Source organism: Oreochromis aureus, linkage group 3, assembly GCF_013358895.1.
Source record: "Oreochromis aureus strain Israel breed Guangdong linkage group 3, ZZ_aureus, whole genome shotgun sequence".
Lineage (NCBI taxonomy): Eukaryota > Metazoa > Chordata > Actinopteri > Cichliformes > Cichlidae > Oreochromis > Oreochromis aureus.
Genome location: NC_052944.1, coordinates 11,061,362 through 11,130,614, shown reverse-complemented (window position 1 = coordinate 11,130,614; position 69,253 = coordinate 11,061,362). Strand labels below are relative to the sequence as shown.

The 69,253-nt window shown below is 41.4% G+C and overlaps 9 protein-coding genes across 10 annotated transcripts in view; all 9 read left to right on the top strand.

The window, feature by feature from the left end:
- The first annotated feature begins 253 nt into the window (after positions 1–253).
- On the top strand, positions 254–1,705 carry LOC116316445. Its single transcript, XM_031735001.1, has 5 exons — positions 254–308; positions 403–1,110; positions 1,220–1,342; positions 1,431–1,468; positions 1,589–1,705. Exons 1-5 carry the CDS (start codon positions 254–256, stop codon positions 1,703–1,705), a joined length of 1,041 nt encoding a protein of 346 aa, XP_031590861.1.
- Positions 1,706–10,031: 8,326 nt separating this feature from the next.
- LOC116316472 (immunoglobulin kappa light chain-like) lies at positions 10,032–11,140 on the top strand. Its single transcript, XM_031735026.2, has 3 exons — positions 10,032–10,086; positions 10,187–10,894; positions 11,010–11,140. Exons 1-3 carry the CDS (start codon positions 10,032–10,034, stop codon positions 11,138–11,140), a joined length of 894 nt encoding a protein of 297 aa, XP_031590886.2.
- A 1,423-nt stretch (positions 11,141–12,563) lies between these two features.
- On the top strand, positions 12,564–17,245 carry LOC120433344 (immunoglobulin kappa light chain-like). Its single transcript, XM_039599466.1, has 5 exons — positions 12,564–12,618; positions 12,719–13,432; positions 13,538–13,672; positions 13,756–13,787; positions 17,072–17,245. The coding sequence occupies exons 1-5, from the start codon at positions 12,564–12,566 to the stop codon at positions 17,243–17,245; spliced, it is 1,110 nt and encodes a 369-aa protein (XP_039455400.1).
- Positions 17,246–22,769: 5,524 nt separating this feature from the next.
- On the top strand, positions 22,770–27,684 carry LOC116316442. The gene is made up of 6 exons (XM_039599459.1): positions 22,770–22,824; positions 22,925–23,638; positions 23,753–23,878; positions 23,961–23,992; positions 24,078–24,180; positions 27,551–27,684. The coding sequence occupies exons 1-6, from the start codon at positions 22,770–22,772 to the stop codon at positions 27,682–27,684; spliced, it is 1,164 nt and encodes a 387-aa protein (XP_039455393.1).
- A 1,281-nt stretch (positions 27,685–28,965) lies between these two features.
- Positions 28,966–37,145, top strand: LOC120433335. Its single transcript, XM_039599453.1, has 8 exons — positions 28,966–29,020; positions 29,121–29,825; positions 29,938–30,063; positions 30,148–30,179; positions 30,265–30,374; positions 35,523–35,745; positions 36,649–36,836; positions 37,001–37,145. Exons 1-8 carry the CDS (start codon positions 28,966–28,968, stop codon positions 37,143–37,145), a joined length of 1,584 nt encoding a protein of 527 aa, XP_039455387.1.
- A 1,263-nt stretch (positions 37,146–38,408) lies between these two features.
- LOC116316444 lies at positions 38,409–40,629 on the top strand. Its single transcript, XM_031735000.2, has 6 exons — positions 38,409–38,463; positions 38,564–39,277; positions 39,392–39,517; positions 39,605–39,636; positions 39,722–39,812; positions 40,465–40,629. Exons 1-6 carry the CDS (start codon positions 38,409–38,411, stop codon positions 40,611–40,613), a joined length of 1,167 nt encoding a protein of 388 aa, XP_031590860.2. The 3' UTR covers positions 40,614–40,629.
- A 4,366-nt stretch (positions 40,630–44,995) lies between these two features.
- On the top strand, positions 44,996–46,573 carry LOC116316443. Of its 2 annotated transcripts, none has more exons than XM_039610344.1 (5): positions 44,996–45,097; positions 45,198–45,911; positions 46,017–46,151; positions 46,240–46,271; positions 46,357–46,573. In XM_039610344.1, the coding sequence occupies exons 1-5, from the start codon at positions 45,043–45,045 to the stop codon at positions 46,468–46,470; spliced, it is 1,050 nt and encodes a 349-aa protein (XP_039466278.1). In that variant the 5' UTR covers positions 44,996–45,042; the 3' UTR covers positions 46,471–46,573. The 2 variants fall into 2 exon arrangements, with proteins under 2 accessions (XP_039466278.1, XP_039466277.1); XM_039610343.1 differs by having other exon boundaries at positions 46,237–46,271.
- A 3,556-nt stretch (positions 46,574–50,129) lies between these two features.
- Positions 50,130–51,643, top strand: LOC120439187 (immunoglobulin kappa light chain-like). Its single transcript, XM_039609946.1, has 5 exons — positions 50,130–50,184; positions 50,285–50,995; positions 51,110–51,235; positions 51,321–51,352; positions 51,438–51,643. The coding sequence occupies exons 1-5, from the start codon at positions 50,130–50,132 to the stop codon at positions 51,549–51,551; spliced, it is 1,038 nt and encodes a 345-aa protein (XP_039465880.1). The 3' UTR covers positions 51,552–51,643.
- Positions 51,644–57,864: 6,221 nt separating this feature from the next.
- Positions 57,865–69,253, top strand: part of LOC120433333 — an 11,909-nt gene continuing 520 nt past the window's right edge. The window contains exons 1-5 of the mRNA XM_039599444.1: positions 57,865–57,919; positions 58,020–58,319; positions 59,408–59,821; positions 59,927–60,061; positions 65,576–65,687. Of these exons, the coding sequence (XP_039455378.1) occupies positions 57,865–57,919; positions 58,020–58,319; positions 59,408–59,821; positions 59,927–60,061; positions 65,576–65,687 (1,016 nt within the window). The remainder of the gene's footprint in view (positions 57,920–58,019; positions 58,320–59,407; positions 59,822–59,926; positions 60,062–65,575; positions 65,688–69,253) is intronic.

Below are 69,253 nucleotides of genomic sequence, written 5' to 3'. Positions count from 1 at the left end.
TTAAAATTTTTAAGAAAATGTGTACAAAGAGTTGATTGATCAGTGCTGTTTTCTTTATTTATAAAAAGTTTTATTTTCTTTTTTTCCTCAAGCATGCAGTCTAACACTATTGGCTGCTCTGAACATGTGATCATCTTTCCTTAACAAAAGACATACTGTGTCACTTCTGCTTGGCCAATCAAACACAGTCTTCTCTAACAAGAGCGGAGACGGGTTTGAGATTCTTTTCATTCAGCACATCTATTTAAAGACAATGACACCTGCGAAGTTTGTCTTTTGTCTAACGTGTTTGCTCTTAGGGGAAATGGGTGAGTTTATGGTTTTGAAACTGCAGTCTGAATATATTTCCATGCTTTTAAGGGTCTATAAAATGTATTTGCTCTGTCTTTTATTTTACTTAAGCTCAGGTGAACAACCAGAAGTTCTTCTCATCTGGTCATCAAGAAAGACGTTTCATATCAGTTAAAACTGGGGACAGCGTGACTTTGCATTGTTACAGTAAAACTGGTGTAACTCCACGGTTTTACTGGTATAAGCAAACATTGGCAGAGAAACCAAGACTCATTTCTACCTTCTATGTATATGAACAAAATGCCACATTTCACAGTGAATTCAAGGGTGATCCACGCTTCACCCTGGATACTGAAAGAGGTCAAAACGACTTAATCATCTCAGGTGTGCGCATTTCAGACTCAGCAACTTACTACTGTATATGTTCCTATTTACACACAGCAACATTTTCAGAGAGCATTACTGTTGGTGTTAAAGATTCAGACTTGAACATCAAGGCTGTGGTCCAACAGTCAGCTTCAGAGACCATCCAGCCGGGAAGCTCTGTGACTCTGAACTGTACAGTGTACACTGGGACTTGTGATGGAGAACACAGTATTTACTGGTTCAAAGACGCTGAAGACTCTCATCCAGGACTCATTTACACCCATGGAGGCAGGAATGATCAGTGTGAGAGGAAAGCCAACAAAAGAACACACACCTGTGTCTCTAACTTGACAATGGAAAGCCTGAATTGGTCTCATGCTGGGACGTACTACTGTGCTGTCGCCTCATGTGGACACATACTGTTTGGAGAAGGAACCACGCTGGTGTTTGGAAGTAAGTAACAGTACAGAACCCAAATCTGCCACTGTTATTTTATTATCTATCTTAAAAGAAAACATAAAATATAGAGAAGTCTATGCTCAGAATACTTGGTTCTTTACAGATGAGGCAAAATCTCTTGTCTTGGTGTACGTCTTGAGTGGAGCATTGACTTTTACCTCCACCCTGGTTGTTTTACTGGCTTTTCTTCTCTACAAGATGAGCAACAGAAACCACTTCAAATCAGGTACTGGAAAAAGGTACTGTATTTGACAGCTTTTATTAACTGATTTGGACTTTTAAGTGAGACTGCTGTTTTTGTATTTTACATTCAGGCCATCAACAAACAAGACTTTCAACTCCCTCTGCAGAAGTACGTTTCATCTGTTCAGATTAAAGTAACATTGAAAAATATTTTTACACATATTGCTTTGAAATATTTTTTTTCCAGAAACTGTAAATTGATCTACCTCTCAAATTTGTTTTTTACCAGGGTTACCATGATGCAGACAACCTCCACTACGCTGCTTTAAGCATTAACCTACCTAACAGATTGAAAAGACAGAGGAAAACCCAGAGTGAATGTGTTTACTCTAGTGTCAAGCAGTAGGTTAAATTTTTTCCACTCTAGTGAGACAAAAAAATCCTTACTGTCACGGGGTTTGTGTTTTTGGTTTAAGTTATACTCTTTGGATTATGGTTTTCTGTTTGTAATATATTTATAGTTCCTGGTTTCTAGGTTTCTGTTCTGTTTCTGTACCTCCTTTGTGTTCTTGGTAAAGGTTTAATTCTGCTCTCCGTATGTTGTATGCTTAGTTTTCTGTCTTTATGTCGTCCCTGTGTTCCATGTCTAGTTACTTTTGTCTCTGTGCTTAAGATTCCCTCTGTTGCAGTGTCTGTCAAGTCTGCGTCTTCATGGATCTTTCATATGTTAGGCTACGCCCTCTTTATTTTTGGTAATTCCACGCCAGTGGAAACCCAAACAAAACATGCATTAAAAGGCTCTAATGCCTAGGTCTCAATATCGCGGCCTATGTCATCCCTACTTGCGGCCGCATAATGACGTGACAAAATATTTTAAAAAAATATTGTTCAAAAAATTATTTAATATGGAGGCAATAGGCAGAGTGTTACAGGCATAGCCCTAAAGAATGTAGCCTCATTGGCCCAGTTGTAAGTTAGCCATTAAGACTCGACTGTACACTGTGTTCGTGTTTTTCTCCGAAACAATAAGTTCCGTTGGAGCAGCCTTTCAACGCCTCTCTCTGTCTCTCACTAGCAAAGTTGACCCAGGCAACAAAGTAAAGCTAGTTTTCGGCTACGAGCCTGACACGGAACCTGACGTATTAGCCAGAGGTCCCTTTACTACGGTTCGGAGCCGCGGACCTGTATTACATATGCGCGAAATAGATTTCTATACCAGATCGCTGCAAAAAGTGCAGCCTTACCTAATGCCCACCCTAATGTTAATCATTTTATATTAAGATTTAAAAATCGGTTGGTATTGGTATGGCGAGTATCCTTCAGTAATAGTAATAAATCACACAGCAATAGTACATTCATGTAGTTGTAAAAAGCATGATAATATATTAAGTAATCCACAGTATTCAGAATACGTTACTCTCATTGAGTAACGTGACGGAATACATTACAAAATACATTTTGGGGCATGTATTCAGTAATCTGTAGTGGAATACATTTTAAAAGTAACCTTCCCAACACTGCTCTTAATAAACATAGTACACATGTATGCCTGGATAAAAACAAACAAGTGAGATGTTAGGTTAGGACGCTTTTATTTTTATTTTAGTAAACATTCAAAACCTACAATACACAGCTGGGGTTTGGAAGAGAATAGAGCTAATATTTCAAATATAATCGGATCATTTTTGGAGCAGCCTTCCGGCTCTCCACGTAGTAACATGCTTTTTTTAGACTTGAGTGTTTTCCCACCTGTTCCCCATCCTCTTATTTTTCTGCCCATGTATTTAAGCCCCATGTATTCCTCTGTTGCTTGTTTGTCTGCTTGTCATCCTGTCTGTTCATTTGCGTTGTTCCCTCTGTGGTTCAGGTTTTTTCTAGTTCTTTGGCTCAGGTTGCGTGTTTCTTGTTAGCTTTCCCAGTTTAGGTTTTTCTTAGTTTAAGTCACTGCCATTCTCTACTTTTGTTTGTACTTCATCCACACTGAAAATAAAGCTCACGCACAGTACGCCAGTTATCAGTTCCTGCACTTGGGGCCTTCCCTCATCACTCCACATGTCTGCCACTGCAGCCGTGACACATGCATTCATTAGATGTTGATGTCCAAATTGTGTGCACAATAAAGTTTACTGCATTTTTCAATCTTTAACAATGTGTAATATGATCTGAGGCTTTTGTGTTTCTTTTTTGAATAAACCTGTAGTTATGTTGTTGTATATCATAGTCACCTCTTTCTATTTTGTAATCAATATTGTTTAACTCATTTAAAGAAAATGATGTGTGATTGTGGTCCTCTACATGAGTTTTGGATGGGAATAAAGAAAACCAGATCTTCAACCAGACCTGATTCTTAAGTTTCCTAGATTGTGAATCGTGGCTCCTGCTTTATCTGAGTTTTATATTGTTCCATTTTTGGAAAGTATTCAGTATTAAAATTGCCTTTTTGAGTTCACTTAATGCTTAATGAGTCCTGCATTTGTTTCCTACCACTCAGCCATTTCTGGATAGTTAAAGTGTGAATGATATCCTTTTGTCTGTGTTAACCTGGCGGCAAAATGGCAACCTATTCAGGGTGTACCCCTAATTTCACCCTATGGCAGCTGGGATATCCTCTGCAACCATGAATTGGACAAGCATTAGAAAATGAAGAAAAACGAAGGGAAAGAAAGAAAGGTAGAAAGTGTGTCTTGTGATTGTCTCATTATTGTATGCTGTCTTCTTCTATTTATTGCCTGTATGTTTAGGATTGACATGCCGTTTTCTTTCTTTCTCTCCTAAACGTTTTCCCTCTCTAAAATACAGGGAGTGCAGAATTATTAGGCAAATGAGTATTTTGTCCACATCATCCTCTTCATGCATGTTGTCTTACTCCAAGCTGTATAGGCTCGAAAGCCTACTACCAATTAAGCATATTAGGTGATGTGCATCTCTGTAATGAGAAGGGGTGTGGTCTAATGACATCAACACCCTATATCAGGTGTGAATAATTATTAGGCAACTTCCTTTCCTTTGGCAAAATGGGTCAAAAGAAGGACTTGACAGGCTCAGAAAAGTCAAAAATAGTGAGATATCTTGCAGAGGGATGCAGCAGTCTTAAAATTGCAAAGCTTCTGAAGCGTGATCATCAAACAATCAAGCGTTTCATTCAAAATAGTCAACAGGGTCGCAAGAAGCGTGTGGAAAAACCAAGGCGCAAAATAACTGCCCATGAACTGAGAAAAGTCAAGCGGGCAGCTGCCAAGATGCCACTTGCCACCAGTTTGGCCATATTTCAGAGCTGCAACATCACTGGAGTGCCCAGAAGCACAAGGTGTGCAATACTCAGAGACATGGCCAAGGTAAGAAAGGCTGAAAGACGACCACCACTGAACAAGACACACAAGCTGAAATGTCAAGACTGGGCCAAGAAATATCTCAAGACTGATTTTTCTAAGGTTTTATGGACTGATGAAATGAGAATGAGTCTTGATGGGCCAGATGGATGGGCCCGTGGCTGGATTGGTAAAGGGCAGAGAGCTCCAGTCCGACTCAGACACCAGCAAGGTGGAGGTGGAGTACTGGTTTGGGCTGGTATCATCAAAGATGAGCTTGTGGGGCCTTTTCGGGTTGAGGATGGAGTCAAGCTCAACTCCCAGTCCTACTGCCAGTTTCTGGAAGACACCTTCTTCAAGCAGTGGTACAGGAAGAAGTCTGCATCCTTCAAGAAAAACATGATTTTCATGCAGGACAATGCTCCATCACACGCGTCCAAGTACTCCACAGCGTGGCTGGCAAGAAAGGGTATAAAAGAAGAAAAACTAATGACATGGCCTCCTTGTTCACCTGATCTGAACCCCATTGAGAACCTGTGGTCCATCATCAAATGTGAGATTTACAAGGAGGGAAAACAGTACACCTCTCTGAACAGTGTCTGGGAGGCTGTGGTTGCTGCTGCACGCAATGTTGATGGTGAAAAGATCAAAACACTGACAGAATCCATGGATGGCAGGCTTTTGAGTGTCCTTGCAAAGAAAGGTGGCTATATTGGTCGCTGAATTGTTTTTGAATGTCCGAAATGTATATTTGTGAATGTGGAGATGTTATATTGGTTTCACTGGTAAAAATAAATCATTGAAATGGGTATATATTTGTTTTTTGTTAAGTTGCCTAATAATTATGCACAGTAATAGTCACCTGCACACACAGATATCCCCCTAAAATAGCTAAAACTAAAAACAAACTAAAAACTACTTCCAAAAACGTTCAGCTTTGATATTAATGAGTTTTTTGGGTTCACTGAGAACATGGTTGTTGTTCAATAATAAAATTATTCCTCAAAAATACAACTTGCCTAATAATTCTGCACTCCCTGTACTGTGTAGCTTCTGATTGGCCAGTGAAATCTTATCTTCACTCTTAAAAGTGAAGAAAGAGTCACCATTCTTTTATTCAGTACGACTAGGGATGGGTATTGATAAGATTTTCACGATTCCGATTCCATTTTCGATTCTGTTTAACTTTATGTTACGCACCAGTCTAGGGGTACAGGAACGCAACATAAGTTTGAAAAGATGGCCCCGCCCTGGTCCCCAAAACCATACACAGAGAAAACCAATTCTTAATGAATGGTGGTTTATTTTTGCTACACTGGAATAAAGGAGCTCAGGGGTGAACAAAGGCCAAAATAACAAACAAAACAAGCTAGGTCAGGAGGAGGTGCTGTCTAAACCCTATGTGAAACCAAAAACCAAACAAAAGACAAGCGCTACACCTTACTCCCTGACCGTGATAAACAGGAGAAAACTGTGCAAGGAAAAACAATAGGCAGCTCACCCCTTCTGTTCCAGTGCTATTTACAAAGTGCTATTTACAATGAAAACTACTGTACACACTATATACAAAACTGAGAAAACCGCAAAAAGTCACAGGCACAAATGTCATGGGTTTTGGAGGCCAGAGTCAGGTCTGCTGCTGCTGTCAGTGGCTGCCCCGGGACAACTGCTGGTAATGGATTTTGAATGTGGCCACATGATCCGCGAACCAATCAGGAGCCGCCAGCTCATCCAATCAGGGCCTGCAAAGATTTAAAGACACAGACAAAGAAAACACAGCCACCAAAACAGAATCTGGCCAGGGCCATAACACCCCCCTTCCCAAGACCAAACATCTCCCCTATAGATGTTTGGCACTTAGGAGTTCAGAAAACCACGCGACAGAGCATCTGCCATTACATTTTCGGTTCCTTTTTTGTGATGGATCTCCAAATTAAAGTCCTGCACTAAGAGGGACCATCTCATGAGCCTCTGGTTAGAATTTTGCATCCTAGTCAAAAACACGAGGGGGTTGTGATCAGTGTAAACAATGACAGGTGATGAACTAGAGCCGACATAGACTTCAAAATGCCGTAGTGCAAGCAACAGAGAAAGAGCTTCTTTCTCGATAGTGCTGTATTTTTGCTGGTGAACATTGAACTTCTTGGAAAAATAACCAATTGGGTGATCGACACCCTGCTTGTCCTCCTGCAACAACACCGCACCTGCACCGTTGGCGCTGGCATCCACCTCGAGTTTAAAAGGAAATGTGAAATCAGGAGCAGCAAGTACCGGAGTGCTGCAGAGGAGAGTTTTGGCAGACTCAAAAGCATTCTGGCATGTGGGCGACCATACGAATGGTTTTGATACACTTGTGAGACTGGTGAGAGGCGCAACTACATCTGCAAAATTCCTACAGAAGCCACGATAATAGCCAGCCATTCCAAGGAACCGGCGAAGTTCACGTCTAGTGCGAGGCACAGGGAAATCTAGGATAGCCTGGATTTTGGCCAGAAGGGGGCGCACCTGTCCCTGACCCACCTGCTTCCCTAGATAAGTCACAGTGGCCTTACCAAAGTCACATTTGGCAAGATTTAGGGTAAGGGATGCCTCTTTTAATCTTTCAAAAATCTCAGTGAGCGTTCCAAGGTGTTCTGACCAAGTCTCTGAATAAGCTACAATGTCATCTAAGTACACTTCACAGTTTGTGACACCACCTAAGACAATGTGCATAAGGCGTTGGAATGTGGCAGGGGCATTTCGAAGGCCAAAAGGCATGACGGTGTATTGGAGGAAGTGATCAGGGGTGACAAAAGCGGAAATTTCAGATGCACGTGGAGTGAGGGGAACTTGCCAATAACCCTTTAATAGATCCAGCTTGGTGACAAACTTTGCGGAGCCAACCCTGTCAACACAATCTTCCATGCGGGGAAGAGGATAGGAGTCGGGTCTGGTCACACTGTTCACTTTTCGAAAATCAGTACAAAAACGTGGGGTTTTGTCTTCCTTCAGCACAAGAAGGCATGGGGAACTCCATGAACTAGAACTAGGGACAGCTAGACCATTTTCCAGCAAGTAGGAAACTTCTTGCTGAAAAAGTGCACGTTTGGTAGGGTTAACACGATAAGCGTGTTGTTTGATCGGAGGGTGGTCACCTACATCTATGTCATGTTCGAGGACAGTAGTGCGAGACGGAGTGTCAGCAAACAGAGATGGGTAAGTATTGATCAGAGAACACACATCGTTCTGGGCAGCATCGTCTAAATGTTTTAGGTGGGATTTTAAATTATCCAATATTTCAGAGTTTCTGAGTCGGGAGCAACCCTCAGCACAAACGAAAACTAAACCATCACTTTCTGGGCTATACTGCGACGGAGATGCTGGCACAACTACCGGCATGGCAGACGGCGCAGCGGGGGATGAAGAGGAGTTTACACCTGCATCACGAACAAAATAAGGCTTCATCATAATCTGATGAAGCCTTATTTTGTTCGACGTTGCACGACGTTTTCTCCTACGGTCTGGGGTACCTAAAACATAATCTGTGTCACTCAGTTTCTCTTCAATAGGCACACTAACGTTAAACAAATTTGCCACCAACAACAAATCTGCCTTTGTGCATCGATCCAACTTGTCCATGGCGGGTTGTTGTGCAAAATCATCCACGTCAAAAGTCATTGCGACTAGATTACCCCCAACACTACAAGAAAACTGCCAACCAAAAACTGTAGGCAACCCACAAAACACAATGAGCAAAAAGAATGGCAAAAGAAAAGAGCGGACGAGCCCCCACTTTATGTTACGCCCCAGTCTAGGGGTACAGGAACGCAACATAAGTTTGAAAAGATGGCCCCGCCCTGGTCCCCAAAACCATACACAGAGAAAACCAATTCTTAATGAATGGTGGTTTATTTTTGCTACACTGGAATAAAGGAGCTCAGGGGTGAACAAAGGCCAAAATAACAAACAAAACAAGCTAGGTCAGGAGGAGGTGCTGTCTAGACCCTATGTGAAACCAAAAACCAAAAAAAAGACAAGCGCTACACCTTACTCCCTGACCGTGATAAACAGGAGAAAACAGTGCAAGGAAAAACAATAGGCAGCTCACCCCTTCTGTTCCAGTGCTATTTACAAAGTGCTATTTACAATGAAAACTACTGCACACCCTATATACAAAACTGAGAAAACCGCAAAAAGTCACAGGCACAAATGTCATGGGTTTTGGAGGCCAGGGTCAGGTCTGCTGCTGCTGTCAGTGGCTGCCCCAGGACAACTGCTGGTAATGGATTTTGAATGCGGCCACATGATCCGCGGACCAATCAGGAGCCGTCAGCTCATCCAATCAGGGCCTGCAAAGATTTAAAGACACAGACAAAGAAAACACAGCCACCAAAACAGAATCTGGCCAGGGCCATAACACTATTCGATTCTTTATCGATTCTCTTATCGATTCTCTTATCGATTCTTATTGTTAAAAAAGGACAACACTAAGGTCGATTAGCTTAGAACTTTGTTTTATATCTTCTCTTTGAACAAGATAGAAATTTAGGAGTAACATGGCCTTACAAAGCCAACAGTGAGATCTTAAGAGATCCACAGCCTACGGCTCATCAATGGGGTGTCACAGGATCCCCAGGGAAAAAAATTGTAAATGTAAAATAATAAAATAAATATTCTTCTGTAGCAATAACAAAGTATAACATAAATTATTCTGTAGCAATTACACAAGAATATCCAGTAATGTCCCTGCCTACAATTAAACACATTCACTTACCGAAAATCGGGGGCATCTGCTGTGGCAAATGGGTGTAAGCCTTTGACCAAAACTTAGTCACTGCTCGGTGACATTCGTCTATCCTGGCCTGAAAGGAGACGCTACCGGTAGACTGCAGCGAGAACTGCCAGCCAGACTCTGTCTCTCTCATCATGGTCACCTAAATGCAGCGCACAGTAATGGCAGGTTTTGTAATAAGGCAGATCGCGCTAACATAATATGCACTGTTAGCTGATTATTTACCTGCCGCATTAACGGGAGAGGACGTGCAAACGTTACCGCTGCTGCTAGGTTGAAATTCACGAGTCCGGAGGGGAATTAAAAACACGACGTTCATTTAAGGTTATCGCGTGTTTTGTGAGCAAATGCTTTTGCATATTCGTAGTGTTTCCTCCTTTAAATGAAATATCTACTTTGCAAGTATTGCAAGTTGCCCTGTTGTCATCCGTTCTCGTAAAGTATAACCAAACGTTTTAGCGTTTGAGCCGCTTAGGCGCCCTGCCAGGTAAATGACGCTCCGCAACGTGGTGACGTCTTTCGGGGCGACTGGAATCGATAAGGGAATCGTTTGCAAAAATGGCAAACAATTCAAAGGAACTGAAACAGTAGGAACCGGTTCTCAACAAGAACCGGGTTTCGATACCCATCCCTAAGTATGACTGTTTGGAACAATGGCATCTGCACACATTGTCTTCTATCTGACATGTTTGTTCTTGGGTGTAATTGGTAAGTTTGTGTTTAACCACAATCTAATTCTTTTAAGGTCTTTTTTCTCAGCTGTCATGTTCCACAATGTGTATTTGCTTTGTCTTTCATTTCACCACAGCTCAGAAGAACAACATGCATGTATCCTCCTCTGTTCATGAAGAAGCACGTTTTATATCAGCTAAATCTGGAGACAGAGTGACTTTACATTGTTACTATGAACAGAATCCTGCTGCACGTTTGTACTGGTATAAACAAACTTTAGGAGAGAAACCAAACCTTATTTCTACCTTCTATAAGTCAGAAAACAATTTTGTACAATTTCATGGTCCATTCAACAATAATGCACGCTTCAGACTAGATAATGAAAAAGGAAAAAACCACTTGATTATCTCAGACTTAAGTATTTCAGACTCAGCGACTTACTACTGTATATGTTCCTATTTCTACACATTAATGTTCTTAGAGACCATTATTGTCAATGTCAATGATTCAGATTTAAACATACGAGCTTTAGTTCATCAGTCAGCATCTGAGACCATCCAGCCAGGAGGCTCTGTAAGTCTGCACTGTATGGTGCACACTATGCTGAGCTGTGATGGAGAACACAGTGTTTACTGGTTCAAAGACTCAACTCAACCAGGACTCATTTACACCCATGGAGTCCGGAATGATCAGTGTGAGAGGAAAGACAACAAAAGAACACACACCTGTGTCTATAACTTGACAATAGAGACCCTGAATTTGTCTCACGCTGGGATCTACTACTGTGCTGTCGCCTCATGTGGACACATACTGTTTGGAAACGGGACCAAGCTGGACTTTGGGGGTAAGTCACTTTTCCAGCAGAGGTGACTCACATGGTATTAATAAATAGGAGCAGATCATATCTGATGAACTCAGGAAGAAAAGCTAAAAAGCTCTGTCATTTGTTGGATTTACAGTTTTGCGAGATTCTTCTGCCCTGATGTATTTCTTAAGCGCAGCTTTAACACTCACCACCATCATCAGCGTGTTATCAACTTTGTTAGTGTATAAGATGAAAAAGAGGAACAACTGCCAATCCACAGGTTAGAATTCCTGTTCTTATTTTACTGTTGTGGTTTAAAAATTGTGGCATTTAAGTTTAAATCATTTCCTTTTTTCTCAGCAGACTCAAACGCAAATGATTCTGTAAATTTAGAGGTGAGTTTTAAAGTGTGGAAGTTCATGTGTTTTTAGGAAATGACATTTCTTGTTGAATTGTTATCTTGATTCTTTTGGTATCCAGAGCACCCAAGAGGACAACCTTCATTATGCTGCTTTGAGAAAAATTAGGACGAAAGGAGCAAGAAGACAGACGAGCAACACCCAGGATGAATGTGTGTACTCCGGTATAAAGTAAGCATAGTAGACATGATGATTTTTAGTATTACCTTTCTGCTGTAATGATGATTTTGGCATCTTCTCTTTGATCTGAAAGAAAAAATGATTTAACTGCTAACAACATTTGATCACTTACATATTTTTGAAATTTCCTGTAAATGTAATTCCAGTAGATAATTTGTTTTGGATTTTGGGTTAGATGTATTTTTGAAGTTCTGTCATTTTCAATTGTCTGTTTGAATTTGTTGTGTTGAGGTTTTTCTAACATTTGAAGTTTTGATTCTTAATTATGGTGGCTTCAGTATTGGATATTTGTTTTGATTCCATATTTTATTTTTGTATGCTTGTGATATAATTAGGTTTTTGTCGCTGTATTTATTGTATTCGAATGACGAGGCTTAGTTTTTGTGTAATAATGTATAATATTATTGTGAGTTTAGTCTCTTAAGTGTTCCTGTTGATAATGACTTTCACCTGCATGTTATTTCTCATCTGTTTAACATTCCCAGTTAGTATTTATAGTCCTGTCGTGTCTCTATTTCCTCTGTTCTGGGCAGGGAGGGTGAGGTCTGGGCTTCTCTGCTTAGGCTGCTGCCCACGCGACGCAGTCCTGGATAAGTGGAAGAAAATGGATGGATGGAAAGTCACAGTAAAATAACAAAGAAATAAAAATGGATATCCAAAACTGAACCTGGCACAAACAAGAGTCACAACTTCACATGACAGAAAATCCTAAACACAAAATTCAAAATTTCCCAAAATGTATTTAACATGAAAACCATTAAAATAGCTACAGGCATACTTTGTGTGGTTGTGTTTTTTATTTCATGTTTTTTTAAATATATTAAATATTTCAAAATGATAAACTATGGGTCTCACACTGCCCCAGACAATCACATTGTCTACAGGATAATTAGTGAGTTGACATCTAATATATCTCACCTCTAATCTAAACTATGATGTTCTTCTATTTTTTTCTCAGCTACTAAGTTTAACACTACAGATGTCAATGATCATGTGATCTAGTTTTCCATATACTGTGTAGCTTCTGATTGGCCAGTCAAATCTAATCATCACTCTTAAAAGTGAAGAAAGAGTCGCCATTCTTTTATTCAGTACGACTGTTTGGAACAATGGCATCTGCACACATTGTCTTCTGTCTGATATGTTTGTTCTTGGGTGTAATTGGTAAGTTTGTGTTTAACTACAATCTAATTCTTTTAAGGTCTTTTTTCTCGGCTGCCATGTTCCACAATGTGTATTTGCTTTGTCTTTCATTTCACCACAGCTCAGAAGAACAACATGCATTTATCCTCCTCTGCTCATAAAGAAGCACGTTTTATATCAGCTAAATCTGGAGACAGAGTGACTTTACAATGTTACTATGAACAGAATGTTGCTGCACGTTTTTACTGGTATAAGCAAACTTTAGGAGGGAAACCAAAACTTATTTCTACCTTCTATAAGTCAGAAGACAATATTGTACATTTTCATGATCCATTCAACAATAGTGCACGCTTCAGACTAGATAATGAAAAAGGAAAACAACACTTGATTATCTCAGACTTAAGTGTTTCAGACTCAGCAACTTACTACTGTATATGTTCCTATTTGTACACGTCAACATTCTTAGAGACCATTATTGTCAGTGTCAATGATTTAGATTTAAACATACGAGCTTTAGTTCATCAGTCAGCATCTGAGACCATCCAGCCAGGAGGCTCTGTAAGTCTGCACTGTATGGTGCACACTATGCTGAGCTGTGATGGAGAACACAGTGTTTACTGGTTCAAAGACTCTGAAAACTCTCAACAAGGACTCATTTACACCCATGGAGTCAGGAATGATCAGTGTGAGAGGAAAGACAACAAAAGAACACACACCTGTGTCTATAACTTGACAATGGAGAGCCTGAATGTGTCTCACGCTGGGATCTACTACTGTGCTGTCGCCTCATGTGGACACATACTGTTTGGAAACGGGACCAAGCTGGACTTAGGGGGTAAGTCACTTTTCCAGCAGAAGTGACTCACATGGTATTATAAATAGGAGCAGATCATATTTGATGAACTCAGGAAGAAAAGCTAAAAAGCTCTGTCATTTGTAGGATTTACAGTTCGGCGAGATTCTGCTGCCCTGATGTATTTCTTAAGCGCAGCTTTAACACTCACCACCATCATCACTGTGTTATCAACTTTTTTAGTGTATAAGATGAAAAAGAGGAACAACTGCCAATCCAGAGGTTAGATTTACTGTTCTTATTTATCTCTTGTGGTTTAAAAATTGTGGCATTTAAGTTTAAATCATTTCCTTTTTTCTCAGCAGACTCAAACGCAAATGATTCTGTAAATTTAGAGGTGAGTTTTAAAGTGTGGAAGTTCATGTGTTTTTAGGAAATGACATTTCTTGTTGAATTGTTATCTTGATTCTTTTGGTATCCAGATCACCCAAGAGGACAACCTTCATTATGCTGCTTTGAGAAAAATTAGGACGAAAGGAGCAAGAAGACAGACGAGCAACACCCAGGATGAATGTGTGTACTCCGGTATAAAGTAAACAAAATAGACATGATGATTTTTAATTTTGGTCGGTTCAGTATTGGATACTTGTTTTGATTCCCTATTTTATTGTTGTATGCTCGTGAGTTGATTAGGTTTTCAAGGCGGTATTTACTGTATTCAAATGAAGAGACTCAGATTTTGTGTAAGAATGTATAATATGACGGTGAGTTTAGTCTCCCAAGTGTTCCTGTTGATAATGACTTTCACCTGTGTGTTATTTCTCATGTGTTTAACATTCCCAGTTAATATTTATAGTCCTGTCTTCCCTTTGTTCTTTGTCTCTGTGGCTGTATATCTCCACCCTCTGCTCTTTCTGGTTTCCGAGGATCTCAATTGTGATTTTTGAATTTCTGTTTTTTTCTATTTTGTAATTCTGTTGGCAAACTAATAAAAGATTAGCTTTCCGTCTGCCTTCAGTCCTACACTTGCATCATTAATTCTACAAACTGTGACAGGTTTGGCATCAATCATGTGAAGGACGAATACATTGTATTTGTTAAGTACTTGAATCATGGAAACATAACACTGCACTCACATGGCCTGCACAGTCACCAGATTCCAGTCCCACAGAGCATCTTTGGGATGCGAGATTCACATTGGGGATGTGCAGATACCAAGTCTGCATCAGATGCTATCATATCAGTATGGACCAATATGTCTGAGCAAGGTTGTTTGCACCTTTTTGAATCAAAATGGCAGTACAAATGAGTGTTGGATACTGGATGGATATTGGATATTTAAAATGTAAAGATCCTGCTTTAATCGAGAGTATCACAACAATAAGATAATCCTTAATCAGCAGCAATGCTCACTTTTAAAAGGAAGAGATCTCCAGCAGAACCAAGCTGAAGAAGGCTTTGGAAAAGAGGGGCTAGAGAAGAGAAAATGGAAGGGCACAGAGAGACAATGTCAACATACAAACTATGATATGCTGTAGTGGTGAATCACCACATGGGAGTGAAAATAGAAGCATAACTAAGAGATGGTTTGGTGTCACCTGATCCATTCATAACTCTAAACTTGACCAAAAAGGAAAGTTTGTAGCCTAATCTTAAAAGTAGAGGTCGCCCAAATCCAAACTAGGACCTGTATTAGGTATTAGTAATGCCATTTAAAGTTGGTACCTGTTTAGACAGAATATTTATGAGATTTTTATGATAACAATAACTTTGGTCTTTCCTGAATTTAAAGGTGGAAAAAACTGTACAAACTGTCCATCTTAAGAACTGTGTGTTGAGTCCCGGTCAGTTACACCATGATGCAGACAACCTCCACTACACTGCTTTAAGCATTAACCTGCCCAACAGATCAACAAGACACAGGAATACCCAGGATGAATGTGTTTACTCCAGTATAAAGTAAACATAGTAGACATGATGATTTTTAGTATTACCTTTCTACTATAGTGATGATTTTGGCATCTTCTCTTTGGTCTGAAAGAAAAATGATTTAACTGCTAGCAGCATTTGATCACTTGCATATTTTTGAAATTCCTGTAAATGTAATTCCAGTAGATAATTTGTTTTGGATTTTGGGTTTGATGTATTTTTGAAGTTCTGTCATTTTTAGTTGTCTGTTTACATTTGTTGTTGTGTTGACTGTTTTTTATCATTTGAAGTTTTCATTCTTAATTTTGGTGGGTTTAATATTGGATACTTCCTTTTTTTATTGTTGTATGCTTGTGATATGATTAGGTTTTCAAGGCGGTATTTACTGACTTTCACCTGCATGTTATTTTAACATTCCCAGTTAGTATTTATAGCCCTGTCTTCCCTTTGTTCTTTGTCTCTGTGGTTGTATATCTCCACCTTCTGCTCTCTCTGGTTTCCGAGGATCTCTAAAATGATTTTTGGATTTCTGTTTTTTTCTGTTTTGTAATTCTGTTTGGAACCAAATAAAAGATTAGCTTTCTGTCTGTCTTGAGTCCTACACTTGCATCATTAATTCTTTAAACCGTGGCAGGTTTGGCATCAATCAAGCAGACTGTATTTGTAAAGTACTTGAAACATGGAAACATAAAACTGTACTCAAACGGCCTCTACAGTCACCAGATTCCAGTCCCACAGAGCATCTTTAGGATGTGCTGGAATGGGAGATTCACATTGAGGATGTGCAGATGCCAAATCTGCAGCACATGATATCATATCAGTATGGACCAATATGTCTGAGCAAGGTTGTTTGCTTGATTCATTGTTGAATCGATGTTTTGAAGAATTAAGGCAGTACAAATGAGTGTTAGATACTGATGCATGGAATAATATTCAATGTCAATTCAGTTTGATCTAAATAGTGCCAATTCAATCCAACAGTCAACTCAAGGTGTTTGAAAATGTAAAGATCCTGCTTTAATAGAGAGAATCCCAACAATAAGATAATGAGCAGCAATGCTCACTTTTAAAAGGAAGAGATCTCCAGCAGAACTGAGCTGAGGAAGGCTTTGGAAAAGAGGGGCTACAGTTACAATGTCGATATACAAACTATGACATGCTGTAGGAGTGAAAATAGAAGAACAAGAGATGGTTTGGTGTCACTTGATCCGTGCATAACTTGACCAAAAAGGAAAGCTTGTATTGCGGATGCAGAGCCCATACGCAGGAGTCCTTGAATGAAGTGCGTTTATTTACAGTGAGGTGAGTGGCAAAGTGCAGAATATTTTTTTCTGATGACAATGGCCCGTGTCTCTATTTCCTCTGTTCCCAAAACCCGTGCGTCACATCAATCCACCTGTTTTCAAGGTTGGTTTCTCAGACGACGATCCAGCAATGACGGGTGCTCAGTCTCTCTGCCAAGACTGCTTTAGAGCTGCGGATAATAAGCTGCAGGTGTGTGATTGTGTTCCGGTGCGGCGAGTCCCATGACGGGGACACCATTCTCCGGGCCCGGACTTGCATCGAGACCAGAACAGACCACACACACACAAACACACACACAGACGAGGAAACGGGGAACATGAGGACACAACACCTTGACAGGGCACCCGGTGAGGACAGCGGGCCATGACACTAAATCCAAACTAGGACCTGTATTAGGTATTAATAATGCCATTTAGAGTTAGTACTCCCCGCCCCCTCCCATCCGAGTGGGAGAAGGAATCAGCCCCAACCATCGGCATCCCCAGCCCATTGACCAGCGGGAGGGACGTGCTGGTTCCAGGGGCCGGCCGCTTGTCCAGACGTGATGACAAAGCTGGTCCAGAGGCTGGCCCCGTGGCAAGCGGTGGCGGCTCAGCAGTCGCGGACGTGGCCCGAGGCTAACAGGCAGCTTGGCAGGTGGCCAGCACGCAGGACCCCACCGCACTCTAACCTCTGGTGGAAGCAAGGCAGGTCCTGTTGGCGCGCAGACCCCCTGACTTGGCTAGGGCAGCTCCCTCCCACCCTCTGACCTCTGTGTATTTAAGGAGCAGTGTGACAGATCTTGGGTGTCAGATTATTGTCTCAGTCTCAAGTGGTAACACATCAACTTATCACAGTAGATGTCTTTCTGAAAGCGCTGTAACTAAGTTTAAGAATATAATCCACCCACTGTTATTATCCTCAATGCCCTGTACCAACATAGAGCAAAGCAGCTACCTGAACGCTACCCCAACAGAGGTCGATTATCTTGTTAATAATTTTACCTCCTCACTACGTATGACTCTGGATACTGTAGCTTCTGTGAAAACTAAGGTCTCAAATCAGAAGTACCTGACTCCGTGGTATAATTCTCAAACACGTAGCCTAAAGCAGATAACTCGTAAGCTGGAGAGAATATGGCGTGTCACAAATTTAGAGGATCATCATTTAGCCTGGAGAAATAGTTTGCTGCTGTATAAGAAAGCCCTCTGCAAAGCCAGAACATCTTACTATTCGTCACTGATTGAAGAAAATAAGAATAACCCCAGGTTTCTCTTCAGCACTGTAGCCAGGCTGACAAAAAGTCAGAGCTCTTTTGAGCCAACCATCCCTTTAACGTTAACTAGTAATGACTTCATGAACTTCTTCACAAATAAAATTCTTATCATTAGAGAAAAAATTACCAATAATCATCTCACAGATGTAACATTATCTACAGCTACTCTTAGTGCCATTGATCTTAAGTTAGACTCTTTTTCTCCAATTGATCTTTCTGAGTTAACTTCAATAATTACTTCCTCCAAACCATCAATGTGTCTTTTAGTCCCCATTCCTACAAAACTGCTCAAAGAAGTGCTGCCATTAATTAATTCTTCGATCTTAAATATGATCAACCTATCTCTAATAATCGGCTATGTACCACAGGCCTTCAAGGTGGCTGTAGTTAAACCTTTACTTAAAAAGCCATCCCAAGCCCCAACTGTGTTAGCTAATTATAGGCCAGTATCCAACCTTCCTTTCATATCAAAAATCCTTGAAAGAGTAGTTGTCAAACAGCTAACAGATCATCTGCAGAGGAATGGCTTATCTGAAGAGTTTCAGTCAGGTTTCAGAGCTCATCACAGCACAGAAACAGCTTTAGTGATGGTTACAAATGATCTTCTTATGGCCTCTGACAGTGGACTCATCTCTGTGCTTGTCCTGCTAGACCTCAGTGCTGCGTTCGATACTGTTGACCATAATATCCTATTAGAGTGATTAGAACATGCTGTAGGTATTACAGGTACTGCACTGCAGTGGTTTGTATCATATCTATCTAATAGACTCCAATTTGTACATGTAAATGGAGAGTCGTCTTCACACACTAAGGTCAATTATGGTGTTCCACAGGGTTCAGTGCTAGGACCAATTCTGTTTACATTATACATGCTTCCCCTAGGCAGCATCATTAGAAGACATAGCATACATTTTCACTGCTATGCAGATGACACGCAGCTTTATCTATCCATGAAGCCAGGTAACACACACCAATTAGTTAAACTGCAGGAATGCCTTAAAGACATAAAGACCTGGATGGCTGCTAACTTTCTGCTTCTTAATTCAGATAAAACTGAGGTTATTTTACTCGGCCCTGAAAATCTTAGAAATATGGTATCTAACCAGATTCTTACTCTGGATGGCATTACCTTGGCCTCCAGTAATGCTGTGAGGAAACTTGGAGTCATTTTTGACCAGGATATGTCCTTCAACGCACATATTAAACAAATATCTAAGACTGCTTTCTTCCATTTGCGCAACATCTCTAAAGTTAGAAATATCCTGTCTCAGAGTGATGCTGAAAAACTGGATTCAGGAGACAGACACTATCTCTACTTTTACGATTAGGCTTAAAACTTTCCTTTTTGCTAAAGCATATATTTAGGGCTGGACCAGGTGACCCTGAATCCTCCCTTAGTTATGCTGCAATAGACGTAGGCTGCCGGGGATTCCCATGATGCATTGAGTTTTTCTTTCCCAGTCACCTTTCTCACTCAGTATGTGTTAATAGACCTCTCTGCATTGAATCATATCTGTTATTAACCTCTGTCTCTCTTCCACAGCATGTCTTTCATCCTATTTTCCTTTTCTCACCCCAACCGGTCGCAGCAGATGGCCGCCCCTCCCTGAGCCTGGTTCTGCCGGAGGTTTCTTCCTGTTAAAAGGGAGTTTTTCCTTCCCACTGTCGCCAAAGTGCTTGCTCAAAGGGGGTCATATGATTGTTGGGGTTTTCTCTGTGCCTATGAAGAGCCTTGAGGCGACTTTTGTTGTGATTTGGCGCTATACAAATAAAATTGAATTGAATCAACCATCTTTTATGTACTACGTTGATTATTGTAATACGTTGATTAATATATATATGTCCCTAATATATGTATATATATATATATATATATATATATATATATATTAGGGCTGTCAAAGTTAACGCGATAACAATGCGTTAATGCAAAATATTTTTAACGCCTTTAATTTTTTTGACGCGGAATTAACGCACACACACACTCCTGGCCTGTGACCTTTGGCCTGCCCCATTTTTTCAGAAATCAGGAAGCGACGCAGCAGTTGTGAGCAGAAATGGATAAAGAAAAAGGTGTTTTGAACGGCAAGTTCCATTTTGAAGCGATGTCAGATGGTTCTCTTGACAAGACAAGTAATTTGTATTTACTGTCGATGTGAACTGAGTTATCACCGTAGTACGTCCAGTCTCAAATACCACTTGCTAGCCAAGCACACAGCTAACGCAGAGAGCCCTCCTCCCTCTTGTCAAAGGCAGACCATGCTGGATAGCTTTCAAAGGAGACGTCTGGACAATTCTACATCCAACAAACTTTCAACAGCCATAGCAAAATGGGTGGCTACAGCTTGCAGGCCGATTAACATTGTGGAGGATGAGGGGCTACTTGAAATAATTCGCATAGCATCCGACGACTGCACGTATGAATTGCCTTTGAGAGCCACCACTGTAACCAAGGTACACAACTTGTATGAAGATGAGAAAGCCAAAGTCGAGGAGGCTTTGGGGCAGACCAACATGGTTGCACTCACCGGAGACTATTGGACTTCTCTAAGTAATCACAGCTACCTCGGGGTAACAGCGCATTATTTTTCACCAGAGTGGCAACTTCAGTCACATGCTTTGACTGTTATGAAGACAGAGGAGAGGCACTTCGCTGACACGTGCGCTGAGCACTTTATGCAGGTAGCTAGACAGTGGGGAATTGAACATAAAGTCAGCACGCTGACCACTGACAGTGCACGCAACATGGTTGCAGCGGCCAGGCAGCTGCTGTTTGAGCACATGCCTTGCATGGCACACAGCCTCCATCAAGCCATCACAGTTTCTCTACAGAACAATCCATTTAACAGCACATTGGCAAAATGCAGAAAGGTCATAGGCCATTTCAAGCATAGCCCACCAAACGCACTGGAACTTGAACAACAGCAAATTGCACATTTTCCTAAGAAAGAGTCACTTACACAGGACGTATCAACAAGATGGAACAGTACCCTGGAGATGATCAAGCGTGTTCTAAGAAATCAAGAACCACTGAGAGATGCACTGGCACTACATCCAACCAATGTCACAATGCCAACAACAGCTGAACTGGAGAAACTGAAGAAGCTGGAGACTGTGCTGGAACACTGGAGGTAATTTATTAATACTTACTCTTACCACTTTTGACATAGGAAAGTGTGTGTGTTTGTGTCTGTATAAAGTATTTTAACCTTATGTGAGTGAATGTAACAAATTCTTAATGAAGTGTATTTCTCTATAACTGCAGGTATATAACTGAACTTTTGGGAGGGGAGAAGTTTGTTTTCTGCTCAGTGGTTCTGTCAGCTTTGTGTCACCAGTCGCGAGTGATGGAGGTCTCTGAGGATGACCCAGCTTATATGGTTAAGTTCAAGGAGACCTTCAAAGCAGAAATGGAGAAGCGCAAGGAAAAAACTAACATCATGTGGCTCAGGCTTGCAACAGCACTGGATCCTAGGTTTAAGGATCTTAAGTGTCTGAGAAGGCCTGACAGGGCTGAGGTGTGGCGCTTGATCAGTGCTTTGCTGAGGGAGAGGGAGAGGCCTGCACAGCCTGAACAACCAGCAACATATGAGCCAGCTAAGAAATGATCGGCTCTCATGCTTGCCTCAGAGTCTTCATCTGATGAAGAGGAGGACTGTATTGAGAAATGTGTGGAGCGATACAGGGCAGAGCCAACTATTGACATAGAGGACTGTCCCCAGAAATGGTGGTCTAAGCATGAAGGGGCACACACTGAGATGGCCTACCTTGCACGCAAGTACTTGGCAACACCTGCCACATCAATACCATGGGAGAGGTTATTTTCACTTTCTGGGCATGTTGTTCAGAAGAAGCGGGCTGCCCTGTCATCTGAAAATGTCAAAATGCTTGTCTGTTTGAGCAACTGGTTCAGTGCAAAGAAACAAAAGTAATAGGGACAACCCATGCAGTGTATTTTTTAGTTCTTTTTTTCTTTCTCCTTTGTGGTGTTTCCATGTTTATGTTTTTTTAGGAAAACAGAAAAAGGAAGAAGCTTGCATTGCTCAGCCTCTGCTAAATACAACTGGAGAGCAACAAGAAGTATAGCCAAACTGTTTTAGTCAAAGACACTGGAAGTATTAAGGTATAACCTAACTGCACTCTATAGGCTCATGTATTACACTCCCCACAGTTACATATGCATTTTATTTATTGTATTTTTATTTTTAATGTGTATTGTATCTCCCTGTTTTGATCCCACTTGGATGGGAATATGTTTTGTGAGCCTTAACTGTCTAATGGTAAATTAAACAGTAACATTTTGTGGGAGTATATGCTTAAGTTTCCTTTCAGCATATTTTTGAGTATTCGGGTTTTTCTGAAGAATATTTTGGACTTTTCATTGTTTTGCAATACAAATACACATATTTGCATAAAGCAAGTATATTTGTTCACTCCCATACTGTTAAGGGTATTAGAAACATGAAGACTATCCTGTTCAAGTTCCTTTAGAACAGATTTTAAAAAATCTGTGATTAATTTGCAATTAATCTTGAGTCAACTACTGATAACTATGTGATTAATCGCGACTAAATATTTTAATCGACTGACCGCCCTAATGCATATATATATCTATAGATATATAGATATATATATATACATCAATATATCGATGTATATAGGATGTTTAATGAGTTAACATCTAATATATCTCACCTCTGATCTCTGATCTAAATCATGATGTCCTTCTATTTTTTTTCTCAGCTACTAAGTTTAACACTACAGATGTCATTGATCATGTGATCTAGATTTCCATATACTGTGTAGCTTCTGATTGGCCAATGATATATACTCTTCACTCTTAAAAGTGAAGAGTCGCCATTCTTTTATTCAGTACGACTGTTTGGAACAATGGCATCTGCACACATTGTCTTCTGTCTGATATGTTTGTTCTTGGGTGTAATTGGTAAGTTTGTGTTTAACCACAATCTAATTCTTTTATGGTCTTTTTTCTCGGCTGCCATGTTCCACAATGTGTATTTGCTTTGTCTTTCATTTCACCACAGCTCAGAAGAACAACATGCATTTATCCTCCTCTGCTCATGAAGAAGCACGTTTTATATCAGCTAAATCTGGAGACCGAGTGACTTTACATTGTTACTATGGACAGAATGTTGCTGCACGTTTTTACTGGTATAAACAAACTTTAGGAGAGAAACCAAAGCTTATTTCTACCTTCTATAAGTCAGAAACCAATTTTGTACAATTTCACAGTCCATTCAGCAATAGTGCACGCTTCAGACTAGATAATGGAAAAGGAAAAAAACACTTGATTATCTCAGACTTAAGTGTTTCAGACTCAGCAACTTACTACTGTATATATTCCTATTTCTACACATTAATGTTCTTAGAGACCATTATTGTCAGTGTCAATGATTCAGATTTAAACATACGAGCTTTAGTTCATCAGTCAGCATCTGGGACCATCCAGCCAGGAGGCTCTGTAAGTCTGCACTGTATGGTGCACACTATGCTGAGCTGTGATGGAGAACACAGTGTTTACTGGTTCAAAGACTCTGAAAACTCTCAACCAGCTCTCATTTACACCCATGGAGTCAGGAATGATCAGTGTGAGAGGAAAGCCAACAAAAGAACACACACCTGTGTCTATAACTTGACAATGGAGAGCCTGAATTTGTCTCACGCTGGGATCTACTACTGTGCTGTCGCCCTATGTGGACACATACTGTTTGGAAACGGGACCAAGCTGGACTTTGGGGGTAAGTCACTTTTCCAGCAGAAGTGACTCACATGGTTTTATAAACAGGAGCAGATCATATTTGATGAACTCAGGAAGAAAAACTAAAAAGCTCTGTCATTTCTTGGATTTACAGTTTGGCGAGATTCTCCTGCACTGATGTATTTCTTAAGCGCAGCTTTAACACTCACCACCATCATCAGTGTGTTATCAACTTTTTTAGTGTATAAGATGAAAAAGAGGAACAACTGCCAATCCAGAGGTTAGAATTTCTGTTCTTATTTTACTTTGTTTAAAAATAGTGGCATTTAAGTTTAAATCATTTCCTGTTTTTTTCTCAGCAGACTCAAACGCAAATGATTCTGTAAATTTAGAGGTGAGTTTTAAAGTGTGGAAGTTCATGTGTTTTTAGGAAATGACATTTCTTGTTGAATTGTTATCTTGATTCTTTTGGTATCCAGAGCACCCAAGAGGACAACCTTCATTATGCTGCTTTGAGAAAAATTAGGACGAAAGGAGCAAGAAGACAAACGAGCAACACCCAGGATGAATGTGTGTACTCCGGTATAAAGTAAACATAGTAGACATGATGATTTTTAGTATTACCTTTCTGCTATAGTGATGATTTTGGCATCTTCTGTTTGGTCTGAAAGAAAAATGATTTAACTGCTAACAGCATTTGATCACTTGCATATTTTTGAAATTCCTCTAAAAATAATTCCAATAGATAATTTGTTTTGGATTTTGGGTTTGATGTATTTTTGAAGTTCAGTCATTTTTAGTTGTCTGTTTGAAGTTGTTGTTGTGTTGACTGTTTTTTATCATTTGAAGTTTTGATTCTTAATTTTGGTGGGTTTAATATTGGATACTTCCTTTTTTTATTGTTGTATGCTTGTGATATGATTAGGTTTTTGTGGCGGTATTTACTGACTTTCACCTGTGTGTTATTTCTCATCTGTTTAACATTCCCAGTTAATATTTATAGCCCTGTCTTCCCTTTGTTCTTTGTCTCTGTGGCTGTATATCTCCACCCTCTGCTCCTTCTGGTTTCAGAGGATCTCTAAAATGATTTTTGAATTTCTGTTTTTTTCTATTTTGTAAATCTGTTTGCAACCTAATAAAAGATTAGTTTTCTCTCTGCCTTCAGTCCTACACTTGCATCATTAATTCTACAAACTGTGGCAGGTTTGGCATCAATCAAACACACTGTATTTGAGTACAGTATTATGTTTCCATGTTTCAAGTACTTTACAAATGGCCTCCACAGTCACCAGATTCCAGTCCCACAGAGCATCTTTGGGATGTGCTGGAATGGGAGATTCACATTGGGGATGTGCAGATTCCAAATCTACAGCAGATGCTATCATATCAGTATGGACAAATATGTCTGAGCAAGGTTTTCAGCACCTTATGGAATCAATGTTTTGAAGAATTAAAGCAGTACAAATCAGTGTTGTATACTGATACACAGAATTAAATTCAATGTCAATTCAGTTTTATGTAAATATTGCCAATTCAATCCAACAGTCAACTCAAGGTGCTTTAAAATGCAAAGATCCTGTTTTAATAGAGAGAATCCCAACAATAAGATAATCCCCAATGAGCAGCAATACTCACTTTTAAAAGGAAGCGATCTCCAGCAGAACAAAGCTGAGGAAGGCTTTGGAAAAGAGAGGTTATAGAAGAGAAAATGGAAGAGCACAGAAAGACTAAGTTGGCCGGGACAGGTCCCTCCCTCTCTCTTACCTCTGTCTATTTAAGGAGCAGTGTGACAGCTCTTGGGTGTCAGATTAGTGTCTCAGTCTCAAGTGGTAACACACCAACCATCTTTTTTGTACTACTTTGATTAGCAGGACATTCACGGATCGCCTTGTCTTCTGCTTCATGGCAGTTCTTGACGCTCACTGCTCACAGCCATTCTCAGCCTGAAGTTATCTGTGCATCAACCTGCCTACCTTTCCATTTTACCTCAGTTCATTTTTCTGGGCCTCAGCCTCCTCGCTCACCTGCACTACCACCGGTCCACGTGGTCCCCACTTCAGTCTCCAGCCTTATGTATCCCACCTCGTTCCTATATTGTGAATATGTGACTTCCTCCTGGTTTATCTGAGTTTTGTATTTTTCTGTTTTGTGGAAAGTGTTCAGTGTTAAAGCTGCCTTTTTGAGTTCACTTAATGCTTAATGAGTCCTTCATTTGCGACCTACGTTGCCTGCCACTCAGAGATGGACATCATTGATGTTTATGTTTAAGTTCTTTAGGTGCGCTAGGTTCATTTGTTTATTAGATTCTCTTTATGTTTTCAACCACAGTGTTACATCTCCATTGTCCTTTATGTGTTTCATGTCTGCATGTCTTTTGTCATCAAGTTCATGTTGTCATGTCTGCGTTTCATTATGTTTCCTGTTTTATTTTGAAGAGGTCCTGTGTTCCTGTGTTCATTGTGTTTAGTTTTACACTTCCCCTGTGACATCGTTATGTTCATTTGTTTAAGTTGTTTCCCCATGTGTTCCCACTTCCCTCATTAGCCTGCTGTGTGTATTTAGTCTGTGTTGTCTCATTCAGTCTTTGTCAGGTCGTCTGTGGTTTTCCATGCCATGCTTCTAGGTTTCCATGTTCCACGTCTCAGGTATTCATGTCCAAGATTATCTGTGTTCATGTTAGGGTCTTTTATGTTGTGCTTTAGTTCACCCAGTTTAGGTTTCAGTTTTTCCCTTGCCCTCTTTGTTTGTAGTTTTTTGCCAGCCCTCAATAAACAGCTCACTTTTTGTTTATATCAAGTTTTGTTTCATGTTCATTCGTGTCTGCATTTTGGGTCCACTCCTCACTCTATACAGTCTGCCTCAGCGAGACTGTGACAATTATTCAGTGTCCAAAACTGGCTCTGTGTTAACCTGGTGGAAAAATGGTAACCTGTTCAGGGTGTAACCCTCCTTTCACCCTATGGCAGTTAGGATTTTCTCTGCAACTCTGAATTGGAAAGTGAAGGAAAAGAAAGAAAGGTAGAAACCAGAAACCAAAAGCCAACCCTCAGTTACACTCCTATAGGTTCAGGCTGCTGGGAGATTTCCCATAGTGAACTTAACGTCTTCTCCACTACACTCTTTCCACTTCTGTATTTTTCTACTTTTTCCCATAGATTGTGTCTTGTGGTTGTCTTATTATGGTAGCTTTTTTTCTCTAAAGATATTTTCTTGTATATCTAGTACTGACATGCCATTTTCTTTCTGTCTCTCCTCCACGTTTTCCCTCTCTCATATATCAGTGTGAGTGTGTAAACGCACCAATGTGTTTTTCCTAACACAGTGCTCACTAGTATTTAAACACATTTGTCTCACTTACTCGGCACATGAATCAAAGATTTCTTACCTTGTTCACCTCCTCAAAGGAAGGACTCTCAGATGGGCTTAGGCCATTCTCAACTACAGCAAGGATTTGTGTTGTGCTGAGTTTACCAATGAGTTCAGAAGTGTCTTTGATAAGGAAATGAACCCAGTGCTGCACCATATGCCTGCAACAACAGCGTATTTGTTCTGTTTGCAACAAGAGCAGATGAGTGTAGCCATTTACATTGTGTAATTTTTGGGGATTTTGGCAGAGTAAGCTGGTTGGGAAGACACTGGTTGGCTCTCTGTGGTGTATACATGGCATAAATTATTATGAGAGATAAATTAACCACTAAAACCTGTACAAATCCCAGGAGGCAAAAAATCTTCTGATATATCTGTACTGTGATTAATGATCGCCATCCTTAAACTGTTCCCACAAAGTTGGAAGCATGAAATTGTCCAACATGTCTTGGTGTGCTGAAGCATTAACAGGTCTATCACTGGGGCTGTGCTGAGCTCCTGAAAAAACAACCCCATATCATAATCCCCGTCCACTAAACTTTACACTTGGTACAGTGCAGTCAGGCAAGTACTGTTCTCCTCACAGATGCCAAATCCAGACTTTACCATCAGATTGTCCGACGGAGAAGTGTGATTGGTCCCTCCAGAGAAGATGTCTCTGCTCCTCTGGCATCCAGTGGTGGCATGCCTTACGCCACTGCATCTGACGCGGTGCATTGAGATAGGTTATGTAAGGCTTTGATGCAGCTGGTTTCCATGACTAAATAAACCCATTCCATGAAGTAAGTCATTCAATACTTACATTTCTTGGAATTGTTAGTCTGCCTGGAAAATAGTGGCACAGTCCACAGCATGGATATGAACTTTACTTTTATTTGTATTGCACAAAAGGATGGGAGTGTGATGGTAAAGTGCAAACTGCCCAAACACAAGATAAAACAAAAACTAGGCCTCATTGCTAGAAAACAGTAAATATAGGAAAGGGAAAGAGCTAATAATATTGTAGTTGTCATTATGGTCAAGAGAGGTGCTGAGCTGTCAACTGATCAAAAACTGGTGGTGAGTTGCATCAGGTGGCGGGGTAGGATGCTGGACAGACCTGGTGTGCCGAAACGTATAGTGAGGAATGCCTGGCAGAAGCTTCAGCACAAGAGATCATCAACTCTGGAATCCAACAGAGCTTTGACAGCATTCTGGGAGAAGGGAGCAAGAGATCGACAGATGGATTGGTATGGTGGCTCAATTTACTGGTCGTTCTATGTCCCTACCATCATTTATGTTTGGTTTATGGGTGAGGTGTTCCCGGCACCTCCCACTGGGAGGAGACCAGGACACGCTTGAGATATTGTGTCTCTTGGCTGGGCTAAGAACGCTTTGGTATTTCCCGGGACAGGCTGGAGGAGGTGGCCCGGGAGAGTGAGGTCTGGGTTTCCCTTCTTAGGCTGCTGCCCGCACGACCCATTCCCAGATAAACGGATGAATATGAATGGATGGATGGAAAGTTACAATTAAATAACAAAGGAATAAAAATGGATATCCAAAACTCAACCTGACACAAACAAGAGTCACAACTTCAAATGACAGAAAATCCTAAACACAAATTCAAAAAGACAACAAAAATTCCCAAAATGTTTCTAACATGAAAACCATTAAAAAAGATAGTGGCGTACTTTGTGTGATTGTGTAGTTTTTTTCACCATTTTTATATACATTAAATATTTAAAAATGATAAACTATGGGTCTCACACTGCCCCACACAAACACAGTGTCTACAGGACATTTAGTGAGTTAACATCTAATATATCTCACCTCTAATCTAAACCATAATGTTCTTCTATTTTTTTTCTCAGCTACTAAGTTTAACACTACAGATGTCAATGATCATGTGATCTAGTTTTCCATATACTGTGTAGCTTCTGATTGGCCAGTCAAATCTAATCATCACTCTTAAAAGTGAAGAAAGAGTCGCCATTCTTTTATTCAGTACGACTGTTTGGAACAATGGCATCTGCACACATTGTCTTCTATCTGATATGTTTGTTCTTGGGTGTAATTGGTAAGTTTGTGTTTAACCACAATCTAATTCTTTTATGGTCTTTTTTCTCAGCTGCCATGTTCCACAATGTGTATTTGCTTTGTCTTTCATTTCACCACAGCTCAGAAGAACAACATGCATTTATCCTCCTCTGTTCATGAAGAAGCACGTTTTATATCAGCTAAATCTGGAGACAGAGTGACTTTACATTGTTACTATGAACAGAATGTTGCTGCACGTTTATACTGGTATAAACAAACTTTAGGAGAGAAACCAAAATGTATTTCTACCTTCTATAAGTCAGAAGACTATTTTGTAAAATTTCATGGTCCATTCAACAATAGTGCACGCTTCAGACTAGATAATGAAAAAGGAAAAAACCATTTGATTATCTCAGACTTAAGTGTTTCAGACTCAGCAACTTACTACTGTATATATTCCTACTGGTACACATCAACGTTCTTAGAGACCATTATTGTCAGTGTCAATGATTTAGATTTAAACATACAAGCTTTAGTTCATCAGTCAGCATCTGGGACCATCCAGCCAGGAGGCTCTGTAAGTCTGCACTGTATGGTGCACACTATGCTGAGCTGTGATGGAGAACACAGTGTTTACTGGTTCAAAGACTCTCAACCAGGACTCATTTACACCCATGGAGTCAGGAATGATCAGTGTGAGAGGAAAGACAACAAAAGAACACACACCTGTGTCTATAACTTGACAATAGAGAGCCTGAATGTGTCTCACGCTGGGATCTACTACTGTGCTGTCGCCTCATGTGGACACATACTGTTTGGAAACGGGACCAAGCTGGACTTTGGGGGTAAGTCACTTGTCCAGCAGAAGTGACTCACATGGTTTTATAAATAGGAGCAGATCATATTTGATGAACTCAGGAAGAAAAGCTAAAAAACTGTCATTTTTTGGATTTACAGTTCGGCAAGATTCTCCTGCCCTGATGTATTTCTTAAGCGCAGCTTTAACACTCACCACCATCATCAGTGTGTTATCAACTCTTTTAGTGTATAAGATGAAAAAGAGGAACAACTGCCAATCCACAGGTTAGAATTTCTGTTCACATTTTACTCGTGGTTTAAAAATAGTGGCATTTAAGTTTAAATCATTTCCTGTTTTTTTCTCAGCAGACTCAAACGCAAATGATTCTGTAAATTTAGAGGTGAGTTTTAAAGTGTGGAAGTTCATGTGTTTTTAGGAAATGACATTTCTTGTTGAATTGTTATCTTGATTCTTTTGGTATCCAGATCACCCAAGAGGACAACCTTCATTATGCTGCTTTGAGAAAAATTAGGACAAAAGGAGCAAGAAGACAGACGAGCAACACCCAGGATGAATGTGTGTACTCCGGTATAAAGTAAACATAGTAGAAATTATCATTTTTAGTATTACCTTTCTGCTATAGTGATGATTTTGGCAACAATTTCTAAATATTTTTTAGAAATATTTAGAAATTTTTCTAAATATCTTTTCATTTTTTGGTTTGAAAGGAAAGATATTTAAAAAATGATTTAACTGCTAACAGCATTTGATCACTTGTATAATTTTGAAATTCCTGTAAATGTAATTCCAGTAAATAATTTGTTTTGGATTTTGGGGTTTGATTTATTTTTATTTTTTGTGTAATAATGTACAGTATTATTTTGCGTAGTAGTCTCCCAAGTGTTCCCGTTTATAATGACTTTCACCTGCATGTTATTTCTGACCAGTTTAACATTCCCAGTTAATATTTATAGTCCTGTCTTCCCTTTGTTCTTTCTCTCTGTGGCTGTATATCTCCACCCTCTGCTCTTTCTGGTTTCCGAGGATCTCTAAAATGATTTTTGGATTTCTGTTTTTTTTTTCTATTTTGTAAATCTGTTTGCAACCTAATAAAAGATTAGCTTTTTCTCTGCCTTCAGTCCTACACTTGCATCATTAATTCTACAAACTGTGAGAGGTTTGGCATCAATCAAACACACTGTATTTGTAAAGTACTTGAAACATGGAAACATAAAACTGTACTCAAATGGCCTCCACAGTCACCAGTCCCACAGAGCATAATTGGGATGTGCTGGAATGGGAGAGTCACATTGGGGATGTGCAGATGCCAAATCTGCAGCAGATGCTATCATATCAGTATGCACCAATATGTCTGAGCAAAGTTTTCAGCACCTTGTTGAATCGATGTTTTGAGAAATTAAAGCAGTAGAAATCAGTGTTGGATACTGATACACAGAATTAAATTAAATGTCAATTCAGTTTTATCTAAATAATGCCAATTCAATCCAACAGTCAACTCAAGGTGCTTTAAAATGTAAAGATCCTGCTTTAATCGAGAGTATGACAACAATAAGATAATCCCCAATGAGCAGCAATGCTCACTTTTAAAAGGAAGAGGTCTCCAGCAGAACCAAGCAGATTAAGGCTTTGGAAAAGAGGAGCTAGAGAAGAGGAAATGGAAGACCACAGAGAGACAATGTAAACATACAAACTATGACATGCTGTAATGGTGAATCACCACATGGGAGTGAAAATAGAAGAATAAGTAAGAGATGGTTTGGTGTCACCTGATCCGTTCATAACTCTAAACTTGACCAAAAAGGAAAGTTTGTAGCCTAATCTTAAAAGTCGGTCGCTCAAATCCAAACTAGGACCTGTATTAGGTATTAGTAACGCCATTTAGAGTTAGAACCTGGTTAGACAAAATATTTATGAGATTTTTATAATAACAATAACTTTGGTCTTTCCTGAATTTAAAGGTGGAAAAAAACTGTACCAACTGTCTATCTTAAGAACAGTGTGTCAAGTCCCGGTCAGTTACACCATGATGCAGACAACCTCCACTACACTGCTTTAAGCATTAATCTAATCAACAGATCAACGAGACACAGGAACAACCAAGATGAATGTGTTTACTCCAGTGTCAAGCAGCAGGTTGTATTTTTTCCAATCCAGTGAGAAAAAAACTTCACACATTCATTAGATGTTGACATCCAAATTGTGTAATGTTTCCTGCATTTTTCATTCTACAGGGTGGGCCATTTATATGGATACACCGTAATAAAATGGGAATGGTTGGTGATATTAAAGTCCTGTTTGTGGCACATTAGTATATGTGAGGGGGCAAACTCCTCAAGATGGGTGGTAACCACGGTGGCCATTTAGAAGTCGGCCATCTTGGATACAACTTTTGTTTTTTCAATAGGAAGAGGGCCATGTGACACATCAAACTTATTGGTAATGTCACAAGAAAAACAATGGTGTGCTTGGTTTCAACGTAACTTTATTCTTTCATGAGTTATTTACAAGTTTCTCTTTATTCACAGCCATTGACATGTCGAAAAGGTTAACACGTGAGGAGCGGATCGAAATTGTGTTGATATCTGGTGAACGCAGTAACCGGGTCATTGCAGCAGATTTCAATGCAAGACACCCTACGAGACCACCCATCTCCCATGCTACAGTTAGCTAACTGCTTGCTAAGTTTCGTGAAACTGGTTCAGTGTTGGATTTGCCAAAATGTGGATGCAAGAAAACTGTCACTAATGAAGAAACATCAGCGGCTGTCGTAGCTTCATTCAGCAAGAGCCCACAACGTAGCACTCGCCGCATGTCACTAGAGAGTGGCATTAGTCGAACATCCCTTCGGCGGATATTAGCTACTCACAAATGGCACCCTTACAAACTCCAGCTACTGCAGCATCTCAACGAGGATGACCCAGATCGGCGCACAGAATTTGCAGAATGGGCAAAACAAAAATTGGAACAGGACCCTCAGTTCACACAGAAGATTTTGTTCAGTGATGAGGCAAACTTTTATGTGAATGGTGAAGTTAACAAACAAAACCACCGCTATTGGTCTGACACTAACCCACATTGGATGGATCCCTCCAAGACTGTTGGAACAACAAAAGTGATGGTTTGGTGTGGTATATGGGGTACAATGATAGTGGGTCCATTCTTCATCAATGGAAACCTCAAGGCCACTGGATATTTGAAATTGCTACATGATGATGTGTTTCCCTCTTTATGCACTGAAGCTGGCACGTTCCCTGAGTTTTTCCAGCAAGATGGTGCACCACCACATTATGGGTGCCAGGTCCGAGCATTCCTAGATGAACAGTTTCCTGGAAAGTGGATTGGTCGTCGTGGGCCAGTTGAATGGCCCCTAAGGTCTCCCGATCTGACCCCTTAGACTTTTATCTTTGGGGTCATCTGAAGGCAATTGTCTATGGTGTGAAGATACGAGATGTGCAGCACCTGAAACTACGGATACTGGATGCCTGTGCTGGCATTTCTCCTGCGGTGTTGCTATCAGTGTGTGAAGAGTGGGAGAAGAGGGTTGCATTGACAATCCAACACAATGGGCAGCACATTGAACACATTTTATAAGTGGTCAGAAACTTGTAAATAACTCATGAAAGAATAAAGTTATGTTGAAACCAAGCACACCATTGTTTTTCTTGTGACATTACCAATAAGTTTGATGTGTCACATGGCCCTCTTCCTATTGAAAAAACAAAAGTTGTATCCAAGATGGCCGACTTCTAAAAGGCCACCATGGTCACCACCCATCTTGAGGAGTTTGCCCCCTCACATATACTAATGCGCCACAAACAGGACTTTAATATCACCAACCATTCCCATTTTATTACGGTGTATCCATATAAATGGCCCACCCTGTATAACAGTGTGTAATATAATCTGGGTTTTTTGTTTCTTTTTTAAATCAGCCTGTAGTTATCTTGTAGTATATAGTCACCTGCTGAACTCATTTAAAGAAAATGATGTCTGGTTGTGCATTATACATGCTTCCCTTAGGCAGCATCATTAGAAGACATAGCATAAATTTTCACTGCTATGCAGATGACACGCAGCTCTATCTATCCATGAAGCCAGGTAACACACACCAATTAGTTAAACTGCAGGAATGTCTTAAAGACATAAAGACCTGGATGGCCGCTAACTTTCTGCTTCTTAATTTAGATCAAACTGAGGTTATTGTACTCGGCCCTGAAAATCTTAGAAATATGGTATCTAAGCAGATTCTTACTCTGGATGGCATTACCTTGGCCTCCAGTAATGCTGTGAGGAACCTTGGAGTCATTTTTGACCAGGATATATCCTTCAACGCACATATTAAACAAATATGTAAGACTGCTTTCTTCCATTTGCGCAACATCTCTAAAGTTAGAAATATCCTGTCTCTTAGTGACGCTGAAAAACTAGTTCATGCATTTATTACTTCCAGGCTGGACTACTGTAATTCTTTATTATCAGGATGTCCTAAAAACTCACTGAAAAGCCTTCAGCTAATCCAAAATGCTGCAGCAAGGGTACTGACAGGGACTAGAAAGAGAGAACATATTTCTCCTGTTTTGGCTTCCCTTCATTGGCTTCCTGTTAAATCCAGAATTGAATTCAAAATCCTGCTCCTCACATACAAGGTCTTAAATAATCAGGACCCATCTTATCTTAATGACCTTGTAGTACCATATCACCCTATTAGAGCACTTCGCTCTCGCTCTGCAGGCTTACTTGTTGTTCCTAGAGTATTTAAAAGTAGAATGGGAGGGAGAGCCTTCAGTTTTCAGGCCCCTCTTCTGTGGAACCAGCTTCCAGTTTGGATTTGGGAGACAGACACTATCTCTACTTTCAAGATTAGGCTTAAAACTTTCCTTTTTGCTAAAGCATATAGTTAGGGCTGGACCAGGTGACCCTGAATCCTCCCTTAGTTATGCTGCAATAGGCGTGAGGCTGCGGGATTCCCATGATGCATTGAGTTTTTCCTTTCCAGTCACCTTTCTCACTCACTATGTGTTAATAGACCTCTCTGCATCGAATCATATCTGTTATTAATCTCTGTCTCTCTTCCACAGAATGTCTTTATCCTGTCTTCCTTCTCTCACCCCAACCGGTCGCAGCAGATGGCCCCGCCCCTCCCTGAGCCTGGTTCTGCCGGAGGTTTCTTCCCGTTAAAAGGGAGTTTTTCCTTCCCACTGTCGCCAAAGTGCTTGCTCATAGGGGGTCATATGATTGTTGGGTTTTTCTCTGCATGTATTATTGTGCGATCTACTGTACAATATAAAGCGCCTTGAGGCGACTTTTGTTGTGATTTGGCGCTATATAAATAAAATTGAATTGAATTGAATTGTGGTCTTCTGCTTGAGTTTTTAATGGGAATAAAGAAAACCAGTGGAATTTACAGTGACTGTGACAGGTCGAATTCACTGCATTTTAAGAAAATCTCAGCAAAAAGAAAAAATGTTGCAAAAAGACATAAAACATGTGGATTTCCCCATTATGAAGCTTTCTTCTTCCAGCAGAGGTAACTCATGTTGTATCATAAACTGTGACAGCAATAGATATCTAAAAGTCTGTGTAATTTCTCCTGACTTTGGGATTTGCAGTTGAGCTCCAGTTCAAATAACAAATGTAAATATGAGCTTTAGGAATTTTGCTTTTTATTTGAAAAAAAGAAAGCACAGTAGTTTGACTCCCTGGTGAAACAAGAACCTTAAAGGTTACGAGTCTTTAACCTCAGCCTGGGACTGGGGAGAGTGCCCGCCCTCTGGAAGACATCCTGCATCGTCCCGGTCCTCAAAAAGAACCAGCCCAATGAGCTGAATGACTTCCGATCGGTGGCACTGACATCATATCTTATGAAGACTCTAGAGCGGCTCCTCCTCAACCTCCTCCAACCACAGGTACAACATGCCCAGGACCCACTACAGTTCACCTACAAGGTGGGATGTCATTCTGTACCTCCTACACAGAGCCCACTCACACCTGGACAACGGAGAAGGCACCGTCAGGATCCTGTTTCTTGACTTTTCGAGTGCCTTTAATACAATCCGGCCCTGTCTGCTTCAAGAAAAACTAAACAGGATACAGATGGACCCCTACCTGGTCGTTTGGATCTCTGACTACCTCACTGACAGACGTCAGGCTAAAGGACATCACATCTGACACTGTGGACAGCAGCACAGGAGCACCACAGGGAACTCTGCTGTCCCCTCTTCTCTTCACCCCGTACACCTCTGACTTGTTTTTATTATTAATTATTTATTATTAAAGTTTATTTATTAAGCGCTTTTCACAGACAGGCAGTCACAAAGCACTGTACAGAAATATTAAAATAAACAATATAATCAATAGACATTATACAGAGTGTAAAAGATCAAATGTAAATAATGTAAAGAATATAAAATATGTAGATCAACAAAAGGCTTGTTTGAACAGAAAAGTTTTTAACTGCTTCTTAAAAGAATCCACAGAGTCAAGCAAACGTAATTGTAGTGGTAAACTATTCCACAGCCTTGGTGCAACAGACTGAAAGGCTCTGTCCCTTTTTGTCTTCAGTCGTGTACAGGGAACAACCAACAGACTCTGAGTCTGTGAGCGGAGACGACGAGCAGCAGTGTATTTTATAAGAAGCTTGGATAAATAATCTGGAGCCTGGCCATTTAGTGCTCTGTATGTTAAAACAAGAATTTTAAAGCGAATTCTAAACTCTATTGGGAGCCAAAGATTTTACATGAGAGTCAAGGCCCAGAGAAGAGTCAAATATTACTCCAAGATTTCGAATATTTGACTTGACAGAAAGACAGAAAGACTTCTGCTATAACTCTGAATTATGCCATATTCAGAAGTTTGTGGACGACACAGCCATCATGGGGTGTATCTGGGATGATCAGGCAGAGGAGTACAGGAGTCTGGTGAGGAACTTTGTCACACGGAATCATGTAAGCGCTAAGGCTGGCGGATCTAAATCTTCACCGTTCACCTACAAGAAGAAGGGGAGTGAGTGGGTCAGCACTCAGGGCACAGAGACTAAGTCGGCCTTCCATTTATTTCCGTGGAAAATGACAAAACCCAGCTTTACAAACACGGTTTCAAAAAAATATTAATGCGATAAAAACAACGTTCTCAATTAAAATCTACAACTATTCAAGAAACCGAACAATGTCTCTCATATACTAAAATTCTACCACCCAACAGTCCTGCGGTACCGTTGTCCAGCCATGCTCAGGCTAATGTTCCTTATATAAAAACAAACCAGGAGAGAAAGTCCTCTTCTGCAATAGAGGCCACGCTCGGCAAGAAGCCAAGAAGATTTTCCAATGATGGCCCTGTCCCTCCTTGACGGCCGTGTCGCCACACAGTCCCGCCACACTCCACACTTGGTCTCTCGATTACTCCAGTCTCCCTCGTTGTGCCGCCCTGGAACAAATAAACACTGGACAGCAACGTTGTCGGCACCGCCGTGGTGACGACAAAGCTGCACCCAACATAAGACAGTGGGGAAAGCGTTACTCACAAATACAGGCAGAGGTATGCCCACACCTCAACAGGCGCCTACTATTGTGGCGGTCAGAGGGCCCGGTGGCGCCAGTGTCCGGCAGCCTTGCCTCTGTCAGTGCGCCCCAGGGCAGCTGTGTCTACAATGTAGCTTGCCATCACCAGTGTGTGAATGTGTGTGTGAATGGGTGGATGACTGAATGTAGTGTAAAGCACTTTGGGGTCCATAGGGAGTAAGTAAAGCGCTATACAAATGCAGGCCATTTACCATATTGTCTGCCTAGACACAGTGGATTAAAAGAATATTGTACAACAATACTAAAACATGCAATATGAATATCAAAATAAAATTATACAAATAAAATCAACAGTCTATACACCAATTCAAAGTATAATCCAAAAAACATAAAACATAAAAACACAAATTTCCACTGTGTGACAGTCACACAAACCACCTGCAACTCAACACCTCAAAGACCAAGGAACTGTTTGTGGGAGGTCCAGACCAGGGCACCCTCCCACTGGTAGGAGACCAGGACACGCTTGAGAGATTATGTCTCTTGGCTGGTCTAAGAACGCCTTGGTATTTCCCGGGACAAGAGCCCGGCTGCTGTCCCTGTGACCCAGTCCCGATTACGTAGAAGAAAATGGATGGATAGAAAATTACAGTAAAATAACAAGGGAATAAAAACAGATATCCAAAACTCAACCTGACACAAACAAGAGTCACAACTTCAAAAGACAGAAAATCCTAAACAAAAAATTCAAGAATTCCCAAAATGTATGAAAACCATTAGAAAAGCTACTGATATACTTTGTGTGGTTGTGTATTTTTTTTCATGTTTTTTAAATATATTAAATATTTCAAAGTGGTAAACTATGGGTCTCACACTGCCCCACACAAACATATTGTCTACAGGATATTTAGTGAGTTGACATCTAATATATCTCACCTCTGATCTAAATCATGATGTACAGATGTCAATGATCATGTGATCTAGTTTTCCATATACTGTGTAGCTTCTGATTGGCCAGTGAAATCTAATCTTCACTCCTAAAAGTGAAGAAAGAGTCGCCATTCTTTTATTCAGTACGACTGTTTGGAACAATGGCATCTGCACACGTTGTCTTCTATCTGACATGTTTGTTCTTGGGTGTAATTGGTAAGTTTGTGTTTAACCACAATCTAATTCTTTTAAGGTCTTTTTTCTCAGCTGCCATGTTCCACAATGTGTATTTGCTTTGTCTTTCATTTCACCACAGCTCAGAGGAACAACATGCATTTATCCTCCTCTGTTCATGAAGAAGCACGTTTTATATCAGCTAAATCTGGAGACAGTGTGACTTTACATTGTTACTATGAACAGAATGTTGTTTCACGTTTTTACTGGTATAAGCAAACTTTAGGTGAGAAACCAAAACTTATTTCTTCCTTCTATAAGACAGAATCCAATTTTGTGCAATTTCATGATCCATTCAACAATAGTGCACGCTTCAGACTAGATAATGAAAAAGGAAAGAACTACTTGATTATCTCAGATTTGAGTGTTTCAGACTCAGCAACTTACTACTGTATATGTTCCTACTGGTACACATCAACATTCTTAGAGACCATTATTGTCAGTGTCAATGATTTAGATTTAAACATACGAGCTTTAGTTCATCAGTCAGCATCTGAGACCATCCAGCCAGGAGGCTCTGTAAGTCTGCACTGTATGGTGCACACTATGCTGAGCTGTGATGGAGAACACAGTGTTTACTGGTTCAAAGACTCTGAAGACTCTCAACCAGGACTCATTTACACCCATGGAGTCAGGAATGATCAGTGTGAGAGGAAAGCCAACAAAAGAACACACACCTGTGTCTATAACTTGACAATGGAGAGCCTGAATTGGTCTCATGCTGGGATCTACTACTGTGCTGTCGCCTCATGTGGACACATACTTTTTGGAAACGGGACCAAGCTGGACTTTGGGGGTAAGTCACTTTTCCAGCAGAGGTGACTCACATGGTATTATAAATAGGAGCAGATCATATTTGATGAACTCAGGAAGAAAAGCTAAAAAGCTCTGTCATTTGTTGGATTTACAGTTTGGCGAGATTCTCCTGCCCTGATGTATTTCTTAAGCGCAGCTTTAACATTCACCACCATCATCAGCGTGTTATCAACTTTTTTAGTATATAAGATGAAAAAGAGGAACAACTGCCAATCCAGAGGTTAGAATCTGTTTTCATATTTTACTCTTGTGTTTAAAAATTGTGGCATTTAAGTTTAAATCATTTCCTCTTTTTTTTTCTCAGCAGACTCAAACGCAAATGATTCTGTAAATTTAGAGGTGAGTTTTAAAGTGTGGAAGTTCATGTGTTTTTAGGAAATGACATTTCTTGTTGAATTGTAATCTTGATTCTTTTGGTATCCAGAGCACCCAAGAGGACAACCTTCATTATGCTGCTTTGAGAAAAATTAGGACGAAAGGAGCAAGAAGACAGACGAGCAACACCCAGGATGAATGTGTGTACTCCGGTATAAAGTAAACACAGCAGAAATGAAGATTTTTAGTATTACCTTTCTGCTATAGTGATGATTTTGGCATCTTCTCTTTGGTCCTTAAGAAAAAATGATTTAACTGCTAGCAGCATTTGATCACTTGCATATTTTTAAAATTCTCATAAATGTAATTCCGGTAGTTAATTTGTTTTGGATTTTGCGTTTGATGTATTTTTAAAGTTCAGTTATTTTTAGTTGTTTGTATGCATTTGTTGTTGTGTTAAGGTTTTTTTTTTTTTAATCATTTGAACTTTTGATTATTAATTTTGGTGGATTCAGTTTTGGATATTTGTTTTGATTCCCTATTTGATTGTTTTATGCTTGTGACATGGTTAGGTTATTGTGGCGTTTACTGTATTCAAATGATGAGGCTTAGTTTTTGTGTAAAAATGTATAATTTTATTGTGAGTAGTAGTCTCCCAAGTGTTCCTGTTGATAATCACTTTAACCTGCACGTTCTTTCTTACCTGTTTAACATTCCCAGTTATTATTTATAGTCCTGTCTTCCCTTTGTTCTTTGTCTCTGTGGCTGTATATCTCCACCCTCTGCTCTTTCTGGTTTCCGAGGATCTGTATGATGATTTTTGGATTTCTGTATTTTTCCTACACTCCGCAGTCATCAGATTCCAGTCCCATAGAGTATCTATGGGATGTGGTGGAATGGGAGATTCATATTGGGGATGTGCGGATGCCAAATCTGCAGCAGATGCCATCATATCAGTATGGACCAATTTGTTTGAGCAACATTTTTCCTCACCTCATTGAATAGATGTTTTGAAGAATTAAAGCAGTACAAATCAGTGTTGGTACTGATGCACAGAATTAAATTTAATTAAGTTTTATCTAAATAGTTCCAATTCAATCCAGCAGTCAACTCAAGGTGCTTTAAAATGTAAAGATCCTGCTTTAGTAGAGAGTATCCCAACAATAAGATAATCCCCTATGACCAGCAGCCATTCTCAGCCTGAAGTTTTCTGCCATCTGCCTGCCTACCTTTCCACTTTCAAATCAAAATGTATTTATATAGCACATTTAAAAACAACAATGTTGATCAAAGTGCGTTACAAATTAACAGCGAGCAAAATAATTTACTAACAGCAAGACAACAGCAACACAAGACAAACATAGAAGTCTGCCAAATGATAATCCACTAACATAAGTAAAAGCCAAAGTAAAAAGATGAGTCTTTAAGCAAGATTTTAAAGGCTGAATAGTATCAAAAGTACGAATGGCAATAGGGAGATTATTAGATAGTCTAGGTGCTGCGATAGTAAAGGAACAATCGCCTCTGGTCATCAGCCCAGACCTAGGTTGCATGAAAAGCATCTGATTAGAGGATCTTAGTGCTTTTTGGGGGTTATAGAAATGGAGAAGTTCTGTTAGATAGCTAGGCGCCATATTGTTTAAAAATTTATCAGTAGAAAAATTGATAAAATCAATGTGAAATTTCACAGGAAGCCAGTGTAAGTTAGCTAAAACCGGAGTAATATGATCATGCATTCAGGCACCTGATAAAAGGCGTGCAGCAGCATTCTGAACTAATTGCAAACAGTTAAGAGAAGAGTATGGGAGGCCAAAATAAAGGGAGTTACAGTAGTCTAATCTCGAAGTAATGCATGCATGAATAAGCTTCTCAAGGTGCTTCCTGTGGAAAGAAAAGGCTTGGCTTTAGAAATTTGACATAGCTGATAGAAACTTGATTTAACCACTTGCTTCTCTAATGCAAAGGAGCTTTCCAAGAATACCCCTAGGTCTCTTACAGTGTGGGAGAGTTTGCTAGCAAGGGGACCGAGGGTATCAGTCGGTTCAGAGGGATATGGCTATCAAAGACAATAACTTCAGTTTTTACTCTCATTCAAAGTGACAGAATTTTGAGATAACCAGACTCTGACATCATGAAGACAATTAAACAATGTATGCAATAGATCTATGACATTCAAGCTCAAAGGAAAATATATTTGAATGTCATCGGCATAGCAATGGAGAGAACAACATAGGGCCCAAAAAAGACCACTGAGGCACCCCACAGTGAAAGGGGGCAGAAGAGGAGGAATATTGCCCCATAGCAACAGAGAATGACCTCTCTGAGAGATAATATTTAAACCAAGACAAAGCTGTGCCCTTAAGACCAACTACTTGATCTAATCTTGATAAAAGGATGTTATGATCTACTGTGTCAAAAGCAGAGTTCAGATCCAGTAATACTAACGCCACAGAGCTACCTGAATCGGCATTTAAAAGGAGATCATTATCTCTGTCGTATGTTGAGGCTTAAAGCCAGACTGGAACTTTTCAGTAATACCACTGGTATCTAAGAAGGTCTGAAGTTGTTTACAGACTACTTCTTCCAGGATTTTTGACATAAAGGGAAGTTTAGAAATTGGCCTATAATTGGAAAGAACACTGGAGTCAAGATTAGTCTTCTTAATAACAGGTTGTAACTTTATCAATAAAATACCTTAAGAATTTTTTACAAAGGGGAGAGGAGGCCTCCTCATATGTGGTAGCGCAAGGTTTAATCACAGAGTTAAAAATGTTAAAAAGTGCGTGAGGCTTGTGGCAATTGGTCAAAATGAGACCTGACAGAAAGGCAGATTTAGCAGCTTTCACATTCTTCTGATATTTTGCTAAACAACTACGAAGAATTTCCAGTTTAAAATAAAAGTCTTGTCAGCCAGCGATCTAATATTTAGCAAGGCCACCCGGAGTATAATCAAATTGTTGCTGATTGGAGCAGATCTCAGCAGGCGAAGATTGCTGTGGTTCATGCCACCTCTGGAAGGCCACACACAGCTCCCAACAGGTGAAAACTCAGCCGGGGAGAGCATAATGTCCAACAGGCCGTATCCAGCGATGGCGAGGCTGTCACGTCTTCAGTGGCAGACAAGTGGAGGTTGAAAGTAGGACCCAAGATCCAGGCAGCGTGAGATGCAGGTGAACTTTATTAAACTGGTAAGTGAAACAAACAAAAATGTAGAAGCTGAGAAACAGAAGCTAAGTAACCTATACTGGGAGAAACTAACAAAACACCGGCCTGATGCATGGAGCCGTGGGGAGATAACAGAATGAGGCAGGGAACGAATACAGACAAACCTGCAAAGCACATGTGACAACACAGGTCTTAAATGCACACAGGGCAATCATGGATTGGGAGACAGGAGGGAGACACGGCTGGGATTAACTGGACATAATGAGACAAGGGGAAGCGAAACTAGAAACACTGACAAGAGAAATGGACCTTCAAAATAAAACAGGAAACAAGAAAGACCAAAACTCTAAACACGCAAACTTAACACAGACTGGGGAGACAGAACATAGGAACTTGAAATGTGGAACAGGAGAGCAAAGAGGACACAAAACACTAGGGATAATCACAAACAACCCAAAATAAAAAAAACACACAATATTAATAAACTTAAGCATAAACATGGAGTCCACAGACTCCGGACCATGGCAGAGGCAATCTAAAGCAGAAGCGGTCCCAGAGAGCATGGGAAGGAGGTAGGGTATTTAAAAATACATGATAGCTGCTCACATCCAGTGAGTTTAAGTAAGCCTTGAGGCGAACACGAATACCACCCCGTTTGCCCTCTCTCCTTTGGCGTTTCCTAGGTGAAAGGGTAATCGAGAAAAAATTCTCCGATTGCCACTTTAAATCAGGCGTTTGATGACTCAATGGCTGGAGATTCAGAAGAGAGTATGACCATAGGCAAGAAGCTCAAAGATGTCAGGATAACTCTGAGAAAATAGGATAGCAAACAGTAGACAAAGCTCAAAGAGACGGCTTGCCGAGCACACTGGCACCATCTTGGCCAATAAAGATGAAAGGGTAAAATGAAATGTGTTAACCTGGCGGAAAAATGGCAACCTGTTCAAGATGTAACTCTCCTTTTACTCTATGGCAGTGGGGATATTCTCTGCAACTATCAATTGGAAAATGAAGGAAAAGAAAGAAAGAAAGGTAGAAACTAGCAGAGCCTCTCTAGAAAGCCCTTCTAATTCTTCAGGCCTTCTACAGCGAGTTTGATAAAAGCCACCGTGTGTTTCCTCACACAGTGCTCACTAGTGTTTAGACACATTTGTCTCACTTACTCGGCAGATGAATCAAAGTTTTCTTACCTTGTTCACCTCCTCAAAGGAAGGACGCTCAGATGGGCTTAGGCCATTCTCAACTACAGCAAGGATTTGTGTGGTGCTGAGTTTACCAACGAGTTCAAAAGTGTCTTTGATGAGGAAATTAACCTAATGCTGCAGTATATGTCTGCAACAACAGCTTATTTGTTCAGTTTGCAACAAGAGCAGATGAGTATGGGTCATTACGTTATGGACTTTATGGTTTGATCGCATGCCTTACGCCACTGCATCCAACACATTGCATTGAGACAGGTTATGTAAGGCTTTGATGCAGCTGCTTGGTCATGGAAGTAGTAGTTCAGTATGTCAACTGTTAGCCTGTCTGTCTATTGTTTCCACTTATCGGTGCAACTTCTATTTGCATTTTATTCAGTTAATGTGCCAGATGAGGAAAATAGAGCACAGTCTACAACGTGGACATGGGCATCACTTTTATTTGTATCGCACAAACAGACAAGAGAACGATGGGAAAGTGCAAACTGCCCGAGCACAAAATTACACCAAAACTAGGTCTCATTACTACAAAAGAATCAATATAGACAGAGGCCTAATAATATTGCAGTTATCAAACTTATAGTAAAACAACAAGGGAATCAAAACAGGTACCCAAAACTCAACCTGACACAAACAGTAAAAACTTCAAATGACAGAAAATCCTAAAAAAAAATTCACAAACACAAAGTAAAAAGAAAAAATAAACTGAAAAAACATATATCTATATCTATCTATAGATATAGATATCTATAGATAGATATATCTATCTATATCTATATAGAAATAGATATTCTATTCCTATTCTATCTTTATAGATAGATATAGATAGATATATGTAGGATATTTAGTGAGTTAACAGCTAATATATCTCACCTCTGATCTCTGATCTGAACCATGATGTCCTATTTTTTTTTTCTCAGCTACTACAGATGTCTTGACTCAGGGAGCACGTGATCTAATTTTCCATATACTGTGTAACTGCTGATTGGCCAGTGAAATCTAATCTTCACTCTTAAAAGTGAAGAAAGAGTCGCCATTCTTTTATTCAGTACGACTGTTTGGAACAATGGCATCTGCACACATTGTCTTCTACCTGATATGTTTGTTCTTGGGTGTAATTGGTAAGTTTGTGTTTAACCACAATCTAATTCTTTTAAGGTTTTTTTTCTCAGCTGCCATGTTCCACAATGTGTATTTGCTTTGTCTTTCATTTCACCACAGCTCAGAAGAACAACATGCATTTATACTCCTCTGTTCATGAAGAAGCACGTTTTATATCAGCTAAATCTGGAGACAGAGTGACTTTACATTGTTACTATGAACAGAATGCTGCTGCAAATTTTTACTGGTATAAACAAACTTTAGGAGGGAAACCAAAACGTATTTCTTCCTTCTATAAATCAAAAAACAATTATGTAGAATTTCATGGTCCATTCAACAATAGTGCACGCTTCAGACTAGATAATGAAAAAGGAAAAAAACACTTGATTATCTCAGACTTAAGTGTTTCAGACTCAGCAACTTACTACTGTATATTTTCCTATTACTACACATTAATGTTCTTAGAGACCATTATTGTCAGTGTCAATGATTTAGATTTAAACATACGAGCTTTAGTTCATCAGTCAGCATCTGAGACCATCCAGCCAGGAGGCTCTGTAAGTCTGCACTGTATGGTGCACACTATGCTGAACTGTGATGGAGAACACAGTGTTTACTGGTTCAAAGACTCTGAAGACTCTCAACCAGGACTCATTTACACCCATGGAGTCAGGAATGATCAGTGTGAGAGGAAAGACAACAAAAGAACACACACCTGTGTCTATAACTTGACAATGGAGAGCCTGAATTTGTCTCACGCTGGGATCTACTACTGTGCTGTTGCCCTATGTGGACACATACTGTTTGGAAACGGGACCAAGCTGGACTTTGGGGGTAAGTCACTTTTCCTGCAGAGGTGACTCACATGGTTTTATAAATAGGAGCAGATCATATTTGATGAACTCAGGAAGAAAAGCTAAAAAGCTCTGTCATTTCTAGGATTTACCGTTCAGCGAGATTCTCCTGCCCTGATGTATTTCTTAAGCGCAGCTTTAACACTCACCACCATCACCAGTGTGTTATCAACTTTTTTAGTGTATAAGATGAAAAGAAGTAACAACTGCGAATCCAGAGGTTAGAATTTCTGTTCATATTTTACTGTTTTGGTTTTTAAAAAATGGCATTTAAGTTTAAATCATTTCCTCTTTTTTTTTCTCAGCAGACTCAAACGCAAATGATTCTGTAAATTTAGAGGTGAGTTTTAAAGTGTGGAAGTTCATGTGTTTTTAGAAAATGACATTTCTTGTTGAATTGTTATCTTGATTCATTTGGTATCCAGAGCACCCAAGAGGACAACCTTCATTATGCTGCTTTGAGAAAAATTAGGACGAAAGGAGCAAGAAGACAGACGAGCAACACCCAGGATGAATGTGTGTACTCCGGTATAAAGTAAACATAGTAGAAATTATGATTCTTAGTATTACTTTTCTGCTATAGTGATGATTTTGGCATCTTCTCTTTGGCCTGAAAGAAAAATAATTTAACTGGTAGCAGCATTTGATCACTTGCATATTTTTGAAATTCCTGTAAATGTAATTCCAATAGTTAATTTGTTTTGGATTTTGGGTTTGATGTATTTTTGAAGTTCTGTAATTTTTAGTTGTCTCTTTGAAGTTGTTGTTAGGTTGACTGTTTTTTATCATTTGAAGTTTTGATTCATAATTTTGGTGGGTTTAATATTGGATACTTCCATATTTTATTGTTGTATGCTTGTGATATGATTAGGTTTTTGTGGCGTTATTTACTGTATTCAAATGATGAGGCTTAGTTTTTTGTAATAGTGTATAGTATTATTGTGAGTAGTAGTCTCCCAAGTGTTCCCGTTTATAATGACTTTCACCTGCGTGTTATTTCTGGCCAGTTTAACACTCCCAGTTCGTATTTATAGTCCTGTCTTCCCTTTGTTCTTTCTCTCTGTGGCTGTATATCTCCACCCTCTGCTCTTTCTGGTTTCCGAGGATCTCTAAAATGATTTTTGGATTTCTGTTTTTTTCTATTTTGTAATTCTGTTTGCAACCTAATAAAAGATTAGCTTTCTGTCTGCCTTCAGTCCTACACTTGCATCATTAATTCTTCAAACTGTGACACGTTTTGCATCAATCACTTGAAGTACAAATACACTTTATTTGTACTTGAAACATGGCAACATAAAACTGTACTCAAATGGCCTCCACAGTTACCAGATTCCAGTTCCACAGAGGATCTTTGGGATGTGGTGGAATGGGAGATTCACATTGGTGATGTGCAGATTCCAAATCTACAGCAGATGCTATCATATCAGTATGGACCAATATGTCTGAGCAAGGTTTTCAGCACCTTGTTGATTCAATGTTTTGAAGAATTAAAGTAGTACAAATGAGTGTTGGATACTACACAGAATTAAATTCAATGTCAATTCAGTTTTATCTAAATAGTGCCAATTCATTCCACCTGTCAACTGAAGATGCTTTAAAATGTAAAGATCCTGCTTTAATCGAGAGTATCCCAACAATAAGATAATCCCCAATGAGCAGCAATGCTCACTTTTAAAAGGAAGAGATCTCCAGCAGAACCAAGCTGAGGAAGGCTTTGGAAAAGAGGAGCTATAGAGGAGAAAATGGAAGAGCACAGTTACAATGTCAATATACAAACTATGACATGCCGTAGTTGTTTATAACCACATGGGAATGAAAACAGAAGAATAAGTAAGAGATGGTTTGGTGTCACTTGATCCGTGCATAACTCTAAACTTGACCAAAAAGGAAAGTTTGTAGCCTAATCTTAAAAGTAGAGGTTATCCAGATGTCAGATATGCGGATGGAGAACACACATGCAGGACTCCTTGAATGAAGATAGTGGGTATATCTACTGTGAGGTAAGTGGCAAAGTGCAGAATATTTTCTTCTGGTGATAATGGCCCATGTCCCAGTTTCCTCTGTTCCCAAAACCGTTCGATCCACCCGTTTTCAAGATCAGCTTCTCAGACAACAATACAGCGTTGACAGGTGCTCAGCCTCTCTGATAAGACTGCTCTGCGGCTAATGAGCTGCAGGTGTGTGATTGCGTTCTGGTGCGGTGAGTCCCATGTTGGGGACACCACTCTCTGGGCCCGGACTTGCAGGGAGACCAGAACACACAACATACACACACACACACACACACAGATGAGGAAATGGGGAACATGAGGACACAACACCTTGGCAGGGCACCCGGTAAGGACAGCGGGCCATGACACTAAATCCAAACTAGGACCTGTATTAGGTATTAGTAATGCCATTTAGAGTTAGTACTCCCCGCCTCCTCCCATGCGAGTGAGAGAAGGAATCAGCCCCGACCGTCGGCATCCCCAGCCCATGGACCAGCAGCAGGAACGTGCTGGTTCCAGGGGCCGGCCGCTTGTCTAGACGCGATGGCAAAGCTGGTCCAGAGGCCTGCCCCATGGCAAGCGGTGGCGGTTCAGCAGGCGCGGATGTGGGCCGAGGCTCACAGGCAGCTTGGCAGCACAGCAAGCTAACCTCAGGTAGTGGTTCTGCCAGCTTTGTGTGACCAGTCGCGAGTGATCGAGGTCTCTGAGGATGACCCAGCTTACATGGTAAAGTTCAAGAAGACCTTCAAAGCAGAAATAGCAAGGAACAAACTAACATCATGTGGCTCAGGCTTGCAACAGCACTGGATCCTAGGTTTAAGGATCTTAAGTGTCTGAGAAGGCCTGACAGGGCTGAGGTGTGGCGCTTGATCAGTGCTTTGCTGAGGGAGAGGGAGAGGCCTGCACAGCCTGAACAACCAGCAACATATGAGCCAGCTAAGAAATGATCGGCTCTCATGCTTGCCTCAGAGTCTTCATCTGATGAAGAGGAGGACTGTATTGAGAAATGTGTGGAGCGATACAGGGCAGAGCCAACTATTGACATAGAGGACTGTCCCCAGAAATGGTGGTCTAAGCATGAAGGGGCACACACTGAGATGGCCTACCTTGCACGCAAGTACTTGGCAACACCTGCCACATCAATACCATGGGAGAGGTTATTTTCACTTTCTGGGCATGTTGTTCAGAAGAAGCGGGCTGCCCTGTCATCTGAAAATGTCAAAATGCTTGTCTGTTTGAGCAACTGGTTCAGTGCAAAGAAACAAAAGTAATAGGGACAACCCATGCAGTGTATTTTTTAGTTCTTTTTTTCTTTCTCCTTTGTGGTGTTTCCATGTTTATGTTTTTTAGGAAAACAGAAAAAGGAAGAAGCTTATTGCTCAGCCTCTGCTAAATACAACTGGAGAGCAACAAGAAGTATAGCCAAACTGTTTTAGTCAAAGACACTGGAAGTATTAAGGTATAACCTAACTGCACTCTATAGGCTCATGTATTACACTCCCCACAGTTACATATGCATTTTATTTATTGTATTTTTATTTTTAATGTGTATTGTATCTCCCTGTTTTGATCCCACTTGGATGGGAATATGTTTTGTGAGCCTTAACTGTCTAATGGTAAATTAAACAGTAACATTTTGTGGGAGTATATGCTTAAGTTTCCTTTCAGCATATTTTTGAGCATTCGGGTTTTTCTGAAGAATATTTTGGACTTTTCATTGTTTTGCAATACAAATACACATATTTGCATAAAGCAAGTATATTTGTTCACTCCCATACTGTTAAGGGTATTAGAAACATGAAGACTATCCTGTTCAAGTTCCTTTAGAACAGATTTTAAAAAATCTGTGATTAATTTGCAATTAATCTTGAGTCAACTACTGATAACTATGTGATTAATCACGACTAAATATTTTAATCGACTGACCGCCCTAATGCATATATATATAGATATATATATATACATCAATATATGTATAGGATGTTTAATGAGTTAACATCTAATATATCTCACCTCTGATCTCTGATCTAAATCATGATGTCCTTCTATTTTTTTTCTCAGCTACTAAGTTTAACACTACAGATGTCAATGATCATGTGATCTAGATTTCCATATACTGTGTAGATTCTGATTGGCCAATGATATATACTCTTCACACTTAAAAGTGAAGAGTCGCCATTCTTTTATTCAGTACGACTGTTGGAACAATGGCATCTGCACACATTGTCTTCTATCTGATATGTTTGTTCTTGGGTGTAATTGGTAAGTTTGTGTTTAACCACAATCTAATTCTTTTAAGGTCTTTTTTCTCGGCTGCCATGTTCCACAATGTGTATTTGCTTTGTCTTTCATTTCACCACAGCTCAGAGGAACAACATGCATTTATCCTCCTCTGTTCATGAAGAAGCACGTTTTATATCAGCTAAATCTGGAGACAGAGTGACTTTACATTGTTACTATGAACAGAATGTTGTTGCACCATTTTATTGGTATAAGCAAACTTTAGGAGAGAAACCAAAACTTGTTTCTTCCTTCTTTGAGTTGGAAAATAATTTTGTACAATTTCATGATCCATTCAACAATAGTGCACGCTTCAGACTAGATAATGGAAAAGGAAAAAAACACTTGATTATCTCAGACTTAAGTGTTTCAGACTCAGCAACTTACTACTGTATATGTTCCTATTTCTACACATTAATGTTCTTAGAGACCATTATTGTCAGTGTCAATGATTCTGATTTAAACATACGAGCTTTAGTTCATCAGTCAGCATCTGAGACCATCCAGCCAGGAGGCTCTGTAAGTCTGCACTGTATGGTGCACACTGTGCTGAGCTGTGATGGAGAACACAGTGTTTACTGGTTCAAAGACTCTGAAGACTCTCAACCAGCTCTCATTTACACCCATGGAGTCAGGAATGATCAGTGTGAGAGGAAAGACAAAAGAACACACACCTGTGTCTATAACTTGACAATGGAGAGCCTGAATGTGTCTCACGCTGGGATCTACTACTGTGCTGTCGCCCTATGTGGACACATACTGTTTGGAAACGGGACCAAGCTGGACTTTGGGGGTAAGTCACTTTTCCAGCAGAAGTGACTCACATGGTATTATAAATAGGAGCAGATCATATTTGATGAACTCAGGAAGAAAAACTAAAAAGCTCTGTCATTTCTAGGATTTACAGTTCGGCGAGATTCTGCTGCCCTGATGTATTTCTTAAGCGCAGCTTTAACACTCACCACCATCATCAGCGTGTTATCAACTTTTTTAGTGTATAAGATGAAAAAGAGGAACAACTGCCAATCCAGAGGTTAGAATCTGTTTTCATATTTTACTGCTGTGTTTAAAAATAGTGGCATTTAAGTTTAAATCATTTGCTTTTTTTTTCTCAGCAGACTCAAACACAAATGATTCTGTAAATTTAGAGGTGAGTTTTAAAGTGTGGAAGTTCATGTGTTTTTAGGAAATGACATTTCTTGTTGAATTGTTATCTTGATTCTTTTGGTATCCAGAACACCCAAGAGGACAACCTTCATTATGCTGCTTTGAGAAAAATTAGGACGAAAGGAGCAAGAAGACAGACGAGCAACACCCAGGATGAATGTGTGTACTCCGGTATAAAGTAAACATAGTAGACATGATGATTTTTAATTTTGGTCGGTTCAGTATTGGATACTTGTTTTGATTCCCTATTTTATTGTTGTATGCTCGTGATATGATTAGGTTTTCAAGGCGGTATTTACTGTATTCAAATGAAGAGACTCAGATTTTGTGTAAGAATGTATAATATGACGGTGAGTTTAGTCTCCCAAGTGCTCCTGTTGATAATGACTTTCACCTGTGTGTTATTTCTCATGTGTTTAACATTCCCAGTTAATATTTATAGTCCTGTCTTCCCTTTGTTCTTTGTCTCCGTGGCTGTATATCTCCACCCTCTGCTCTCTCTGGTTTCCGAGGATCTCAATTATGAGTTTTGAATTTCTGTTTTTTTCTATTTTGTAATTCTGTTGGCAAACTAATAAAAGATTAGCTTTCTGTCTGCCTTCAGTCCTACACTTGCATCATTAATTCTACAAACTGTGACAGGTTTGGCATCAATCATGTGAAGGACGAATACATTGTATTTGTAAAGTACTTGAATCATGGAACCATAACACTGCACTCACATGGCCTCCACAGTCACCAGATTCCAGTCCCACAGAGCATCTTTGGGATGCGAGATTCACATTGGGGATGTGCAGATACCAAGTCTGCATCAGATGCTATCATATCAGTATGGACCAATATGTCTGAGCAAGGTTGTTTGCACCTTTTTGAATCAATATTTTAAAGAATTAAAGCAGTACAAATGAGTGTTGGATACTGGATGGAAATTGGATATTTAAAATGTAAAGATCCTGCTTTAATCGAGAGTATCACAACAATAAGATAATCCCTAATCAGCAGCAATGCTCACTTTTAAAAGGAAGAGATTTCCAGCAGAACCAAGCAGAGGAAGGCTTTGGAAAAGAGGAGCTAGAGAAGAGGAAATGGAAGACCACAGAGAGACAATGTAAACATACAAACTATGACATGCTGTAATGGTGAATCACCACATGGGAGTGAAAATAGAAGCATAAGTAAGAGATGGTTTGGTGTCACCTGATCCGTTCATAACTCTAAACTTGACCAAAAAGGAAAGTTTGTAGCCTAATCTTAAAAGTAGAGGTCGCTCAAATCCAAACTAGGACCTGTATTAGGTATTAGTAACGCCATTTAGAGTTAGAACCTGGTTAGACAAAATATTTATGAGATTTTTATAATAACAATAACTTTGGTCTTTCCTGAATTTAAAGGTGGAAAAAAAACTGTACCAACTGTCCATCTTAAGAACAGTGTGTCAAGTCCCAGTCAGTTACACCATGATGCAGACAACCTCCACTACGCTGCTTTAAGCATTAATCTAATCAACAGATCAACGAGACAAAGGAACAACCAAGATGAATGTGTTTACTCCAGTGTCAAGCAGCAGGTTATATTTTTTCCAATCCAGTGAGAAAAAAACTTCACACATTCATTAGATGTTGACATCCAAATTGTGTACACCACATAGCTGGACTGGCCATCGGGCATACCGGGCATTTGCCCGGTGGGCCGATGGTGATTTTTCGTTTTTATGGGCCGATGGGTTTTGTTTCTTTCTTCTTCTTTTTTTCGTTTTTCCCCCGTAACAGTATAAACACTGAAAGGTGGTGGATTGGCCAGATGCTGGGAGATGTGTAAAAATAACTCAGTTGTTTGGTGGTGGCTATTGCGGAGCTTCCACAGACTCAGTAACATTAGCAAGTGGTGGAGGCCAGCAGATGCAACACGCTGGCAGGTGGATGACGGAAAGGCAGGAGGAGCAGAGACCTGAGGCGGTGAACTGAACTTCAGGTAAGAAGTTATGACCTGCAGTCTATCTGGGTCAGATATAAACCAAGTTTAGGTGGAGTTTATTTTCGTTGTGCTGACTTTTTACAGTCATTTACAATAACTCATACTGCGTACTAGCTAGCATGACAGAGTTTATAATAAGCTGGGCGGGTGCTATGTTGTTATTCATTTTGAACTTGTTTGATCTTATTTTATTTATAAGGTTAGTTATTAGAGTTTCAAACTGTCCCGTAAAAAACAGAATGGTCTCGTATTCAGTTTCGTACTGAGGTGAAAAGGAACACAGTTTGTCCCGGACTTCAGCTACAATGAAAAAGACACAAAACTGGAGTTATTCTGTGTCTTTGCTGCACAGCTGCCTCTTCTTCTCTCATTCTCTCCCACTCTCTGTCCTGTTGCTACTTCAATCACGAAACTGATCAATGATCAGCTGATCGGCTTTTCTCTCTTGTTTGTTTATCGCCCACTTTGCGCCAGAAAGAAGAAACCAGCGGATGTTGCGCTAAACAACAGCAGCACGTTTAAGCTTGATCAGCTGTTGTTAGAATTTATTTAATATTAATTTCTAGTATCAGCTGATGTTTGCTGGAGCCACAGCTGTAAAGCTGCTGGTCATGATATCGGTTTGATTATCTGGTGAGAGGGAAACATGAAGATGAAACCAGGAGATGTCCTTACTGAATCATCAGAGCTGAACAGGTGATGGAGAAACAGGTTTACCTGTTAGGTGACATGAATGAGTTGAAGGGAAGTTACGAACTGTTTCTGAGAGACAAATAACACCAGGATCCTTTTCTAAGTAGCTGACAGCTGGTAACTGTGCAGGGGCGGGTCTAGCAAAGTGTTGCCAGGGGCCCAGTTAGGGCATTAACAGGGAAAGGGGGGCACAAAGAAATACTTTTCTTTCTTATTCTCATTTAAAATGTCTAGCTTTTAATAAATAATTATCTGAATCTTACAACAAACGTTTTTATCTCATGTAAAATCTATAGAAATCCATTATTGTACATAGTAATTTTTTTAGGGTCCCATCATCGTAGAAGTAGCTAAGTATTGTATATGATGCCAGTATTTTCCCACATTTTCTAGATTCTGTACCAGTACTGTGTGTAAAAAGCCACCAAAAAGTCAATTAAGTTTTATTCTTTCTCACCTGTCTTTCTATCTCCTTTCATTTTTTAAAGGTTGCCATGTTAGAAAAAAATATTTTTCCCTGCCATGCTGTTTATTAATGCGACAAATGAATGGTTTATGAAAATATATCTAAATCTGCCATCAGTAATCAGTAATGATCATGTCTCACCTCTAGTCTTCTCTGTCTTACTTTCAGGTGTTCACCATGTGTTGTAGTTAGTTCAGGAGGTTAACTCGACCAAGCAGTCTACTTTCGGGTACTGTTTAGAATACCAGAATAGGGAGGATGGTGTAGGTTTAAGTTTATTAGACTGATACATATATACCAACAAGACAGTGTACATCACTGTGACAACAGCGTTTGCTTTCATTCAAAGGCTTTATGGTTTTTCCTATAATACCTGGTGGGCTGGTCTCTAGTCAAAATGCCCGGGCCGATTTTTTGTCCCAGTCCAGCCCTGGTACACCATAATGTTTACTGCATTTTTCATTCTATAACAGTGTGTAATATAATCTGGGTTTTTTGTTTCTTTTTTAAATCAGCCTGTAGTTATCTTGTAGTATATAGTCACCTGCTGAACTCATTTAAAGAAAATAATGTGTGGTTGTGGTCTTCTGCTTGAGTTTTGGATGGGAATAAAGAAAACCAGTGTAATTTACAGTGACTGTGACAGGTCAAATGCACTGCATTTTAAGAAAATCTCAGCAAAAAGAAAAAATGTTGCAAAAAGACATAAAGCATGTGGATTTCCCAATTATGAAGCTTTCTTCTTCCAGCAGAGGTAACTCATGTTGTATCATAAACTGTGACAGCAATAGATATCTAAAAGTCTGTGTAATTTCTCCTGACTTTAGGATTTGCAGTTGAGCTCCAGTTCAAATAACAAATCTAAATACGAGCTTTAGGAAATTTGCTTCTTATTTGAAAAAGAAAGCACAGTAGTTTGACTCTCTGGTGAAACAAGAACCTTAAAGGTGACGGGGAGCCGCTACAACGAGTCTTTAACCTCAGCCTGCGACTGGGGAGAGTGCCCGCCCTCTGGAAGACATCCTGCATCGTCCCGGTCCTCAAAAAGAACCGGCCCAGTGAGATGAATGACTTCTGATCGGTGGCGCTGACATCACATCTTATGACGAATCTAGAGCGGCAAAAGCTGCGCCCGTCATACAACAGTGGGGAAAGCGTTACTCACAAATACAGGCAGAGGTATGCCCACACCTCAACAGGCGCCTACTATTGTGGCAGTCAGAGGGCCCGGTGGCGCCAGTGTCCGGCAGCCTCGCCTCTGTCAGTGCGCCCCAGGGCAGCTGTGGCTACAATGTAGCTTGCCATCACCAGTGTGTGAATGTGTGTGTGAATGGGTGGATGACTGAATGTAGTGTAAAGCACTTTGGGGTCCATAGGGAGTAAGTAAAGCGCCATACAAATACAGGCCATTTACCATATTGTCTGCCTAGACACAGTGGATTAAAAGAATATTGTACAACAATACTAAAACATGCAATATGAATATCAAAATAAAACTATACAAATAAAATCAACACTCTATACACCAATTCACAGAATAATAAAAAAATAAATAAAAAATAAAAACACAAATTTCCACTGTGTGACAGTCACACAAACCACCTGCAACTCAACACCTCAAAGACCAAGGAACTGTTTGTGGGAGGTCCAGACCAGGTCCACTGCCAGTTCAGATGGAGGGAGAGGAGGTGGAGGTGGTCAACACGTACAAGTACCTCGGGCTGTAGGTGGACAAACTCGACTGGTCATGCAACACACAGCACCTGTATAAAAAAGGCCAAAGCAGACTGTACTTCCTCAGGGGGCTGAGGTCTTTTAACATATGCAGGAAGTGCCTGAGGTTGTCGGAGTACTGTTCTATGCTGTGGTATGCTGGGGGAGCAACACAGCAGAGAAGGACTCATCCAGGCTGGAAAACTAATCAGGAAGGCTGGCTCTGTGGTCGGCGTGAAGCTGGACACTTTGGTGACAGCGGCAGAGAAAAGGACACTAAAGAAACTGCTGGACATTATGGACAATGCTGGGCATCCTCTGCACATGGTCGGAAATAATCAGAGGAGCCTATTCAGCGACTGGTTGTTTCTCCCAAAGTCAAGAACCAACAGACTTAAAAAGTCCTTTGTCCCACACGCCATCAAACTCTTTAACTCCTCGTTGGAGGAGAGAGCGAAGGAACAACTGAGCTGTAGTACTTTTTTCCACTGTGCAATATTTGCAATATTTTTTCTTATATTCAAATGTGCAATAATCACTGTGCAATAGACTCAAATGTGCAACCCACTGGTATTCCTATTTATCCCTATTATGTATAATCAAGTGAGAGCGTGATGGTAAAGTGCAAACTGCCAAAACACAAGATAACACAAAAACTAGGCTTGACTGCTGGAAAACAGTAAATATAGGAAAGGGAAAGACCTAATAATATTGCAGTTATCACTACAGTTAAGAGAGGTGCTGAGCTGTCAACTGATCACCAACTGGTGGTGAGTTGGATCAGGTGGCAGGGGAAGAATGCCTGGCAGAAGACCCATCCGCATGATCTTCAACTCCAGACTCCTGCAGAGCTTCGACAGCATTCTGGGAGAAGGGAGCAGGAGATCGACAGATGGATTGGTGCTGTGGCTCAATTTACTGGTCGTTCTACTTCCCTACCATCATTTATGGTTGGATTATGGGTGAGGTGTTCCCGGTACCTCCCACTGGGAGGAGACCAGGACACGCTTGAGAGATTATGTCTCTTGGCTGGTCTAAGAACGCCTTGGTATTTCCCGGGAGAAGCTGGAGGAGGTGGTCGGGGAGAGTGAGTTGTGGGCTTCTCTGCTTAGGCTGCTGTCCCTGTGACCCAGTCCTGAATAAGTAGAAGAAAATGGATGGATAGAAAATTACAATAAAATAACAAAGGAATAAAAACGGATATCCAAAACTCAACCTGACACAAACACAATCACAACTTCAAAAGACAGAAAATCCTAAACACAAAATTCAAGAATTCCCAAAATGTATGAAAAACACTAGAAAATCTACTGATATACTTTGTGTGGTTGTGTATTTTTTTCATGTTTTTTAAATATATTATATATTTCAAAGTGATAAACTATGGCTCTCACACTGCCCCACACAAACATATTGTCTACTCGATTTTTAGTGAGTTGACATCTAATATATCTCACCTCTGATCTAAATCATGATGTTCTTCTATTTTTTTTCTCAGCTACTAAGTTTAACACGACAGATGTCAATGATCATGTGATCTAGTTTTCCATATACTGTGCAACTTCTGATTGGCCAGTGAAATCTAATCATCACTCTTAAAAGTGAAGAAAGAGTCGCCATTCTTTTATTCAGTACGACTGTTTGGAACAATGGCATCTGCACACATTGTCTTCTGTCTGATTTATTTGTTCTTGGGTGTAATTGGTAAGTTCTTGTTTAACCACAATTTAATTCTTTTAAGGTCTTTTTTCTCGGCTGCCATGTTCCACAATGTGTATTTGCTTTGTCTTTCATTTCACCACAGCTCAGAAGAACAACATGCATGTATCCTCCTCTGCTCATGAAGAAGCACGTTTTATATCAGCTAAATCTGGAGACAGCGTGACTTTACATTGTTACTATGAACAGAATGTTGCTGCATGGTTTTACTGGTATAAACAAACTTTAGGAGAGACACCAAAACTTATTTCTACCTTCTTTGAGTCAAAAACCAATTTTGTACAAATTCATGATCCATTCAACAATAGTGCACGTTTCACACTAGATAATGAAAAAGGAAGTAATTATTTGATTATCTCAGACTTAAGTGTTTCAGACTCAGCAACTTACTACTGTATATGTCTGTGAAGGTTCTCAGTCATCCAGGTCATCGTAGTCAAAGGAGTTTGCAAAGAAAAGCGTCTGGACTTCTTTGAGTTGCTTGAAGACGTTTCACCTCTCATCCGAGAAGCTTCTTCAGTTCTAAGGTCAAATGGCCGAGAGTCCCAGATTTAAACCCAGTGGGAGTATCCCCCCAAGGAGGGACAAAGGACCCCCTGGTGATCCTCTTAGGTGATCCTCTAAGAGGCACAGAAAAGAAGATCAGACACCAGCGAGGGAGGATAAGAAAGACAGACGCAACAACATTGTCATCCCCTATGTAGCCGGTGTATCAGAGAAACTCAGGAGAGTTTTCTCCAAGCACGACATCCCAGTGTACTTCAGACCCAGCAACACACTCAGACACAAACTGGTTCACCCGAAAGACAAAACTCCAAAACACAGACTGAACAACGTGGTGTATGCTGTACAGTGCAGCGAGGAATGCCCAGACCTCTACATTGGAGAGACCAAACAGCCACTTCACAAGCGCATGGCACAACATAGAAGAGCCACCTCCACAGGACAAGACTCAGCAGTCCACCTGCATCTTAAGGATAAAGGTCACTCTTTCGAGGATGCCAATGTTCACATATTGGACAGAGAGGACAGATGGTTTGAAAGAGGAGTGAAAGAGGCCATCTATGTCCACTGTGAGCGACCATCTTTGAACAGAGGCGGTGGTTTACGACACCAACTGTCTGCCATCTATAATCCAGTTTTGAGTTCCCTCCCCAGACGCCTTAACGCCCACTCACATCCTGGGCCATCTGACCTCAGGAAATCACATGATAGGGTGGGGCCAGGTTTCACAATGAGCTCACCCGAAACCCTGGCTGATTAGGTCCCACACCCGCTTTCACACCTTGGCGCATGTGATTAGAGGATCACCAGGGGGTCCTTTGTCCCTCCTTGGGGGGATACTCCCACTGGGTTTAAATCTGGGACTCTCGGCCATTTGACCTTAGAACTGAAGAAGCTTCTCGGATGAGAGGTGAAACGTCTTCAAGCAACTCAAAGAAGTCCAGACGCTTTTCTTTGCAAACTCCTTTGATTACTACTGTATATGTTCCTATGTGTACGCGTCAACATTCTTAGAGACCATTATTGTCAATGTCAATGATTCAGATTTAAACATACGAGCTTTAGTTCATCAGTCAGCATCTGGGACCATCCAGCCAGGAGGCTCTGTAAGTCTGCACTGTATGGTGCACACTATGCTGAGCTGTGATGGAGAACACAGTGTTTACTGGTTCAAAGACTCTGAAGACTCTCAACCAGGACTCATTTACACCCATGGAGTCAGGAATGATCAGTGTGAGAGGAAAGCCAATAAAAGAACACACACCTGTGTCTATAACTTGAGAATAGAGAGCCTGAATGTGTCTCACGCTGGGATCTACTACTGTGCTGTCGCCTCATGTGGACACATACTTTTTGGAAACGGGACCAAGCTGGACTTTGGGGGTAAGTCACTTTTCTACCAGAGGTGACTCACATGGTATTATAAATAGGAGCAGATCATATTTGATGAACTCAGGAAGAAAAGCTAAAAAGCTCTGTCATTTCTAGGATTTACAGTTTGGCGAGATTCTCCTGCCCTGATGTATTTCTTAAGCGCAGCTTTAACACTCACCACCATCATCAGCGTGTTATCAACTTTTTTAGTTTATAAGATGAAAAAGAGGAACAACTGCCAATCCAGAGGTTAGAATTTCTTTTCATATTTTACTGTTGTCGTTTAAAAATAGTGGCATTTAAGTTTAAATCATTTCTTTTTTTTCTCAGCAGATTCAAACGCAAATGATTCTGTAAATTTAGAGGTGAGTTTTAAAGTGTGGAAGTTCATGTGTTTTTAGGAAATGACATTTCTTGTTGAATTGTAATCTTGATTCTTTTGGTATCCAGAGCACCCAAGAGGACAACCTTCATTATGCTGCTTTGAGAAAAATTAGGACGAAAGGAGCAAGAAGACAGACGAGCAACACCCAGGATGAATGTGTGTACTCCGGTATAAAGTAAACATAGTGGAAATTATGATTTTTAGTATTACCTTTCTGCTGTAGTGATGATTTTGGCAACAATTTTTAAATATTTAAAATATATTTAAAATAAATATAAATATTTTTCCTCTTCTCTTTGGTCCAAAAGAAAAATGACTTAAGTGCTAACAGCATTTGATCACTTTCATCATTTTGAAATTCCTGTAAATGTAATTCCAGTAGATAATTTGTTTTGGATTTTGGGTTTGACGTATTTTTGAAGTTCTGTCATTTTTAGTTGTCTGTTTGCATTTGTTGTTGTGTTAAGGTTTTTCTACCATTTGAAGTTTTGATTCTTAATTTTGCTGGATTCAGTACTGGATACTTGTTTTGATTCCATATTTTATTGTTCTGTGCTTATGATGTGATTAGTTTTTTATGGCGGTATTTACTTTTGAAATTATGAGGCTTACTTCAGTAATATTTATTATTACAGTGAGTAGTAGTCTCCTAAGAGTTCCCGTTTATAATGACTTTCTCCTGCATGTTATTTCTAACCAGTTTAACATTCCCATTTAGTATTTATAGTCCTGTCTTCCCTTTGTTCTTTGTCTCTGCGGCTGTATATCTCCACCCTCTGCTCCCTCTGCTTTCCGAGGATCCATCCATCCATCCATTCACTTCCGCTTATCCTTTTCAGGGTCGCGGGGGGGGGCTGGAGCCTATCCCAGCTGTCATAGGGCGAGAGGCGGGGTACACCCTGGACAGGTCGCCAGTCTGTCGCAGGGCCAACACACAGGGACAGACAACCATGCGCACTCACATTCACTCGCACATTCACACCTAGTGACAATTTCGATTATCCAATTAACGTATCCCCACAAGTTGCATGTCTTTGGACGGTGGGAGGAAGCCGGAGTACCCGGAGGGAACCCACGCAAACACGGGGAGAACATGCAAACTCCACACAGAAAGACCCCGGCCTGATGGTGGAATTGAACTCAGGACCTTCTTGCTGTGCGGCAACAGTGCTAACCACCGTGCCACCGTGGATCCGAGGATCTCTATGATAATTTTTGGATTTCTGTATTTTTCTATTTTGTAATTCTGTTTGCAAACTAATAAAAGATTAGCTTTCTCTCTGCCTTCAGTCCTGCACTTGCATGATTAATTCTACAAACTGTTACACGTTTGGCATCAATCACGTGAAGGACAAATACACTGTATTTGTAGTTGACACATGGAAACATAATACTGTACTCAAACAGCCTCCACAGTCACCAGAGCATCTCTGGGATGTGGTGGAATGGGCGATTCACATTGGGGTTGTGCAGATGCCAAATCTGGAAAAGAGCGGATATAGAGGAGAACATGGAAGAGCACATCAGGATGATCAGGAAGAGGAGTACAGGAGTCTGGTGAGGAACTTTGTCACATGGAGTCACACAAACCACCTGCAACTCAACACCTCAAAGACCAAGGAACTGGTTGTGGGAGGTCCAGACCAGGTCCACTGCCAGTTCAGATAGAAGGAGAAGAGGTGGAGGTGGTCAACACATACAAGTACCTCGGGCTGTGGGTGGACAACAAACTGGACTGGTCATGCAACACCCAGCACCTGTATAAAAAAGACCAAAGCAGACTGTACTTCCTCAGGAAGCTTTTAACATCTACAGGAAGCTCCTGAGGATGTTTTACCAGTTGATGGTTGAGGGAGTACTGTTCTATGCTGTGGTGTGCTGGAGGAGCAGCACAGCAAAGAAGGACTCATTTAGGCTGGAAAAACTAATCAGGAAGGCTGGCTCTGTGTCAGGCAGTGGTCACTTTGATGATGTGCTGAGAAAAAACAACCAATACTCAGACCGGGTCCAGTCAACAACAATGATTTATTAAGCACATGCATGTGGAGATGTACACAATACCACCTTCTGCTCCCGGTGGGACATGCCCGGAACACCTCACCCAGGAGGCGCCCAGGAGGCATCCTTGTCAGATGCCCGAACCACCTCAACTGGCTCCTTTCGATGTGGAGGAGCAGCGGCTCTACTCTGAGCCCCTCCCGGATGGCCGAACTTCTCACCCTATCTCTAAGGGAGAGGCCAGCCACCCGTCGGAGGAAGCTCATTTCTGCCGCTTGTATCCGCGATCTCGTTCTTTCGGTCACTACCCACAGCTCGTGGCCATAGGTGAGGTAGGGACGTAGATCGACTCGGTAAATTGAGAGCTTCGCTTTTACACTCAGCTCCCTCTTCACCACGACGGACCGGTGCAGCGTCCGCATCACTGCAGCCGCAGCACCAATCCGTCTGTCGATCTCCAGCTCCCTTCTCCCATCACTCGCGAACAAGACCCCGAGATACTTAAACTCCTCCACTTGGGGCAGGAACTCATCCCCGACCCGGAGTGGGCACTCCACCCTTTTCCGGCTAAGAACCATGGCCTCAGATTTGGAGGTGCTGATCCTCATTCCCGCTGCTTCACACTCGGCTGCGAACCGTTCCAGTGCGAGCTGGAGGCCTTCACCTGATGAAGCCAACAGAACCACATCATCCGCAAAAAGCAGAGATGAGAGTCTGAGGCCACCAAAGCGAAAGCCCTCCGCCACTTGGCTGCACCTAGAAATCCTGTCCATAAAAATTATGAACAGAACCGGTGACAAAGGGCAGCCCTGGCGGAGCCCATCACCCACCGGGAACGAGTCCGACTTATTGCCGGCAATGCGAACCAAACTCTTGCAACGGTTGTATAGGGATCGAATGGCCCGTAGCAATGGGCCAGACACCCCATACTCCCGCAACACCTCCCACAGGACACCCCGAGGGACACGGTCGAATGCCTTCTCCAAACAAAAACACATGTAGACTGGTTGGGCAAACTCCCATGCACCCTCAAGTATCCTTGAGAGGATAAAGAGCTGGTCCAGTGTTCCGCGACCAGGACGAAAACCGCATTGTTCCTCCTGTATCCGAGGTTCGACTAGCGGACGAACTCTCCTTTCCAGCACCCTGGCATAGACTTTCCCAGGGAGGCTGAGGAGTGTGATCCCACTGTAGTTGGAACACACCCTCCGGTCTCCCTTCTTAAAGATGGGGACCACCACCCCGGTCTGCCAATCCAGGGGTACTGCCCCTGATCTCCACGCAACATTGTAGAGGCGTGTCAACCAGGACAGCCCTACAACGTCCAGAGCCTTCAGGAACTCGGGGCGGACCTCATCAACACCAGGGGCTCTGCCACCAAGGAGTTGTTTAACTGCCTCAGTGACCTCGCCCCGAAATTGGCGGGTCATTCCCTCATCCCCAGACTCTGCTTCCTCCTCGGAAGACGTGTCACTGGGATTAAGGAGGTCCTCGAAGTATTCCTTCCACCGCCTGACAATTTTCTCAGTCGACGTCAGCAGCGCTCCACCAGCACTATACACAGTGCAGGTAGAGCACCGCTTTCCCCTCCTGAGACGCCTGACGGTTTGCCAGAATCTCTTCGAGGCAGTCCGAAAGTCTTTTTCCATGGCCTCTCCGAACTCCTCCCACACCCGAAGTTTTTTGCTTCAGCCACTGCCCGAGCCGCATTCCGCTTGGCCTGTCGATACCTGTCGGCTGCCTCCGGAGTCCCACAGGCTAACCAAGCCCGATGGGACTCCTTCTTCAGCCTGGTGGCTCCCTTCACCTCTGGTGTCCACCATTTGGTTCGGGATTACCACCACGGCAGGCACCAACCACCTTGCGGCCGCAGCTCAATGCAGCAGCTTCGACGATGGAGACGCTGAACATGGTCCATTCGGACTCAATGTCCCCAGTCTCCCTCGGAATGCTGTTGAAGCTCTGCCGGAGGTGTGCGTTGAAGATCTCGCGGACTGGGGCCTCTGCTAGACGTTCCCAGCACACCCTCACCACGCGTTTAGGTGCACCGGGTCTGTCCAGCGCCCCTCCCCGCCACCTGATCCAACTCACCACCAGGTGGTGATGAGTTGACAGCTCAGCCCCCCTCTCTACCCGAGTGTCCAGAACATATGGTCGCAGGTCTGGTGATACGATTACAAAATCGATCATCATCGACCTGCAGTGCCTAGAGCGCCCTGGTGCCACGTGCACTTATGGACACTCTTATGTTCGAACAAGGTGTTCATTATGGCCAAACTGTGATTTGCACAGAAGTCCAATAACAAAACACCGCTCGGATTCAGATCAGGGAGGCCGTTCCTCCCAATCACGCCCCTCCAGGTCTCGCTGTTGTTACCCATGTGAGCATTGAAGTCTCCCAGCAGGACAACAGAGTCTCCAGATGGGGCACCTTCCAGCAACCCCCAGGGACTCTAAGAAGGCTGGGTACTCTGAACTGCCACTCGGGCGCATAAGTGCAGATGACAGTCAGGACCCGTTCCCCGACCCTAAGGCGCAGGGAACAAACCCTCTCATCCACCGGGAAAAACCCCAACGTACCGGCAGCCAGCCGAGGGGATATTAGAATACCCACCCCAGCCCGCCGCCTCACCAGGGGCAACTCCAGACTGAGACAGAGTCCAGCCCCTCTCCAGGAGACTGGTTCCAGAGCCCAAGCCATGCGTGAGGTGAGCCCGACTATATCTAGCCGGTACCTCTCAACCTCACGCACTAACTCAGGCTCCTTCCCCACCAGAGAGGTGACATTCCATGTCCCTATTGCCAGTCTTGGCAGCCGGGATCAGTCCGCCAGGGCCTCCGCTCCTGGCCGCCGCCCATCACACAATGCACCCGACCCCTATGGCGCCTCCTGCGGGTGGTGGGCCTGCGGGAGGATGGGCCCATGTCTCCTCTTCGGGCTGTGCCCGGCCGGGCCCCATGGACTAAGGCCCGGCCACCAGACGCCGCCCTCGGGCACCCTCCCGGGCCTGGCTCCAGGGCGGGGCCCTGTAACCCTATCCCGGGCAGGGTAAACTGTTCCTCGATATTCTCTTCATAAGGGTCTTCTGAATCGCTCTTTGTCTGGTCCCTCACCCAGGACCAATTTGCCATGGGAGACCCTACCAGGGGGCAAAAGCCCCCAGACAACATAGCCCCTGGGATCCCTGGGACACACAAACCCCTCCACCATGATAAGGTAGCGATTCACGGAGGAGATTCCCAATTTTCTTTTTTCTTTATATCTACCCTTTTCTTAGTTTCAGTCTATACTGTATTCTTTGAGTTCCTGTGTATTCTTACCTTCCTTGTGTCCACGTGCCTGGTCTAGTTTTGTGTCTGTCCCTTCTGTAACTCAACAGGAAAGAAAGGAGGTGGTTGCCATGGTGATGGGAGTGTTGCCTGCAAAACTGTCATCTCCATAAACGGAGATGTCCGAAAGGTGCAGGAGATGAAACATGAGCAGGACATGGGGTCTAAAGGATTCTCTCCAACTTTTAAAGCTCTTTTTTACCACACACAATAAAAGTGGTTACTGCTTGCATGCGGCAGCTTTTGTTTAATTTGACATTCTAACTAGGGATGCAACGATACCAATTTTTTCAAACTGATCCGATACCGATACTTGGATCTGAGTACTTGCCGATACCGAGTATAAAAACCGATACTTCTACCACACACAAGTTAAACTTAACCAGTAGTAAAGAAACGACCCCAGACAACTCTTTAACCCAAACGAAACGTTTACTGAACGTAAGGGCAGAGACAAATACTGTACAACACATCCCTTTTTTAAACTCAAATGATATTCCAATTCCTTAACCAAATGAAATACACTGTATAAATGACATAATTCCCTTTCAAATTATATTAAACAACCCAACTTATGTTATCACCTTTTGGTAAGTGACTCACTAATATACACTCCAAAACACGTTATATAAATCCACTAAACACACAATATTCACACATGGGCTCCACAGACTCACATTCACACTTGTTGCAGGCCTGTTTGCTGCTCACGCCGGACGATGGAGAAAAATCCTCTTCTCCCCAGTAAGAGCACAAAAGTCTGACTTACAGTTCCGTTGCCCGGTAGATCGCCGTTCACCAGTCCCACAATAAATCCACTCCTTGCGGACCCGATGCTGTCTCTGCTACAGCACGTTAGCGAGTCACTGTCCAGCTCTCCGACAGTTCATAGCGGCTGCCTCCTTGGCGAAGCCAAGCAGTCCGGGCTAGCCTTTAGCCTCGGCGGTCGTAGCTGGAAACACAGCACTAGGGATGGGTATCGTTTAGGTTTTATCCGGTACCGGTGCCAAACCGGTACTTTTGAAACGGTGCCGGTGCTTAAACGGTGCTCAAACCGGTGCTTAAAGAATGGAGAACACAAACTTTGTCCAAAAACCCCTCATGTTCAGCTGGTTTTTTTGTAAAAAGATAACAATGTTAGCCTTTTCTGCAGCTATAGGGCATATATGGTATCACTCTTGGCTGGAAGCAGTGCTTAAACAATGGAAAAAACACAAACTTTGTCCCAAAACCTCTCATGTTTAACTGTTTTCCACTTTTTCTTTGGTCATTTTAGCCTTTTTGGCCAGGGTGAAGGGAGTATCTGCCATCAAACAAGAAGACAGCCGCATGTAACTACGACGGTGTTTGCTAGTTCACCTTACATGCATTAATATAATAACGTGGTTAGCGTACTCAACGTAAATTACACACGAACAACATGAAGCTACTCACGCAGAGGAGAACGGCTGCTGCTGCCATCATCATCCGTCATCATTTCTGCTACGCTGACAGGGCTAGGGGCCAGGACTCTACTCTTTTGGGGGGGATGTTGCTAACTCCGGGTCCGCTAACAGGGACCACACCCGCAGTAGATGTGCACGGTGTGAGGTCTCGCAGCAAGCTATCAAACACGGCAAATTTCTCAGCTTTAAAAAAAAACGCTATGCGTCGCCAGGTGTTTCATCAGATTTGAGGTGTTACCTCCTTTGACAGTATCACAGTATCAGCTTAAAGCACTTGTTGCAGGCTGCTGAGTTTGCATCTTTTGCTGTGAAGTACAGCCAGACTTTTGACCGCTTCGCCTTGGACATTTTTAATCTGTAGCTCTGCTCTGAAAGAACGTACGTACCTGGCCCCGCCTACTATCCTCGGAAACGTAAAATGATTGGCTAGAATTGGCTCAGGAAAAAAAAAGCATCGAAATAAAGCACCGAAATGTGCGCTGCTTTTCAGTCTGGTTACTACCGTTTATGTCAGAACCGGTGCCATCATGGCACCGGACACCGGTACCCATCCCTACACAGCACGGTGGTGCGACCATTGAAACAAAAAGTCACTTCACCCACACTCTGTTGTGAAGCTCTCACACGGTCAGCTTTCTAGTCACACACTCTTTTGTGCTGGTTAACCTCAGTAAAACTAGCCGGGTCTCTCACTTTGGTTCAGCTAACCTCGTTCATCTCTCCATGCCGTTCTCTTCTCCTCCTCCATTGCAACAGATACACAGGTCCCGTTTTATGCTACCTTCACGGGCCTCCAGAAAATGAGAACTCTGAAAAATATTTTAACTCCCTTCAGAGTTACATACCATAAAATAATACTTTTATGATTAACATAACAGTTTGATTGCTCTAATTACCTGTATTTACCTTGCGACATATTACAGGGCAAATTACATTCAGGGTAGAGTTACATCACATAACATCAACTGTGAACACCTTATGTTACCGTGGCGTTTAAGTCCATGGGAATTATGAGTATCCACTCCCAAATTCCCATCCAGGCTACATTAGTATCGGTTCATGGTATCGGTTAACTTTTACGAGTACGAGTACGCACACATTTTACAGTATCGGCCCCGAAACCCGATACCAGTATCGGTATCGGTGCATCCCTAATTCTAACCATTTAATAATAAATTGTGAAAACTTTGACTAGAATTTGTCTTCTCTCATAAAAAAACAAAAAACCCAACAGTTTATAGACTTGTCTTAGCTATCATGCTTCCCTTGTGTTTTCCATGCCTTTCGTCAAGTTTTCATCTGTTTATGTTAGAAGTTGGGACTGCATGTGTTCTATTGTGTTGTGTGTCTTTTCCTTTTTCAGTGCAGGCGGTCATGGTTGCGAGCATCAGGGTTTTCCTGATGCACCTGCAGAGCATCAGGCATCATTTGCTAGGCTATTTAAGGAGCAGCGTGACAGCTCTTGGGTGTCAGACTATTGTCTCATTCTCAAGTGTACTACTTTGATTAGCAGGACATTCACAGATTGCCTTCTCTTCTGCTTCCTGCCAGTTCGTGACACTCCCTGCCCAACCATTCTCAGCCTGAAGTTATCTGTGCATCAACTTGCCTACCTTTCCATACTACCTCAGTTCATTTCTTCTGGGCCTCAGCCTCCCCGCTCACCTGGACTACCACCGGTCCACGCGGTCCCTAATCTCCAGCCTTATGTATCCCACCTCGTTCCTAGATTGTGAATTTGTGGCTCCTGCTTTATTTGTGTTTTGTATTGTTCTGTTTATTGGAAAGTGTTCAGTATTAAAGCTGCCTGTTTGAGTTCACTTAATACTTAATGAGTCCTTCATTTACGTTCTACTTTACCCGACCGCAACAAGGAATGATCCACCCCCTGCTCGACCCCAAGCAGCACATCACACCGTAAGTTAAAATAAGAAATAGTTTATTGACTGCGACTGCTTGCCTAGCCCCAAAGAAACATAACCAAATGACAATCACTTACCTCCCTGACTAACAAAACATGAGAAAACTGTGCCCAACTGAAAATGCGGTCCACCCCTACTTCCGCCTGGATTCACAAACAACACAGGGCGTTGCAGCACCAGCCGGTTGGGGTTAAACCGAGGATGGATGAATTGCTGTCCTCAACTGCACCGTCTGCTGATCTGCTAGATCACCATCCAATCCGGGCACACCATCTTCAGGATCCACCACTCCTGGAGGTGCACCTGCACACTCACATTTACATGTCAGAACCTTAGCCCACGACGGCAGCCGTAACACTGC

Bases quoted from the DNA above. Each gene is read 5' to 3' on its own strand.
- LOC116316443 (XM_039610343.1), top strand. From the start codon at position 45,043: ATGGCATCTGCACACATTGTCTTCTACCTGATATGTTTGTTCTTGGGT. The intron at 45,098-45,197 runs GTAAGTTTGTGT...ATTTCACCACAG, and splicing joins TTTGTTCTTGGGTGTAATTG to CTCAGAAGAACAACATGCAT. The intron at 46,272-46,356 runs GTGAGTTTTAAA...TTTGGTATCCAG, and splicing joins ATGATTCTGTAAATTTAGAG to AGCACCCAAGAGGACAACCT.
- LOC120433344 (XM_039599466.1), top strand. From the start codon at position 12,564: ATGGCATCTGCACACATTGTCTTCTGTCTGATATGTTTGTTCTTGGGT. The intron at 13,433-13,537 runs GTAAGTCACTTT...TGTCATTTGTAG, and splicing joins GACCAAGCTGGACTTAGGGG to GATTTACAGTTCGGCGAGAT. The intron at 13,788-17,071 runs GTGAGTTTTAAA...CTCCCATCCGAG, and splicing joins ATGATTCTGTAAATTTAGAG to TGGGAGAAGGAATCAGCCCC.
- LOC116316442 (XM_039599459.1), top strand. From the start codon at position 22,770: ATGGCATCTGCACACATTGTCTTCTGTCTGATATGTTTGTTCTTGGGT. The intron at 22,825-22,924 runs GTAAGTTTGTGT...ATTTCACCACAG, and splicing joins TTTGTTCTTGGGTGTAATTG to CTCAGAAGAACAACATGCAT. The intron at 23,639-23,752 runs GTAAGTCACTTT...TTGGATTTACAG, and splicing joins GACCAAGCTGGACTTTGGGG to TTTGGCGAGATTCTCCTGCA.
- LOC120433335 (XM_039599453.1), top strand. From the start codon at position 28,966: ATGGCATCTGCACACATTGTCTTCTATCTGATATGTTTGTTCTTGGGT. The intron at 29,826-29,937 runs GTAAGTCACTTG...TTGGATTTACAG, and splicing joins GACCAAGCTGGACTTTGGGG to TTCGGCAAGATTCTCCTGCC. The intron at 30,375-35,522 runs GTAAACATAGTA...AGAACCTTAAAG, and splicing joins TGTGTGTACTCCGGTATAAA to GTTACGAGTCTTTAACCTCA.
- LOC116316445 (XM_031735001.1), top strand. From the start codon at position 254: ATGACACCTGCGAAGTTTGTCTTTTGTCTAACGTGTTTGCTCTTAGGG. The intron at 1,111-1,219 runs GTAAGTAACAGT...GGTTCTTTACAG, and splicing joins AACCACGCTGGTGTTTGGAA to ATGAGGCAAAATCTCTTGTC. The intron at 1,343-1,430 runs GTACTGGAAAAA...TTTTACATTCAG, and splicing joins CAGAAACCACTTCAAATCAG to GCCATCAACAAACAAGACTT.
- LOC120439187 (XM_039609946.1), top strand. From the start codon at position 50,130: ATGGCATCTGCACACATTGTCTTCTATCTGATATGTTTGTTCTTGGGT. The intron at 51,236-51,320 runs GTTAGAATCTGT...TTTTCTCAGCAG, and splicing joins GAACAACTGCCAATCCAGAG to ACTCAAACACAAATGATTCT. The intron at 51,353-51,437 runs GTGAGTTTTAAA...TTTGGTATCCAG, and splicing joins ATGATTCTGTAAATTTAGAG to AACACCCAAGAGGACAACCT.
- LOC116316444 (XM_031735000.2), top strand. From the start codon at position 38,409: ATGGCATCTGCACACGTTGTCTTCTATCTGACATGTTTGTTCTTGGGT. The intron at 39,278-39,391 runs GTAAGTCACTTT...TTGGATTTACAG, and splicing joins GACCAAGCTGGACTTTGGGG to TTTGGCGAGATTCTCCTGCC. The intron at 39,637-39,721 runs GTGAGTTTTAAA...TTTGGTATCCAG, and splicing joins ATGATTCTGTAAATTTAGAG to AGCACCCAAGAGGACAACCT.
- LOC116316472 (XM_031735026.2), top strand. From the start codon at position 10,032: ATGGCATCTGCACACATTGTCTTCTATCTGACATGTTTGTTCTTGGGT. The intron at 10,087-10,186 runs GTAAGTTTGTGT...ATTTCACCACAG, and splicing joins TTTGTTCTTGGGTGTAATTG to CTCAGAAGAACAACATGCAT. The intron at 10,895-11,009 runs GTAAGTCACTTT...TTGGATTTACAG, and splicing joins GACCAAGCTGGACTTTGGGG to TTTTGCGAGATTCTTCTGCC.